The 72,089-nt window shown below is 45.5% G+C and overlaps 1 protein-coding gene across 2 annotated transcripts; it reads left to right on the top strand.

The window, feature by feature from the left end:
- The first annotated feature begins 25,323 nt into the window (after positions 1-25,323).
- HS3ST1 (heparan sulfate-glucosamine 3-sulfotransferase 1) lies at positions 25,324-55,546 on the top strand. 2 transcript variants are annotated; one of them, XM_015250900.2, is made up of 3 exons: positions 25,341-25,546; positions 25,846-25,929; positions 54,025-55,546. In XM_015250900.2, exon 3 carries the CDS (start codon positions 54,135-54,137, stop codon positions 55,068-55,070), a length of 936 nt encoding a protein of 311 aa, XP_015106386.1. In that variant the 5' UTR covers positions 25,341-25,546; positions 25,846-25,929; positions 54,025-54,134; the 3' UTR covers positions 55,071-55,546. The 2 variants fall into 2 exon arrangements, with proteins under 2 accessions (XP_006217971.1, XP_015106386.1); XM_006217909.3 differs by lacking the exon at positions 25,846-25,929 and having other exon boundaries at positions 25,324-25,546.
- Positions 55,547-72,089: the final 16,543 nt, after the last annotated feature.

The following is a 72,089-nucleotide window of genomic DNA, read 5'->3' on the forward strand; positions in this document are numbered from 1 at the left end:
AGTGCTAACCCCCAGTACCTCACAATGAAACCGTATTTGGAGACAGTGTCTTTAGAGAGGTAATTAATTAAAGCACCCTTTATGGGTGGGCCGTAATCTGACTTGTGTCCTTACAGGAAGAATAAATTGGGGTACAGACACATACAGAGGAAGTCGGTATGAACGCACAGAGAGAGGACAACCGTCTCTCCGCTAAGCAGAGACGCCTGGGACAGACTCTTCCCTCGCAGCCTCCAGAAGGAACCGGCCCTGCTGACACCTTCATCTTGGACTTCCAGCCTCCAGAAGTGAGAGACAGGAAGTTTCTGTTTAAGCCAGTCTGTGGTACTTCGTTCCAGAAGCCCTAACAAACTAGTACAGGATGTTGAGCCTCAAATCACAGTTTCACTCAACTTACAGGTTTTGCATCTCAGTAGAATTAGCTGAGTCCTCCAGACCCTTCATTTTGTAGGAGATGAGAGGCTGAGTGGACCTCTCAGGACTTCATCTTGAATTTGGGCCAGTCTGTCATGTGTCCACTCACTGGAATGCTTTCCACTTGGTTTTTGTCCATAATCTCTTGAGCTAAATGGCCTTTGCTGCTCTGGTATAATTCATCTTTCCTAAGGGAAAAAAAAAGTGCATATTACTTGTACAAACGTACTTGGGAAAACAAAATGTCACTGTCATATATGTCAATAGTTCCCTACCAATCTTAGTCAATTTAAAAATTTCATTCACCTTTCTTTTGTATTATAATTATCATCTTATACATTTTAATGAACTTATTTCATCTTTGAATGTCACAGCTTCCTTACAGACTCAATTCATTCCAATTAGCGAGAGTTACTATTCTCGTCTGATGCTTCAATTGTTATAACTTGGCAAGTAGGAGTTTCTTAGCACTATCTCCTTTGTCCTTGCAATTTGACCCTCGACAGTTTTTTAAAGTTTCTTTGTCTTCTGGCACTCATTGTAGCTCAGAGTCCATCCTAATTTTTCTCCATCTCGAGACATGGGATCAGTTGACCTCCAGGGAGTCCTGCTTCTCCCGAGCCTCCCCAGCTCAAGAACCACCTAGTGTTGCAGGACGACGTGGGTGCTGAGTATCCATGACCTGACCATGCTTTCCACACACGTACCGAGGGACAGGAAGACACCACTGCTGAGCCACCCTGGGGACAGGACTGAGAACATATATTTCTTATCAAGGTCATGAGGTTCACAGTCAATCTCTAATTTAGCATTGAGATCAATAAGTTATAAAAATATTAATGAGTCATTTGATTTCCACTTCAATATGCCTAACTTAAATTTTAACCCATCACTCCAATCGTAATCATGTTTCCTTTTTTACTTGCTTTTTATGTCTCATCGACCACTGCTTTGCAATCATTTTACTGACTCTAAAGAACCCAGAGCATCTCATAAATTGCCTCTATTTATCCTCCCTCACTGTCAGGATAGACACAAAGCAATCCAGCCCCTTTCACACGTGTTGTGAGCACATTCAGGTCCCATAAGATGATATTTCACAGGCTTATGGCCTAATTTTCTAAGAATGTAATTTACAGGTGGAATGACCTTTACCCACTCTCTTCCCCTCTCTGGACCTCACTAACTCATCTATAATGTATTTTTTTTTAATACTAAAAAAGAAAAAGAAAAGGCCATGTTTTAAATTCTTTGATTCAGGAATACATCCGGTCCAGTATCAAATCTGCTTAATTAACTAAAAGATCTTTACAGAATGAAGATGGAAGGAAGGATGGGAGCTGACAGCTCTCCCAGTCCTATAAAACCAAACGCTGAAGGCCACTTAGCCACTCTTGCCAGACGTGAACCTGCGGCTTAAAAGGGTTAACCTGCGCGAAAGTGTTTTATAAACTTAAAAACCATGCGTAAATCGTCTGCATTTTTATTACGAATTACCAATCACGATAATGATTGAGTTCTTTCAGGCACAGAGCTGTGAAAGGGCTCGCCTGGGTGTCGGCAGCAAAGCCCTTGCAAGGTCCCCGTATCCTGGATTTCCAATTCAGTGCCCTCTCCACCAGATTATGCAGCATTTCAACTAAGAAAATGAATTCCATGGATGAGAAGCAGTCATTCACCCACGGGCCAGACTCTCATCGTTCCCTGCACACCTGTCGGGAAGAGGTCCAACTGGAAAGGCCCTACTTCCCTGAGATGAAGGCCAGCCCGCTAAGGACGGTGACGCCAGGTGTTTGCCCCGAGCAGTGCCACACGCCAGCCCCATTTAGGTTGTAAGGGAGCAAGCCTTCCTGGCCTGTTTTATTCATTCCAGTTCCCAAGGATAACACTCCAGACTCTGAATCAGAGGCACACTTTTGTTTCCATCCCAATATAACCCAAGACAGAAGGCGCATGAAACAGCCGTTTAATTAGAGTATGCAAATCACCGTGTTCCCATTTCTCTCTTCTGTGGTAACGTTTGTGACTTATTTACAGGAGAGAACACAGCTCAGAGAAGGGGGCGCGATCAAAGGAAAACAAAGGAAGCAGTCCGCACTCCTCCACGTCTGCGGATGGTGAGGGATGAAGGGCCGCACGTTTGCTGCCTCAGTTCCCATCACGTGGCCTCATCCTATACGTCCAGCTTGTGAGATGACTTTGGTTGAGCCATGTCTCCTTGGCAGGCTCAAAAGTGAAGATCATGCGTTGTACACTAGACATAATTTGCATACATTTATTTTTCATAGACATACACTGAAGTATCCTTTTTGATGTGCAATTTTTAGAGATTTGACAAATGCCTTGAGTAGAGGAACCACCACCAAGATCCGGAGACAGAGCAGGTCCATCAACACACAACTGCTGCCCTTTGCATTCAGATGCTCCCCCTGCCCTGAGGCCCGGTGACCATCCCCAGTTCTTCATCCTTATGGTTCTGCCTTTTACGCAATGTCATACAAACGGGCATCCGGGTTCCTTCACTAGCATAATGTGTAATATATTTTAGATTTACCTATGTTGTCATGTCATTTGGGATTCTCATGGCCTGGTTGCATTCTGTTGTGTGGATACACCAGTGTCCGTTCATTTATTCATCAGTTAAAGGACATTTGGGTTGTTTCCAGGTCCTGGGGGTTACCAGTGAAACTGCTGTGAACCTTTGCATATAGGCTTTTGTAGAACATAGGTTTTCACTTCCTTGAGTAAACAGCTGGGGGTAGGATTGTTGAATCACAGGGTGAGTGTGCATTTAACTTTCTAAGAAATTGCCGAACTGTTTTCCAAAGTGATTTTGCTGTTTTGCTTCCCCACCAGCAACGTACGAGATTCCGAGTTAGTCCGCAACCTCACCAGCCCTTAGTGTGGTCAGGTACTGACAGGAGCAGTGCTATTAGCAGAGCACTTCAGAGAGGTGTGTGGCAGCGTCTCGCTGTGGCTTTCATTCGCGTTTTCTTCATGACTAAAGATGTTGGCCGTCTACTCGTGTGCTTACTTGCCGTAACAAACGTTCTGCACCGAAACGTACACACAAACCCTTCACCTGATTTTCAAATGTTGTTTCCTTGTTCCTGAGTTCAATAGATTATTTTTACACTTACAATTTTTTAGTAACTAAGAAAGAGCCGAATGGCCAGGATTATTGCAGACAGGATTTGAGTCAATGGTAGCAACGGACAGCTGGATGTTAAAAAGTCCAAATATCCACAATTCTAGAACAGTGCTTCTCAAAGCTCAGTGCACAGGTAAGTCGCCTGGACATCTCGTTAAAAAGTGCAGATTCTGACTCAGGAGGCCTGGGGTGGAGCCTGAGAACTGCTGTTTCTAATAAGCAACCAGGAGATGCTAAGGCAGCTGGTGTCTGCAACACATTTGATTAACAAGAGTCTGACAGGTTCTGGTTAAATTTCCTTTTCTAACCCCAAAGCTGAGAAACAGTCATCGTGTAATTTAGTCTTTCTTTTCTTCTGGAAGAAAATGAAACATGAAATTAATAAATACCTTAAGATAATTGCATCTCTTCTGTAGAACACACCACATACTGTTAGAACTTGAATGAGTATGTCACAAAATCTCTGGAACAGGTATCTGTCCAAAATTATGTTGTCTTTTTGATTTTTTTCAATTTTATTACTAAAGGCCATAAAGAGATCTCCCCATGGAAGTCATTCTAATGAAGAAATAGTTATAAGTGTTCCTTTTTGGGATCAATCTTTTTTCGACCCTAAAATACTTTGATGTAGTCACTGGTTGAAGTAAAAACTTTCTCTGTGTGTGTGTGTGTGTGTTCCCCTATTACCAGTGAGATAGGAGTGGTTGAATAGTACCCCGATATCCGAGGACCTCATCTATAAACCTCATAAACACACAGTAGGAGTTAGTGTAGGTACAATCTAAACGTTACTCGATATTGCATTGGATATAAAATAAAATGACAGTAGAAAAACCCTTTGAGTCCTGGGATTTCTTGTTTAAAAAGAATCAGAATACAACCAGCCCAGAGAAGGAAAGCATCTCTGAGCTTGGAAAATGCAAACCCTTGTTGTCAACGGGATTGCACGTACTTCAGAGAGTAACCAAGATGAGCCACTGAGGTCTGGGGAGAAAATATTAGAACCTCTTCTTCCATTCATTTTTAAACTTAGGAGGATAAGAAAACCACATCTGACCAATGTTGACTGTATCGATGGGCACATTGATCTTCATTTCATCTCCGTGCACAGCAAAGAGACAAGGTGGGTTGGACCCAAAAGCCAACAAAGTGTCAAATAGAGACAGGAGTGCATGGGATCCCTTCAGTAACCAAAGAAGCTGTAAATGGGAGGCGATTGTAACATTTCGAGTTTAATCAGGGGAGGAAAAATAATCAAAGTAAACTGAGAAGGAGGCAAAAAGAGAAGCTTGTTCTCAGGAGAAGATGGTGTTTCAGAAAGTAGTAGACAAAGTGTCAAGAGAGAATGATTAAATTAGCTACTGTATATAAAAAAAGCAGATTTATTCTGTACAGCACAGGCAACTATATTCAGTATCTTGTAGTAATCTGTAATAAAAAAGAATCTGAATATGAATATATGTATGTATGTGCATGACTGAAACATTATATTGTAACCAGAAATTGACACACTGTAACTGACTATACTTCTGCTCAAAAAAAAAAAAAAAAAAAGACTGATTAACCATATTAAATGTTGCTGGAGGGTTTAGTAAAATGAGGGTAGAACATGCCGACTGGACTTGGTTCCAGAGATGGATGTCACTGGTCATCTCAGCAAGAGGGTGGCCATCCCAGAAGACCCCAATGCAAAATGCAGCACACAGAGCACATGCCCAAGGAAGGACATGTCCTTGTTGTTGCTGACGAAAATCTATTAGAATTTGGTGTAAAGAAATACATGCATGTTCTGGGTAAAAGTTGGGGGAATTCAAGAAATGCAAGAGGTGACAAACAAAACCTTTTTTTAAAAGAATCACCCATAAACCTATCATCTAAAGGCAAGCCCTGTGATAATGTTGTCTGTCCAACTCCTGCGTTTTCTCCCTTAGTAGGTTTTGTTCCTTTAACATCCTCCATATAATTATGATCAGATTTTATGCACTGATTTTTTTCAGTTCACTTTTTAACAAACAAACTTTAAATGCTTTGTAAGCATAGTATCCCATAAAGTGTGCATACCACATAGATATTCATCTTACTTAGATTGTTTCCAATTTGAAGGCTGTTCCAAATAAAGCTGAAATGAGCATCTTTATAAGCCTTCTCGCCAATTATTTAATTTTTTTTTAAACGGAGGAACATCCACAGGGAAATATCTAGGTTAAAGATTAGGAGCACTCTCAAACTCTAAGGAGCTATTTTTAAAATTAATATAAATGTGCTGTGGAATGACAAAAAGGACCCCAAATCAACCGCAAAACAAGATAATAAATTCCTGCTAGTTTTAATTCAGCAACTTCCACGAACATGATTCCCAATCTTCTTTCTCACAATTCAGAGTATTGCCTTTCTACTTTTACCTCCAAGGATATAGAGCTTTTCTGATACTGAGCAGAAGAACAATGCTGCCAGTGAAAGGAGACGGAGGTGGGTGCGGGGACAGAGAGACACTGGAGGGAAGGGTTAGGAAGCAAAGGGAAGAGAAGGCCATTTGCTACCATGAATTTCAAGAAAGACTTTGAGTCTCGTGTAACTTATGTTTTTCTCCAAATATCTGCATTGTCAAAAGCCGGAGGATCAGCACAGCAGACACTTACCAGTTTCAGCTTCTGTGACAACCAGCCTCCCCTGTCTCCCACCCCCTGTCTCCCACGCGGGAAACCCCAGTTAGCTGAAGTCATGATGAGAAGCAGCCGCCTCTCACTAGAGAAGGAAAAGCAACACAGGTCTCGCCTCGTCTTGGGGCGGCAGGAGGCTGGCTCGTGGACTGGGCTCGGCAAGTTGGTACCAGTTCCGGGGTTTGGATCTTGAGAGAACGACGTGGTGGTGTGGGGACAGAGGTCGCTGTCACTACCGCGGCGGCCCGAGCAGGCAGCCCGCACCCCTTCAGTGACCTGTGCGGCTGTCTCTGGTGGCCAGCTCTCCCTGGCGGTGACCTGTTTCTACCTCTGCTCTTCCGGCCTCTTGTTAGGTTCTCGCGCCCTGACAGCCCCTCAGCCACCGCCCCCTTCACCTAAGTTGCCGCATCAGGCTTGGTGCTTGTGAGGACGTCTCTGCCTGAGCCCCGCGGGCAGGGCCAGGCTGCGTGTAGGATTCTGGACTTTATCTTTACAACAATGGGAAACAGCTAATGGGCAGAATTTCTTTCAGCACGGGACCCATTATCCAGGGAGGATGGAGGCCTGGAGAGTGAAAAAGAGTGGGAATCAGAACAAAGGACACACCACAGTGGATGCTGCCGGATGGCAGGGAGCAGGAAGAAGGCTGCTGAGTGTGGCCGAGGCACCGGGAGCAAGGACATTCTCACTTTCAGGTCATGCAGAGGCTCAGGACTTCAGGGAAGTAAAGACAAGGGACACAGAGGCTGCAACTGTACCTGCCCGGGAATTCCAGGGACAAATGAGGATGCCAGGACAGACATTTTTAGCAGCTCCTATGCAGACTCCACTGCTGTGTTTTTTCCACTTCAAGCGGCCAAAAAGAATGAACAACTTGATGACAGTCTGTCCCTCTGACGGCTCCTGACCCCTCAGCGCTCATCTCCAACATGTCAGATGACAGGAGTCCACCCAGCGTGCAGCCACCACCCCACCTTCAAGAAGAGTGTCAGAAACTCCACTGATAAGATTCAGCTGCAACTCTGGTTGAAAACGTAGCTTCCCGGTCGCTGCCTCCAGTGACTATGATTCTGAGGGTCGGGGTGAGAGCTGAGAATGAGTTTTTTAGACATGTTTTACCGTAGGATTTGTCATCGTGGAGGTTTGAGAAACACCACTGTAAAGTCTCTTCCCTGATAAAGGTACAAAACAGACGCTTAGCAGGGATTTCCCTAGACATTGGCGGTGTCGTCACAGAAAAAGGTGGTTTGAAGGCCTTGGATAGTGGTTCTAGGTACTGAACACGCCAGCATCTCCTGGAGGGCTTGTGATGGACAAATATACGTTGTTGGTCCCACTCCCAGAGTTTCTGATTCAGAAGGTCTTGGGTGGAGTCTGAGAATTTGAATTCGTAACCAGTTCTCAGGTGACGCTGGATGTACCAGTCCTGGACCACCCTTGCAGAACGGCTGACCTAGAAGGAGCACGATGTCCACAGGTGTTCATACTGCAGGTCAGGCCGTGGTAAGTATTGCTCACCAACCCACCCAAAGGGAACCCTTCTCCCAATCAACAGCCCCTCAGAAAAGGACAGGAGACCCTCAGGCCACAACTGCCTGCCCTTGGGCACCAGGGACCACGATTCCGCCTCCCCCATGATACGTCAGACAATAAAACCTAGACTCCACAGAGCGGCCACCAGGTAGACTCAGAGAGGCCACTCGAATCCTAAACCTCTTTGCACTGAATAAAGAGGAAAGTAAGCTGTTGGAAGGAGGGCCTGTATGGAGGGTCTCTGTGACACAGCATGGGGAGACCCACGCAGAAGCAAAGCAAGGAAACTGACTTAAAAGCACCCAGGACCTGGGCTACCTCCTTAGTGTGTCAGGGAGAGGACAGCTGAGATGCATGGGAGGTTGTGCTGGAACTGTCAGGGGCCGGGACTGGGGAGAGTTGCCAGAGCCAGGCCAGAGCTTCCAGCCTGATGCAGCCATGCTCTGGTGGGACGTCACTGCACACGTAGCATTGGACCACAGAACCCAGTGAATGTGATCTACCTTTGGAATGATTTGTGAATGGCGGATAATGCAATGCTCTAGATGCTTCTCATGAAATGTCTGCCTTAATAGTCACACTAACCCCAATGAGCAGGTACTATTAACATTGCTCTTTACAGATTAAGAAAATCAGGCCCAGGAAAGCCAAGTATGCTGACAGAAGCCACAGGCTGAGCACTTTACTGGAGCCACATCAAATTCAGGTCACGTGACTGCAGAGGCTACAGGCTTAACATCAATGTGCCACTATTTCTCCTTAACAGACTGCATATGTCATGATTATCTGCCACCATCAAGTCACTATTTTAGCCACCTTGGGTGGGGGCCAGAGGAGGGTGATGTTATATTAAAAATGTACTTTCTCTGACTTGAGAAAGATTGTCATCTAGCAGGATGGGCAGACCCACTTAGAGCTAACCAGGTGGATTACAAGCACAGGCATCCATGTCCAGGTGAAGGCGATGGGGATGTGGAAGAGAGAACTGATGGGGTGGACGGGAAATCTTGGAGACTTGGTGATAGAGGAGGCCTTTAATCTGGGCCCTAAATGGATTGTAGGCAAAGAACAAAACAACAACAACAAAACAACAAAAACAAAACAACAAAAAATACAGTCTTCCACGGTGGGCGCTTGAAAGAGGGTATCTTGGAGGAAGAAGCACCTGATTCTGAGACTCTGACCTCATTTTTCAGATTCTCCTTTGCTTTGCATCCCTCTCTGGCTCCTGCTATCCCCGTCCTGCTGGCCTCAGAGGGTAGTAATCTTCTCAGATACTCTGGCCCAGACAGAAAAGACCTTTCCATTAGCTCCCCACTGTACAGCTGAGGCCGGGCTGGAAATAAAAATAATGAAAATCAATAGGCCTTTTACTAAATGCTCAGGAGCAGACACAAGGAAGTAAATAGCCCTGTAATATCAAAACCTTGTCCGAGAGGCTAGCCCTTCCACACGGCCATCACGCCTGACACCTTCCCTTCCGAGACCCCGGTCCCCCCGGCCTGGCGGAGGCTGCTTTCGCCCCTGCCTGTTGTCTGGACTCCTCAAAGTCTAGACGGGAGACGGAGAATGGTCCTCCTTGGGCCTGGTGCCTGTCCTCTCAGGTCTGGCCGTCTGTGTCCTAACTCACCTCTCCTCTGAGTAATTGGAAGTGATTGACTTTCTCCTCTGGACTTTAATTTCTTTATGGCCTTTCAAAGAACACCACGGCTCCCTCGTCTGAAATCAAGTCTGGACGCTGCCATGAATTAACAGCATAAATTCCATCCAGGCATTTAACCTTTCTGAGCCTGTTTTTCTGTTGGCAAAATTAAGGGTTGAAATTAGTGGTTAGCTCAGTCCAATTTCTTGTCTCCCTATGAGTCGAAGGCCCTCTACGCGCATGCCTCGAGTTGCTCGTAGCATATGTTTTTCCTCAGCAGTAATACATTAAGGGAAATTTCTTGAACCTGAAAGGTCAGGTCTGTGAGGAGGACTCATGTCCCTAAGCTCAAGGTCCCTTTGCTTTTAAGGAACGAGCCTGGGTGAGTAGAAACTGGGCTGCTGGATTCTGCCTCCATATACACAGTATTTAAAGTGCATTAAGACTAAAGAAACCCAGGAGCCCTTTCTGTCTCTGGCAAGCTCAGCTGCATGTAAAATATAGCATAGCTGGTAGAAACCCCAAAGGCCCAGTCATCAACTTCTCCCTCAGGCCCCGGCATCCAGTCTCCGAGCCATCAGAAATGGCAGGCAGGACCCAAGCACTCTCCCTGGAGCTACAGAGCATGGCCGGGTCACACCCGCGGGCCACCAGCACGGGTACACGAACAGCTCTTAGCCAGCCACTGGTTCTTACAAGTTCCTCTTGGTACATGAAGATATGCAGGTTTTTAATGTGATGGTGACAATAATAAGGCTTGCTCAGACAGGAAAAGAACCCACTGGAAATAACAAAATGGCTCCAGGTGACCCTGCTGACGTCAGGAATACCCGTGATTGTGCTGAAGGTCACACTGCTGGCTGGAGGTTTTTCAACAGTAAGGGGTCTAGAACATTAGATGCTTCTCCTTTGGAGGGCGGTCTGGGAGAATCAGACCTGGAAGAAGTAGGTATAGCAGAACCAAGATGGAGATGTCTCTCCATAAAAGTACAGGAGGAATAAAAACTAGGAACCCTGCTGCAGTGGGGAATCAAATTTAAGAGATCAAAGGGCGTTCAGACTTGGGTATAGAACCAAGGAATCCAAAGGCAGGGAAAGAGGAGAACTGGGACCATTGAATGGGATGGATGAGCAGAAGGTCGTTCTGAACAAACAAATACTAGAAAAAAACTCTACTGTCTGAGGTTGGATATTAATGTGGCCTTTTAATATCCCGGTGATATGGTACATGGGTCTCATTAAAGGTTTTGTAAGTCAGTTTAACCCACCAAAAAAAGGCAATGAGTGTGTGTTCTCTGGGCCTCATGATATCTTGGCTTCCACCAGAATTTGCTTTCTATTACTTAAGTTTATGGAATATTATGTACATAATCCTGAGTAACAATTTACAAGAAATTTCGCAATTTAAAGCAACATGCATCTATCATATCACAGATTCTGTGGATCAGGAGTCCAGGTCTTGCTTTGCTGGTTTCTCCACTTTAGAGTCTCATCTGAAAGCTGCAGTCAAGGTATTGGCCAGGGCTGCAGTGTCGCTTCAAGTTTCGACTGGGGCAGGTTCCTCTTCTAGGGCCACGTGACTGTTGACAGCATCCATTTCTCTTGCAAGCTGTATGGCAGAAGACCTCAGTTTCCTGCTGGCTGTCAGTTAGAATCTGTTCTCAGTTCCTTGCCATGTGGCTTCCTCCACAGAACAGCTAACAACATACATGCTTCTTCATAGCCAGCAAGGGAGAGTCTCCTAGAAAGGCAGTGTTACAATCTCATGTAATATAATTGTGTACATGCAGCCATGTATATCCCAATACCTTTGCCATATTCTAGCTGTTTGCATGAAGTCAGAGGACACATGCACACTCAAGCAGAGGGAATTATGCAAAGGCATGACTCCTACGAGTTGGAGACCATGGGAGCCACCTGGAGTCTGTCACACATAAATAGAGCTGCTCGTTGGTGCTGGATCTCAATATTCTTCCATTCTCCTTGAGAAATTCAGCAAGGACACCACAGGATTGGCAATGAACTATATCACGTAGTTACGTACAGTCTGCTGGATCAGACATTGGGACTCTCTAATCATGCCGGAGTTAAAGAGATAAAGTTGTCTCTCCTTTTTGTTGGCTAATAGCTGAGTTCCCATTTCCAGAAGTCGAAGTTTTCCCTTACCCAGATAGGCAGAAACCATGAACCAGATGAAATGAGGGAAAGAATTCAACAAAGATCTACATTTGGATCCCCTAAATCTACTTCACAAGTTGGGGCAGAGCTTGGTAATAAAGACTTGTGAATAAAGCTTAAGGGGTCGGTTGACTCAAAATGAGTCAGAAGTGTGATGTGGCTGCCAAGAACAGCAAAGGCTGTCTTAGATTCAGTGCAATTAGTCCTAATGGAGGATTAGTCCAGAGGAGATAACCCTTTCTCAGTTTGTGCCGCTCTGAGGGGCTGATGCTAATTCCAGATCTCACATTCTGGAGGGGACATGGGTAAATCTGTGCAAGTACAAAGGAGAGCCCCAAGGCAGTTGAGAAGGTTGAAGGCATGGATGATAACAAAAAGGAAGAGGACTGGGGATATTTAATCTGCAAAGGCGAACTCCTGAAGTGGAGACTGGCACTGCTTTCAAACACCAGAGAGCTGTCTTTTGGAGGAGGTACTCATTGGTTTTCTGTGAGCCCAAGGGATAGAGCCAATGCCCTTAGTGGAAGTCCTGAAGGATCAGAAACATTTTCCAAAAGGCACAGCTGACATAGAAGAGAGTAGATGCTTATGGCTGGAGATCTTCCTTGAGTCATTCAGTTATCCAACAAACTTTTATTGGTTCCTACTGACAGCCAAGCACCAAACTACACAGATACCCAACAACGAAGATGCATTCTCTGTCTTCAAGGAATGCCCTTGAATGAGACCAGTAAATACAGAATCTCAATGACTGGAGGTAACCAACAACCTCCAAGCCTTGGATGTTTATTTCTCGCCCGTGTGCCATGGAGGAGGCTACAATTGGGTTCCTGGGGCTCCATGTGCCCCCTCACTCTGGAAGCAGGACACAGGAACTTGGGAGAGGAGAACAAGAGCGTTGTGATGCCTGCAAAACTTCCCCTCAGATGAGGCTGCTCTGCTTGCTTCTCATTGGCTGAAGCATGTCACATTGCCAATGCCCACGTTCATGGACGGAGAAGCACCATCTTGCCACAGGGGGCGCTGTAAGACAGCACAGGTGGTGTGTGTTCAACCCTCCACAGGGTCATAGGGGCAAATATCAGGAAAAATAACAGAGTTTACTACAGTGCCCTTGGAGACATTCTGTGGGAGTTGAGAGGACAAGATTTTGTGGAAGACATAACTCCTTAGAAGGGACTTCAAGAGTAGACACGAGTATTTTCTTGATAGTCTTGGGCCAATAACTCTGCCTTTCCAAAATCACTGTATATTCACACATATACTTTTGATGTAGGATGACACATTTCAGTGTGAATGTTCATAAATGAACGTTTGACCTAAGTGGGATGGTTTTCTTGTCTGGGGTGAGAAGTAAAAAATAAATAAATAAATAAACAAACTTTCCACTTGGGAAAGAAATCTCCAGAAATTTAAATGAGTTAAATGAAATTTAACAGTCGAGAAACTTCAACTAAGAAGAACTAGGTTAATCCAGGAATGAAAGGGAGCGAATCAAGAAAAAAAAATAAAATATGAGAAGCCGAATTTAATTAAGGGACCTAGAAGGAAGATATTAGTAGCTCTTCTCCATGAGGAATAATAAATGAAAGATTGTCTGTCATTTTTGGTTGTAAAGTTTGGTCTAAATTATGGCCCTCCACATATTTCTCTCCTTGAAGAAGAATTTATTTAATCTACCTGTGAACATTTCACAGATGGAGGAAGCAAAGGCGGGCTGATTACAATTTGTTTATTTGTTTGTTTATAAGAAATTCTTATTGCCTCGGACACTGGGAGCAAAGTAATTCCCAGAAGGGTGGAAAAGAAAAATTGTCCCTTTTTTCCTTAGAGTGGCTGCTGAACCAAGGGGAGTTGGATGAGGCAGGAATAAGCACTTAGCCTAAAATACTTCATTGCTCACTTTGCATGTCCTTCAATTTTTAGTACCTTTAATTCTTGTGTTTGAGGAAAGTTTGTTTGTTTTTAACCTCCTGGTGCAAAATCCTTCCGCTGAAACTTTGAGATCAACATGCCAAAAGCCAATTGTACCATGCAGTGGCTGTGGGATCGATGTTTCTTCAGTAATTTTCAGTTAAAAAGCTACCTTGTTCTCAGAGGGAAAGCACAATTTAAATACTTTTAAGAGTATATGGTGACCATAATAAAATGCAACAGCATTCCCCACTAAAGCTCCACTGGGGCCCTGGGTGGGCACAGTTCAGGGTGAATATGGTGGTTTCCAGTCTTTCTGGATGCATACACTTGCTGTTTGCAAGGCAATGTCTGGCGAATGGAAGTTAGAAGGCCTCTTTGGAGTTTTGTGCCCACAATCTGCCAGCCCCGTGAACCTGGCTAATAACAAGAGTCAACATTTATGGAGCATTGGCTATGTGCCACATAGGGTTCTAAGTTTTACAGGTATTAACTGATATACTCCTTGCAACAGCATCATGTGAGGTAGGTAGTATTATTATTCCCATTTTGTAGACAAGAATACAGAAGCACAGTAATTTGCCCCAAATATGTAAAGATCTTCTATAAATCAATAATAAAAAGACAAAAACACAATAGAAAAAGGGGTAAAAGACAGGACTAGGCACCTCATAAAAGAAGTTATCCAACTAGTCATTAAACATAGAAAAAGTGCTCAGTTTCATTTGCAATCACACAAGTCCAAATTAAAAGCAAAATGGCTCAGCACTCCATACTCCACAGAGGGCCTGAGAGTAGACAGACTGGGGATACCAAGTACTGGAGAGGAAGCTGCGCAATGGAAACCCACATGCATGCTACTGGCGGGGAGTCAGCCCACCTTCCTTGGAAAACAGGGTGTTAACCACTCGAGTTGGGCTCTTGCAAGCCCTGCAATGCAGCTAGCCCACTCCCAAGTGTAAAGCAGACATAAAGGCTTGCACTGATGCACCCACAAAACATGCACTAGAGTGTTCACATATGCATGGTTTGGGAAAGTCCTAAACTGGAAACAACCTGAATACCATCTACAACAGGATTAAAAACATTCAGGATACTCTTACCATACGCTACTGTTCAACAGTAACAATGAACTTTATTTCCAAGCAACGGCATAAGTAAATTTCGTAAATAATGTTGAATGAAAGGACTGAGACACAGAAGAATACTGGATGATTGCATCTTCATAACATTCCAGTTTGCAAATGTAATCTCTAATTTTAAAAGTCAGGAGACTGGGTGACTTTGGGGAAGGAGGGAGGGTGTTGTGATGAGGAAGATGCATAGGAGTCTAGTGGAGCTAAAAAAAACCTACCTGTTCCTCTCAAATCCACGTCTTCATTCCTGGTTCAAGAACTGGGTGGAAGTGCAGGCTGCTTGATTACTGGCCCTTCTTCAGACTCTCATGCCTCATCGGACAAGAATGCATTTGTTCTTTTTCTATATAAAGTAAATATTGAAGTATTATATACTAATTGATTTTTTTTAGGTCAAAGATCCAGCCCCTGCTTGTCCCTGTTCTTAGGAAATTAGAAACCCAAGCATATAGTAGGGGCTATGTTTAATAAAGTTAAACAACTTTATGTGCTATGGATTTAGAAATACCCTGTACAACAAACTGGCAATTTCTATTTTTTTTTAATTTCAGCTATTATCTACACAGTCTTATTTTGGGAATTGCCTTCGGGTAGTGGAATTATTGTCTTTTTTTTCCTCTTTCTAATTTTCTGTGATTTTCCAAACTAGCTATCATGAACAAGTATTACTCTATAATAAAACAAATGCAAAAGTAAACTTTAAAACTTAGCTTAACCCTTAATACTGAGATGTGGAAGTTTAAAAGTAACACGTCGCCCTTGCTCTTGTGTCACCTGGGGCCGGTAAATGCTTCCTTCTCCGCCTACATTTTCAGTAAATTCAGTGGAGAACTTTGCCATTTGAAACTCTTCTGTGGAATCCAAGATTTAAGGAAATAACATCTTGTTTTCACCAACTTTAAGATTTGTTTTTCACATTTTAATATTTCTGAATTTGGGATTATCCCACAATTGGAGGCATCTTACCATTGTGGTTGACCAAGCATTAGGTCGATGTCACTGCCTCCTCACGGATGGACTTGCTTGTTGGCACATGCAGCTTCTAAACTTGCCAAAATCCCTGCCTTCCAGGCTTCACACTTTCCAGTAACCTCGTTCCCTAGAATATGGCTGGACCGAGTGACTTATTTATAACAAGCTGCATGCGACACACATGATGGGCTGTCACTTCTGAGGTTGGGTTATAAAAAGACTCTACCTTCCATGTGGGATGACTTATTTATAACAAGCTGCATGCGACACACAAGACTCTACCTTCCATGTGGGATGCACTTTTGGTGTCTCACTGGCTCACTCAGTGGAAGCCCACTGCACTATGGAGAGGCCATGTGGCAAGGGACTGAGGGAGGCCCTAGAACGGCCAGCAAGGAGCTAGGCCCTCGTCTGACAACTTGCAGAGAACTAAATCCTGCCAACAGCCGAGCGAGTGAGTTTGGAAGCAGACCCTCTTCCACTGAGCCTTGACAGGACTGCAGTCCAGACAGACGCCTTGATTAGAACTGGAGCTGCTCTGAGGCAGAGGGCCCAGCTTAGCCATGCTTCGATTCCTGATCGACAGAAACTGAAATAGTAGATGTGTGTTATGGGAAGACACTAACTTTAGGATTACTTTGTTACACAGATGTATATAACTAATACACCCAACTGCCATCACTTCAACTGAGATATCAGCATTACTGGAAGTCCACGTGGTGAGTATAATTGTTCTAAAATGTCTTTAAAAAATACATGAAGAAAAAAAGGATGCAAATGAGCTTTTTACAAAGCAGAAACAGACTCACAGACATAGAAAATAAACTTATGGTTACTAGGGAGGTAAGGGGGTGGGGAGGGATAAATTGGGAGTTCAGGATTAGCAGATACTAATCATTATATATAAAATAGATAAACAGCAAGGTCCTACTGTAGAACACAGGGAACTATATTCAGTATCTTGTTATTACCTATATTGAAAAAGAATATATATGTATATACATATATGTACAACTGAATCACTATGCTGTACACCAGAAACTAACACAACATTGAAAACTAACTACGCTTTAATTAAAAAATACACTAAGAATTTTCATTGGAATGAAAAGATAGAAAAGGAGCAAAGAAAACAGAAACAGAGCACTGTGGTATAAACAGAACTTCAGGAAGTCAGCACCTTTGTTTAGATAATCAGGAATTCCATATGCTCTTGCAAACCAACAACTGGGTGTTTATGGGGCTGTATTCATTTTTCAGGGCTGCCATAATTCAATACCACACACTGGATGGCTTAAACAATAGAAACTTGTTTCCTCACAGTTCTGGAGTGTAGAAGTCCGGGAACCAGGACTGGAAGGGTTGGAAGGGCCTCTCTTCTGGGCTCAATGATGATCACCTTCTTCCTGTGACCTCATGTGGCTGCCTCTGTGCTTGACTGTGTCTAGTCTCCACTTCAGATAAAGACACCAGTCATGTGAGACTAGGGCACACTCTAATGACCTCATTTTCACTTAATTCCCCCTGGAAAGACCTGATCTCCAAATGCAGCCACATTCTGAAGTCCTGGGAGCTAGGACTTCAACGTATGAATTTGAGGACGAGACACAATTCAACTCATAACATGATGTAAGATAATGTACTCACAGGTTCTGGTATTGAGATGTGGACCTCTTTGGGGACCATTACTCTGCCAAGATCAAGGATGGATGATGAAGAAGGAAGAACGGAAGGTTTCCTTCATGCTTCAGCATGTCGTGCCTGGCAGCAGAGTAGAGCTGGCAAACTTAGAGAGAGTGACGTGCTCTGTACCAGAATCACCTCCCATCCTCGGTAATGGGGAAGATAGTGGCTCAGCTGTTTCATTTTCCATGGGGCCAAGGGCTCTTCCTCTTGCTCTGCTCTGCCCCTTCCCTGTCACTTACCTTTCAAGTGAATCCAGGTCAACTCAGGCAGTGCCGACAGCTCTGGTTAATGGCACTACACTTCATCAGTGACAGACGGAATAATCTCCATACTGAGTGAAATCAGAATATATTGACCTGTTACATGCCATACACTGTCAGTGGCTGTCAGCTGCATCATCCCCCCTCAATCTCAAAATACCGCATTCTGGGTGAGAACCATGGTGTTTATTTTATAAAAGAAGAAATGAAGTTCAGAGGGGATATGTGAATGGACTTGAAGGCCACAGATTCATACTTAGCTTTGTCTGACCTCAATGCTTTTGTTCTTTGAGAACTTGCCTTCCCTTTGCCACTATGATTTTCAAGCCGCAATGACCTCTGGGGCAGATGTTGTCAGTTCATAAGAAGAACTGTTCCCTTAAAGGATCTGTAACCCAGAGGTCATTCAGGGTGCTTAAGAAAGTAGACGGATTTTGTTGTGCTTTTTTTTAAGGAAAGTAGGTCCGTCTGATGTAATTCCCTTTTATAGTAACAATGCACTTGCATTCACTGGGTACCATGTGCAGGATGCTGCACATGTGATAACGTGAGGAGGCCATCATTACTGTTGTCTTCACCAAGAAGAAACTGAGGCTAAGTGGCTTGGGTGAAGTCACAGAACTCATCCTGCAGAGCTGGGATCCGAACCGCAGTGACCTGGCTCTGGGGCCGGCCCTCCTAGGGGTTGTGCTGTCTCCTGAATGTCTGTTTTGGGGGAGTTTACATCATGTTCACAAGAGACTTACAATAGCATAATGAGCATTAACCGTGGGCTGCTCCACCTGGGGTAAGCGAACAAGGAACCAACCAGGAAAGAAAGAGACCAAGGGAGTGAATCCGTTTGGGGATATCAAGCTGACCAGCAGAAGTGGCACCCCTCCTCCCTGCCCGTGCAACACAGACTTCATTACAGAGGGAAGCTTGGTTTAAGAACGCAACCACATGAGACAATGTCAGGCCAGGACAGTCCTCTCCCTCACCGGGGAGGCCTCCGGAGAAGCAGCAGAGAAGTCAAGCAAGTTGGATGCTTCCTTCAGACAGCTTGCTCTCAAGAGGAAGAAAGGCAGAACTGATGGAGCATCTCAAGTTATTCTTCCCAATTTGTTAACACGTAAGTCCACGCATTTCCCAAGGCAGGCGGAGGGTCCCTGCCAAACAGAGCAGCTTCCAGGACGAAGTGACTCCAGAAAGACAGGCTGACTCCAGGTAGGAACAGGGGCTGGGAAGGGCATTCAGTCCTCCAAGCGAAGTCCTGACTCCGCTGTGATTTTCAGATCTGCCACGACAGGGGGCGCCTTCTCCAGTTCACCCCTGTATCTCCCAGGCCCACCCCTGGGCCTGGCAGAGAGTAAGAGCTAGAAAACTACCCGACGCTGGAATAAACAAACTGACGACCACGGACACCAGAGCTGAGGCCTGAAGCCCACGTGAAATCAAGGGCCCCGATGTGAGAGAACATTGTCTGGAGACGCATCTCCTTAACAGCTACTGTACTGAAGGGCGGATGGTGTGCGGGGAGAGAAAAACAGCTACCCTGAGAACTGAACTTTTAAGACGAGCGTTAGTGCACTAAATGCAATTATAACAATATCATGAACATGGGATTTAAGTACCTTGTGGATAAATCCTAGAGTAAGTGCATTTTCAAGGCATGAAGGGAACCCCAGATCTCTTCTCTTCCACTTAGAGACAGAGTGTAAAATCCACTGAAGTCCTCTTTCCAGTTTTATAAAATGCATAGAAGCAGTTAAGAAAGAAAGAGAGAGTTACATCATGAGACAGGAAAAAAAAACAAACATAGAAGGACTTGATGTTGACCTGGTTCTAAATCCAGCATGGCTAATTGTAAAATGGGAACAAAAGGAACCTGTATTCGGGTCTCCTAGCATAAAGCTTACCAAGAAATGTAGTGATTTTTTATTTACTTCTGCTTACCTCCTCTTTGTTTCCCATGTTGCCCAATAGATTTTCCTAACTTTGTACAAGTTAGCCATTTTTATATTAGTTTACAACAAATACTGTCACTAATATATTGAGATGCCAACTTGATCATCTTAAATATAAAACGCTATTTTTTTTTCATTTAGAGCTAAGTTGTGGAGCTTCAAAGTATTCTATGAAATACTTGTTACTACTGTAAAGGAGACAAATGTGTAGCTAGCTCTTGTGAGTGTCACTGTAAACTCTTTCATAAGGAAAGGAGAGCAAAAGTCAGACGGAGACCTCTAGCATCTTTCAAGACTCTCCCCATAGCTTTGGCTGTATTTAATATCTGGAATCAAAACAAGGCTTAGGAGGGCAGCAGCCCTGTCGGTTTTCAGGGCAGTAAGGTCACACTCTGGAGGACTTCAGCGAGGACTCCAAGAGGAGGGAGCTGCTAGAAATACTGGAAGTGCTTGAAGCTGAGAGTTCAGGGTAGGATGTAAGAGGGCGGAATCACAGCCCAAATGCTCCTTTGACCTTCCTCAGATACCGAGAACCAGGAGCTCATGAGGATTATCAGATTGAATTGTAATTTTTTTCTGTTCTGCACATCTGTGAGCTCCTTCTGGTAAGGGATTACCTTTTATTCTTCTTGGTAAATCTCCGCCCAGGTACCTACCACAGGGCTGCTATGTAAGAGGCACGCAGTAAATGTGTCCGCTGAGCTGATAGGGCTGGTGAGAGAGGTTCCATCTTTTTTCCTGAAGAGTTTGAACCTCCCAGGATCCTTGAATAAAGCCTAAAAGAGAGAATTATCAAGACCTGCTCATCAAAGCATCAGTCAGCTTTGGTCCCAGCTAACCTGAAATCAAAGCTAGTGACACAATTTCCCATTGCCCAGAAAGCTTTCCAGTCCTCAGTAGGGTCTAATAATTTGGACAAGAGGACCACTTCAGGCCTGCAATATTGTAAATTTTGCAGCACTGATGGGTATAATTTGGGGCAAAGTTTGACACAGGATCAGAGATAAAAGCAGTGCGTTGTCTAGAATTGTTTATCCAACACAACAAATGGGCTCTAAAGTATGAGTATGAAATTGCATTTATCATACACACTTTACCCGAATCAATTAAGCATTGTCCTCTACAAGATCAGCATCTAGCCAGGGCCAACCTCTCCATTAGGAGTCAGGAATGCCCAAGGTACTTTTGGGGCCTTTCAAAAATGTTTTAAATTATTTTCAAATCAAAAGAAATAAAGACTTTTCAGTCTCAGAAAATATTTCAGTACTTACAAATAATATATTTACCTTTACACCAATGTCTTCATGAAATATGATTTTATTTTTAATGGATGACTTAAGTAATTAATTAATTTTGGTTGAAGGATAGTTCTTACAAAGGCAGAAGTTAGAACTGAACCCTGTGTAGCCACACATGACTGGTGTCATGAAGGGGATGAAAATCCTGTTTACAGGAAAAAAAGAAATCACATCATCTGTTAATCGTAGAGGGGTGGGCTGTTTTCAAGGACGTACAAAGAAAGGTGGGAGTTGGATGGGCTGGCAGGGGAGACGCGTGATGCGCGTGCTGATAGGAAGGACCCACAATCCTACATGTTTTCTGGATGTGACCCTCATTTTCTCTCTCACACGCCGTCTGCTCCAGCTAATTAGCAAATCAAAAGAAACCGAAACAATTCTAGACCTCAGCACCATCAAATTAGAGGAGTTATCTGAGGATACTGCTTTCACACGGTGTAATCATGCGCTCTTTGTTTTGGTCAAATGAGTGAAAATTACCTCTCAAACCCAAAGCCCTCTCCTCTACCCAACCAGCTCTGTGGACAGACGCATTTCATATCTGCTCTCATCAGTTTTACACACGAGTCTTTCTACACAGACAGGAAGGCACAATTAAACAATACCCATCAAACTTCCCATACAATAAGGATCCTTTCAAAATACGTTTGACTTTTCAGGTGATCAGCACTAAGAGCCATTAGTGCACCATCTAAATCAAGACTTGGGAAGTTTATTAAAATTGGATTTTTAACCTGATCTCAATTTCCTCTGCTTATAAGGAATCCCATTGGACTCCTTAATACTTAGGCTATTAACCTGAAAGATTCAAACAGCCATTAAGGGAGGAGAGACTGAAGCTGTACAGTGTATGTAGCCTTACAGATAAAATCCGCTTGAGCCCGGGCAGGTAGAGTGAGAGTGGATCCTGGACATCTTCCAAAGAAGCAGGCTCTCTCTCTTTCTCTCTCCTCATCTCCCGTTCTCCTGACCTCTTTCTTTCATCACATATTTGGGGGAGGGAAAACAACCCAAAATAACAGAAGCAAGCTATTCGATTACAAAGAGGACTGGATTAGGAATCTAAGGTTTACTGGAAGGGGAACGGCCTTGGATAAAATCACTTCCTCCTCTGGTGCCCTCATTTCTCCCCCTCACTCATGTCACTACTTTAAACTCCTGTGCCTTTGTTTTGTTTTTTGGAAAATGAGGAAATCGTAGTCCCTAAGAAGGTCAGTGCAAGAACCAAAGGTGCAGCTCATGCCATTCAGGTAGAGGACCTGACACCACAGCCTTGGCTGAGTCTCAGCTGGGGTATTCCTGATTGTTGACCCAATGCACCGGCCAGTGGCTTCTGCTTCCATTTCCTCCTGCGGCCTTTATCCTCTGCAGAACACAGTTTACTGCTGAACTGATGCCAGAGAGTTCCGGTGAAGATGGGCTGTGGGTGTCTGTCTTCTTTCTCCTTGAGATAAGACTGCCTGCTCCCTTAGGGCAGTGGTGATGTCTCACCTTTCCATCTCTTCCTCGGTACCTGGCACAGTGTTGAACACAGAGTAGGTGCTCAAAAAAGACCAGTATCTTAGAATAAGAGCAGATCAGAAATCGTCGACTAAAGCCCCCTCATTTTCTATCCCATAACACTGAGTAAGAGAGCCTTAGGCCACACATCTGAGAGTGACACCCACTTTTCAAGCTGGCCGTCCTTCTGTCTCCTGTAAGCCTCCGTTCTTACCCTGATGGCTTTGAGATGGAACCATATCTGACCTAAAGCATGACTTCTTCAGGGAAGTTCAGTTTACATACTTTTTTGAGAGTATACTGTTTCAGCCACCACGCCGGATTCTGGAAGAGACAATTAAATCGTAGTCCCTGTGCTCAAAGCACCTCTAATCTAATGGGGAAGACAGATCTGTAAGCAGATATTTTCAGTCCACTGTTGGTGTTGTTCTAGCAAAGCTGAGTTCTGGTGATATGTAAATGCGTGGATAAAAAACCCAGAGGAGGCCCGGAATAGGTCAGGGAAAGCTATTAGGAAGAAATGACAACTATTGCGGCAGAGACCAAATGCTAAATACGAACAAAATGACCAATGAATACTTTCTTATTTATATAAGAATATTGATCATTGATCAATGAATGTTGGCTAAAATTTTAAAAATTAGAGAAGCTAAAATTCCGATCCTCCAGTTCTTGCCAGTTGCTGGATCTTCCTGGAGTCACTTGGTGCGAGTGAAGCTTGTAACAGAGACTCAGGGCTGGGGCCAGAGGTCCTCATTCCTTCCCTTTTAGGATTTGTTGTGGAGAACAAAGCAGATGGGCTAACCTGCCCTTGGCTCCCAGGGTGCAAACGGAATCACTGCCAGCCTCCCTGGGCATCTCACAAATGAGTTGTGAAATTCAGACTACGGGCACAAAAGCACTTTGAACTCTTAAGGAAAAGCAATCATGCCAACTTAGAACATCAAAGCCACTCCCTGTTTCTGAAGAACTCATGATCTGCACTGGGCTTAGCTGCTGGCAGGGGCTCAAGGACACCAGGAATTGGCAGGGGCACCTCTTAAACTACCATTTGACCTGCACAACCTCACACGTGATTTTACACAGCTTCACAGACTAGGGGAGAAAAAAGCACTTCTTTTAAAGCGAATGGAAATTTAAATGCTGAGGCTTTTCAAAGAGGGGCTTTAAACTGACTTTGCTTTTCCCAGTCTTACTGAGAAATAATTGACATTTATCCCTGTATACATTTTAGGCGTAGAGCATGATGGTTTGATTTACACATACTGTGAAATGATTACCAGGATAGGTTTGGCTAACATCTATCTTCTCATATAGACACAATGCAAAGAAAAGGAAGAAGAAAAGAATGAAGGGAAAAGTTCTCTTTGTTATGAGAACTCTTAGGATTTACTCTATTAACTGCTTCCCTATGTGCCACACAGCAGTGCCAGCTACAGTCACCGTTTTGTACAGTACATCTCTGGGACATGTAACTGGAAGTTCGTACTTTTGATCACCTTCCTCCAATCCCAACCCCCAACCACAAGTCTGAGTAAAGTGACTTTTTAAAATACAAATATATATGTATTTCTCTTTCTCTCTTTTTCTTATATATATATATATATATATATATATATATATATATATATATATGTATAATTTCCTGTATAATTTACTTATTTATTTATTTTTACCGAAAATAAGTATGTCAACATTAGTCTAACTCAGAGAAGCAACCAGGATCATTAAAACCCCTAAAAGCTTATTTTCCAAAATAAGACTTGACCTTGGCCTCTCAGATGCCACTGGCTTTATTAGATAGTCAGAAAATGCCGGTCATGGCTTTGCTTTCTAAAAGAGTAACATTGCATAAGGAAATGGTCAATTTCCTATAAGATCCACTACTTAGATGGGAGAGTATTTGTAATCTAAGAAAAGTTATTTTTTTAATCTTAAAGGACAAACTCGAATTCTTCCAAATATTTATCTTCCAATATTTAAGATATGGAAGATCAAGTGAAAGCGCATCTAAAATAAATTTCTTTGATGTTCATTTGTCATTTTTCTCTTTTTTCTTTTCTTTCTTTTTTTCTTTTTCTTTTTTTCTTTTTTACGTGTTGGCTGATCTTCCTTTGAAGACGACTTGCTTTGGCTCGAGTAAGCAGGCAACTCAGCTTCTCCAAGGAGACTCCAGGCGCCTAGAAATCTTAAATCTGAAATTGAACTACTGATTGCCGATCTAGTTCTCACACAAAACTTCCCAGCTATGAGAACGGGGGAAGGGTGGGGGAGGCGGCAGGGATACCCTGCTTAATTTCCGAGCTGACGTTTGCAGTTCTGGTGCACTAGCCGTGGCACTCCCGGTGAATCGGCATCCACTCCCGGACTCGAAACCGAAGGCGGGTGGCGCGTTCAATGGCGACACGGAGCGCTCAGGAGCCGGCTCCTCGCGCGCATTCCGACCCAGGCTGCGTGGCCGCGGGCGTCCCAGCCCGGCTGCGGTGCGTGAAGGATGGCTCCCCCTGCTTCCTGGGCGGTGCAGGGAGCAGCGACGCCTAAGGGGGGCACCTGCCTGGAAGGAAACCGGCATTGCTGACGCACGTGGGAGGGGCGCAGGTCCTGGGGACCTTGCGAGGCTAGAAAGTGGAAGAAGATGGGGGCTCGAGGTTCTAACCTACCCTTCCCTAGCAAGAGTGAGGGGATAGACGGGACGTGCCAGGTTGGCGGCGACCCCACCCTCCCGGCCGTGCTGGCCCTCTCCCCAGTGCCCCTAACCTCCCAGGATTGAAACCCGAGGAACTGTCTCGCCGAGTGGGAGGAACCAACTCGTTCAATACCTGTCGGCGGGAGCCGAGAGCCCAGCCCGGCCGCCTGGAGCGCAGAGAGGCTCGCCGGGCGCCGAGCGGCCCTGCTCGGGGCAGCACCGGAGCGGGCCGGGCAGCAGTGGGCGCTCGCGTTCCTCCTCTGCCCCACGCGCTCTCCCTCAGGGCCCGGCCTCCTCGGTCCCCTCCTCCTGCCCCTGCTCCTCCTCCTGCTCCTCCCCTTCGCGGGTCTGATCTCCTAGCCTCGCGTCTGCAAAGTCCCCGGCGCGCGGGCAGCCACGAACCGCCGCCACTGCCGGGTCGCAGTGGGTGCCGGCGTCCGTGCCTCACCGCCTGCGCAGGGTCGTGCCGAAGCTCACTCCGCCGGCCGCCGGAGCTCCACGGCGCTGCCCATGGCCCAGCCCGAGAGCCGACTTCGGGCCCCGGACCGGCTAGAAGGTGGCGCGGCTCAGGTGAGTGCGGCGCGCGCGGGGCGGGGGCCGCCAGTCTGGGGAGTGGCAAGGCGAGGGGCGATCGCGGTGCCCCGACTTGGCATACCGGACTTGGGGCCAGCGCAGAGCCCAAGGTGAGCCCGGGCTGGAGCAAGTGGAGTGCACGTAGTGGGGAAAAGGAAAGAGAGACCAGGGGTTTCCCCATCCTCCTCACCTCCTGCCTTGGCCCCTCAGCTCTGCAAGTCTTCAGGGACGGGTTTTTACGGCAGGTACCCAGGTTTCCGACTTAGTGGACTGGATTTTTTTTTCTTACTCCCCAGCAGAGTCAGGAGGTTCGCTCCTGCCCAACGCTTCTCCCTAGGATCGTGCGGGGCAGCAGGAGCGCAAAGCGCAGCGAAGCCCAGGTACCACTTTGGCTGGGAACTGGAGCGGGGATACAGTCAGCAAAAAGTCAGTCTGTTGAGGGAGCATCCAGGGTGGGGAAGCCTTGTTCTGGTTTGCTTTCGGAGTAGAGAAGAGATGGGGCATCCCCCGAGGGTGGGGATGCTCGGAGAGAGACTGAGGCGACAGACTGTAAGTAGCCCCTTTCCCTAATGCCAGTTATGCGCGGTTCTGATTTTTCATGTCACTTTTTACCTTTTTTTTTTTTTGCCTCTGTTTCTATTTCGAGCACCTTGGGTAGTGACGGCAGATGAGGGTGAGGGGAGGCGGGGCTCCAACCCGTGGTGGGAGCGTGTAGACCCCTTGCTCCGAACCAGGGGCACGCTCGCTCGCGGAGCCTGACGTCTCCAGGTGCGCTCTCCCAGCCAGGGGGCAGACCGTCGCTGCTCCCTCTTTCGGTCCCAGCCTGTCCCGGGAGCCTGAGGACCGCTTCTAGAGCCGGCAAAAAACGGGATGGAGGAGCAGGCGGGAGCAAACCGGGGCGCAGGGCATGGGCTGTTAGGTGTACTCGGCTCTGCCGTTGTTTGCCGGCTCTGTGCGTCTTCCATCGCATCCCCTCCGCCGGGTGGGCCTCCACGCTTTCTCGCATACCCAGGCCCCTCTCTCGGGAGAAGACTGAATCCCTCTTCCTCCGCCCTCCACTTTGCAGGACCAGTCTTATCCTTGCTTTGCCTCGCTCGAGTCTCGCTCCTCCCCCCAGCGTTATCCGCTGGCTATTTTTATCCACTACTTGTACAGAGATGCTTTTGGGGGGGTTCTGGGGAGGCGACTCCAAATCTCCTGCCTTCTCGCTGCTCCCCCAGAAGCGGTTCCCTGCTAGCAGGGAGCAGCCGCGAGGAACAGCCAAGGGATGAGGAGGGAGTGCGCCCGCTCCTCCTCTGGCAGCCAGAGCTCTCGAAACCAGGCACCACTTGCCCGGCGGCTCCGCTCTCCGCTCGCTGCGGGAGCAGATCCTCAGAGAGTCCCTCAGCGCCCGGGCGCCGGTCCTCGGCTGCTTTTGTGGCCATGGCACGTTTAGCCGCAGAATCTTTCGGGTCCTACTTGGGCGTTCTTGCTTTGCAGCCAAATCTTACCTTATTTTGTTGAAATGCAGTTACCAACTTCCACCCAAGGGTTAATGTCAGGAATTTCATCCAAAAAAAAAAAAAAAAGAGGGGGAGATAACACAATTTCTGCCTCCCTGCATTTCTAAAGCCCATCCTTTGGCGTTCGGAATTTGTCTTGCTTTCTGGTTTCTCAATAATGATTGGGTGTGATGCGAATAAGCCTGACCTAGTGAAATTCCAGGCGGTGGACGCTTCAGCTGCAAATCCCCGAGTTACTCTTTGTATTTCCAGTGCTTAGATTTTTTGCCCCTCCCTTAGGATTGCAGAAATAACATATTGAAACGGACCATTGTGTTACATAAGATTTTCTCCAGCGCTAGGCAGAGAAAGATGAGCTTCTCAAGGAGCCTCACAGCGCTTCAGTGGGTCCCTCTAACTCTTTCTGCCAAGTTCAACTGGGATCCACAACTTCGTGACTAAGCACTCTTAAGTCGAAGCAGTTAATTACAACAGACAGTAGCATCCAGTGAGGGTACCTTCCTGAGGCATCTTCTGCAGTGTTTCTGGGCTTCAGATCCAGACTGAAGCTGCCTGGTGTACAGATCACTGTAGCTTTAAGATGGGAGATTCTTTGCTTGGAAAACTGGTGAGAAAGTGCTACCTTGAACTTGCAGAGGATCAGGAAAAGCCCAGGGCTCTTAGCTGTGCTGTTATTATGCCCTGTATAAAACTTCAAGTCCTCCGCATTGTAGATGTTCAGGAACCCTTTACTTGGACTCTACAATATTAATGGGGGATGTGCTTTTGTTATCAAAAGAAGAAATTATCTTACTGGAAAAGTCCTGAAGAGCTCCTTGAAGGGAAACGCAATGTGGAAGTCTTTATCTTGAATTAAAATTTGATGGGACTAGAAAGGGGCTAGGAATATGGACTGGCTGACGTAAAATTGCTTGATTGGTGCACCGTGCCTTTCCCAGAATTCTGCCCAGGGTGGCACATACCCACACTGAGTACTGAGTCATGCTGTTTTTATTGCGGCCAGTTTGGACAGAGGGACAGTGAAAGGTACTGATGTCCTGATGGAACTGAGTCTGTATTTGGGGTCAAGGCTGAGAATCCAGGTTTCAGGGCATGCTACTAAGCCGGGATGTTTGTTTGAAAGGCAGTCTTGGAGAAGTAAAGGCGAGTAGCAGTCTTGGAGAGGAGCAGCCTTCTAGCTGCTCTGTGGGAAACACAGTGACTTTCCAGCTCTTGTGGAAAGCTGTAACTTCCCAGCAGCTACTGGGAGAGATCTAGCTTGGATGTGAGTATCTTCCTTCAATCCCAGGGATGAACCCCTACTTCCTAGCCAGGCCAACCTTTTCCTACAATCAAGTGGGGAGTGGTAAGGTGGCTAGCTGGATTTGGAGTTGGATTCTTGCCCTAGGACCCTAAACAAATTATTTTTCCCTCTCTGGGCCTCAGACTCTTCCCTGGCAAAATATAGATTGAAAGATTATTATGAGAAAGTTAAAAAAATGTATGTACAGAGCATTATGGCAGTTCTAAAACACTGGTGAAAAAATGTACAGAATTACTTAACTTGCTTTTCCTGCAAATTTCATTTGGTCTATTTTAATGCTAATTTTGTAGTTTGTGAATGTCTGTGTGGATTGCATATGCTAAACATTAAATGAGGGAGAGGATTTCATACAATAGGCCAGTATCGCCTTGTGATTATGCCTCCTGAAACCCATCAGCATCAGGCTTCACGGCTTCTCAGGGCCATTAGTTTCTTGATTATAGGATCAGAGTTAAATTTTTTTAAGTTTTTTTTTTCTCTTTTTAGCTTAATGCATTTCATATGTCTTAAGAAAACATATGTTTCGGGAAGGGCCCTAATATTGATTAACCGAAAAAGAGGAAAGTTGCAAATGGGTGTATCAGTTGGGGAAAAGTGATGCATGATCAGTTTCAGGACATGACCTAGGTCTCCCTTGTCTAAGTCTGTCATCAGCATAAAGCACCGTCTCTCTATTGCATTTCTGTTGTTCCACATCGGTCCCCAGGACCTAGCGAAGGGCCTGACGCTTAATAAATGCTTGATAAGTATTTTTGAAATAAGTGAATGAATGACTGAGCTGGATCGTCACAGCAACCCTGTGCTGTGCACAGGCAGATGGCATCATTTCTATTTTAAAGATTTGGAATCTGCCGATTAAAAAGTTAATTAATTTTCTGAAGGTACAGAGGATTCCAGATTGGAGTTCAGGTCTGTCTGTTCTCATTCCATTCCACTGTACTGCCTGCATGGCCCCCTCCCTTCCACCTCCACTTACAGTTCTCCTACCCCATGCACTTTTGCATTTTAGAAGTTTCCCAGAAACTGAACAGCCTTTGTATTCAGAGGATACCACCCTCCCCTTCTAAGGGGACTTTTCCATAGGAGGCAGGGCTCTTCCTCTGTGTCTGTATCTCCATATCTCCGAGCTCTGAACCAGGGCTCAGGTGGATGATCCTGTCTGAGACTTGGAAACTTGAGGGACTAGCTAAAGGACAAAAGGACAGCTGAGCATTTCTTTACCACCTTGGGTCATGAAATAAGTGGCATCAGCAGCAGCCTCAGTGTCCCAGGATGTCCCAGGGGTGCTGTTCCTGTGGCTTGGTCCTGATGCGTTCCCTGGTTCCTTTCGTTCCTTCTTGTTTCCAGGCTGGCTTTTCAGCTTATCATTAATTCCCAGAGGTGACTCATAGTCTTCAAGTAAATTCCTCCCCTCTCTGATTTAGACGAAATTGTAACCAGCTGATGCATACATAGCCTCTCACAATTCATCTTCGGTCCTGCCTCTGGCATGAAGCCTTCTCAGCTTCCTCTATCCTTGGGGAATTAGAGCTCATAGCATAGCTTTTTTAGGCCGTTAGAATAATATTTACTGGGCCATAATTTGTCAATAGTTATGTGATACCACAAGAGTTCTAGAGAAATGAATGCATTATTCTTCCAAGAAATAGCCTGAACATAACAGAAATAGATCCCAGTGGGCATCTTTACTTATTTTTTTTCCCCCTCCCATGTTGTATGTGCATCTTGGGAACTTTCCAGCAGGGGTCGCTCACTCAAATAACTTCAGCAGCCTGGCAAGTAATAGCCTGAAGGAAAAGGGACCCGGGACAGGCTGGGTCAGGGGATACTTTAGCTCCAAACCAGCACACAGGTCGGGACTCAGGCCCTGTCTTGTGGCATCCAATTTTTTTTTTCCATATAGGCTTTGTGTTTACAATTTTATGTAGATTCTGCTGACTTTTCAGTGACAGCAGCTAATTCAGTGTTTAAAAAAATTTATTGTGTGGGCCAAACAAAACACTTCTGTAAGGTCGGCCTCCTCATCTATGTCCCACAGGCCCCAATTCATGGCGCCCAGGTTCTGAGGATAGAAAAGAAATTGGTTGGAATATGAGACTCAGTAAAATCAGTTATTCAGAAAATCTAGGCCAGGGTGTGTCGAGAGTGTAGTGTAGACCCTGTACCAATGAGTTAACCTTCACATTTACAGAGTGTTTATTTGTGGTCTGCCTCTTCCCTGTCCTGTAAGCAGCTACGCCAATCACATTTATCCCTTTAACTCGTGTTTTATTGAGTTCCAGTCATGTACCAAGTGTTGCTCTACTCCCTGGTGACTCAATAAGGAATAAAACAGATGGAAATCCTTGCCCTTCTGCTTATCTTCCAGTGGAAGAGACAGGAAAAAGCAAGATGGATATGGACAATCCATCCTAGATTAGATAGTGATGTGCTAAAAGGAAAACTAAGTCCAGGGAAAGCCATATGAAATGTTAGGTGCTGGGATAAAACCTTAGGCAAGTGGCCAGGAATCTCCAAGTTCAGTCTCTGACTCAACATAACCAAAGTCAGGTTTCCTTGTCCGACATAAGAGATGTTAGGGTGTTGGGGGTTTGGACCCTTGATTATATTCTGGGAGTTGCTGTGGTTGATAAATTTCTAATAACAGACTATACTCCTCATTTTAATGAACTCAACTATCGATCATGTTCACTGCATGTCCACCTGGTGCCAGGCACTGGATTAGGTGCTTGAATACATGAACCAGTAAAACCAACCGAGGGCCAGCCCTCAAGGAAGCTGTGGACCAGCGTGGAGGACGTTAACAAATGACCACCAAGGAGTCGACGGCGAACATGAGTGGGGGGGGGGAAGGATGTTGCAACTACTGAGTTTTGCCCCTTGAGCACTTTTTTAATTGGGCATCTGCTATGTACCAGGAACTGTCTAGGTCTGTGCTTCTCAACCTCTTTGAAGCCTGTACCCCATCATCAGTGGAGAGTTTTTTAAACTTTAATTTTCTTTTTTTTTACCTAGCCATGACATTTTGTATTATGACCAAATTTCATTAATTTCTTTTTGTATCACAAAAGTGAAGTATTTAAAAAGTCTGTTCTAAGCATGAAAAATACTTGTGCCCTTTGAAACTCTCATACCCCCTCTCCCAAGTCAGCCCCACCTTTGATAGTGACTGTTCAGGGCAGTTGTGCAGAAGATTAAAAAATAGTGCTTGTTCTTGATGAACTTAAAGCTTAGTATGGTGATCAGATAAATCAGCGATTTTTTGCAAATGAGGTGAGAAATGCATCCTACGTGGGCCTTTGCCGGTCATCAGGTCACATTGTCTTTGAGAAAACCTTCCCTCCGATCACCCTATTTATTTCTTCCATTGCAACAGTCTCTTCCATAGCCGCAGTGATTATCTGGAGTCACCTTGTTACTTGGTTGGCTCACTACCTCTCACTCCCCCGGCAGACTGTGCGCCCTGGGTGTGCAGGCACCTGCAGGTGCGGGCTTGTTTCTCCCGTCCAGAACAGCGTGTCTGGTTCCAAGTAGTTGCTCAGAAAAGAAACAAGAGGCAACATTTCTGTCTGGGGAGTTAGGAACGGCTTCAAGGGGAAAGAGATACTTGAGGAAGGAGAGAGGCTTGGAGACAAAAGCCAAAGAATGATTATCCAAGGATCAAAATGCGGCCCCACCCCTAAGTGAGACCTCACTGGTCCATTATAGGGGTTCCCAATGCTGTCAGCCCAGGTGAGTAAGTGGCATGTTAAACACAAAACCTTTCCTGACTAGATCCTGTCGGTGCAAAAGTATTTGAGCATAAAAAGAATGGAAACAATTAAAAATAATTTTAAAATGAAAAAAAAAAAGAGAGAGAAGAATGAAAACGATAACTCTTTATACTTCCATCTAGTACATGAATATCCACTGTCTCGTTTTCCTCCTGTGCCCAGTCCTTCCAGGGAGGCAGGGAGCTCTTAGCATCTTCAATTTATATTTAAGGGAACTGAGATCCAGAAGTGAAGCAGTTTGATCTCAGATCCTCAGAGCGAAGGCAGCAGACCCCGGATCCACGGTGGTCGTGATGCTCCACCTGCAGTGAGCAGCTGGCTCAAGGTGGAGATGGTTCAATCCCTGGAGGACGGAGCAGCCCGCGTTTTCATAAGCTGAGAACTATATTTAGATTCAAAACGTTCATGCCTCCTTTTATCCGTTCAGAACTTCCATTTCAGCACTTTCCGAGATGCGTTTTGTGTCTTGCTGAATTTCCCGGAGAATTCCTGCGAATTAGGCCAGCCTGCAGTAGGGTGTTTTATGTAAATGTCTTCACTCCTTAGGAGAGTAAGTCAGAGTCCTGTCTCAGCAGTTAAGATGCAGTGGGAGAAAGGTGTTTGCAGATGCAGCTGGAGTGAAAAGGCACGCTCTTCTTGCTGTGCTCAGAAAAATGAACACTTGAGTGGCCTGGACTGAAAGCAGGCTCGCTCCTGCTCTGGAAAACTCACCTGCACTTGATTTAAATGACATCTGAAACCCAGTTTTTCCCAGTGTCCCGGACAGGAAGGAGGGAGAAGCTGTCAATGACAGATTTCTAGAATTAGATGCTGGAGTTATTCTTGGGGTGGAAAGAGCATGGCTTTTGAAGTCACATCTGTTTGAACTTCTGATCTCCTGCCTTACTGATTGTATCATCCTGAGAAATAAAACAGTTTTTCTGGGGCTCGGATTTTTCAACATTCTAATGAGGATTAAAGGAGATTGCTAATATAAAACACCAAGCATAATGCTCGAGAAAACTTATATTCTTCTTGTGCAGAGTGCCCGGATTTTACAAACAGAAATAAGACACTCTGTTAAATTTGAACTCCAGATAAATAACACATAATGTGTCAGTCTAGGTGTACATCCCAGATACTCAATATTTAGACATGATTCATTGTTTTTCCTGAGACTTAAATGTAACTGGAAGTCCTATATTTTATTAAAGCATCTCTATTCTTGTGATGACAGTTCTGGGTGATGCCTTTGGTGAATAGGCAGTTAAAGAGGGGAAAGTGTGGTGATTTGGAGACAAAATGACTTAGCCAGGCTATGGGCCAAGGAGAAAATGTGTCTGGTCTCTGATGAGCTAAGCAACACATCACCCCAAGCAACAGATCAAACCAAAGCATGCTACTTGTTTGCTAAAAGAAGTGTGGGCCAAGCCAGATCTCTCAGGGTGTTTAATAAGCAGGTCCGTTCCTCTCCCGTGCACACACCAGATTATTCCCAACGCCCGTTGGGAAGAAGGCATTTCAACCCCGTGAGGCCACCTGAGGAGAGCGTTCAGTCCACTAACACAGCACGTCATTCAAACAAATATTGCTCCGAGCTTGTTACCGTAGGGCTGGAATTGAAACAACCAGGCTCATACAAGGGCTCCACTGAGCACGCTGAAGGGACACTTTGTGCTTTGAGGACTCACACGTGTAATTTCTCCCTCATCAGAAGAATCCAAACTAATGACACAGTGAGAGGCCCTTTCAGACTCACCCCTCCCAAGTAGGTGACCTCGGGTTATAAACTGAGCCTGAGCTCTCCCCAGGACAGCTGGAATGAATATCTCGTTCTGAGGATGGCTATGAAAACGTTGTGTTTCCATGTCAGATAATAACCTGGTGGGGAGCTAACGAAGCAAGACTCTGGTAGCAGGCCGGCTTTCTCAAGCAGAGCTTTATGCTTTCTTCAACAGTGAAATATTGCTCACGCCAAGAGAATCCGTTTCTGTTGCATCTAATATTACTAACTCCTCACTTAACCTGGGCTGCTTCCTAGCAGTATGTTTATGTGGAGTGAGGACCAGAAAGGGAAAACAGGGTGGTGGTTGAGCATGTAGCCTTAATTAACCAGAGAGATCCGGTTAGATCCGCTGTGTTTCTTCTTAGTCACGCAATAGGAGGCGGGTTAGTTCTCATCGTTAAGCCTCAGTCTCCACCTCTTCAAAATGGGTGTAATTAAAATTTATAGCAGAGGATTGCTTAGTGCACATCAAACCAAGTAAGTCACGTCAAGCATTTACACAGTGTTTGGCTCATAGTCAGCATTTTCTTTTTTTAAAGTGCTTAATAGCTCCATTGAGTTCACTGAAGAGATACTTTGTGCTTTGAAAACTTCTTAATATAAGATGACAAAAGAAAGCAGTGTAGACCTCTAGATTGCAAAGTCAGTGTCATGTCACAGAGACCATGGACTGATTCTTTGCATCATATTCATGGGAGACTGTCTTAAGTCCTTTGCCCTTTGTTTCTCTAGTCTTAATTTATAGAATTCAAGCAAACCTTATTCTTAGTATTTCATTTTTTGGATCAACAGATTAGAAGCATCATTGCGGACAAGGTATGGCAGGAGTGTTAGGGGAAGACAGGGACAAAGTACAGAGAGGAAGGGAGGGCAAGAGAGAACCAGAGAAGAGAGAGGACAGAGGAGAAGACAGGACAGGAAACCATTAGAAGCAGCGGAGGATTCAAAGAACAGGCAAGAGTCCCTGACTAGATCTGGACTGGGTCATTTAAGTAAATGGCATGCCCTCTCCCCCTCCCAAGGCTTCTCAGGACCCTGACTTAATGCCCATGACCCTGAAGGAAGAATGCAAAAACTGTAATGGTGAAACTGGAAAGAATACGGAATGTAATAGAAACAGGGAGCTCCGGCCTTTCTCCCCGTCCTATGACAGCACAAAGTCCTGGATGGAAACTGGAGACAAGAGAACCCAGTGCCACCTGGTGATGGCACCAGCCGTGGCGCCCCTCTTGCCGTGAAGGGGTTTGTTATTTGCGTTGGGGTTTATATTTCCATTCATTAAATGAGGAGCCTTCTTAAAGATGAGTTTCAGGGTGGCACCTCTCCTGCCCCGATTTCTCTCTGGGAAGGTCCCCTCCCTCCTGCTCTCTCAGCCCCATCTACACACGCAGCACAGGAACTGACCTTTTCTGGGGGGACGGGTGCCTCCTCCTCAGAGCTCGGCGAGTGGGGAGCCTCCTTGGGGCCAGAGCCCTTTGGAGTTAGCACAGGAGAATGGCTCTGGCTCCAGAAGGCAGTGTATTACTTGAGGTATCTGACTTGAGGCAGGGAAATGAGTTTGTTTTTCTGAATCTCAATTGCCTCACTTGCTAAGTGGAGTTATACTTCCCCACGGAAATTTTGTTTCAAAAAATCACATTTTTTTAATTTTAACTTTTTTTAAACTTTAAATGTTTTTTATTATCAAAGTATAGTTGATTCACAATGTTGTGTTAATTTCTGGTGTACATTATAATAATTCCATTATACACACATCCTTTCATATGATTTTTTATTATAGGCTATTGGAAGATATAGAATATAGTTCCCTGTGCTATACAGTTGGACCTGTTGTTTATTTTATATATAGCAGTTAGAATCTGCAAATCCTGAATTCCCAATTTATCCTTCCACCTCTCTTTCCCCTCTGAGTAACCATAAGTTTATTTTCCGTGTCTGTGAGTCTGTCTCTGTTTTGTAAATAAGTTCATTTGGGTCTTTTTTTAGATTCCACATATAAATGTTATCATATGGTATTTCTCTTTCTCTTTCTGGCTTACTTCACTTAGTGTGACAATCTCCAGGTCCATCTATGTTGCTTCAAATGGTGTTATTTAATTATTTTTGTATCACATTTGATAACACATGTAAAACACTGATTTGAGGATCTGTTACCGACTAAGTGTCTCTAATGCCGCACTCTGTAGTGATTGTTAGCTTTTCTTGCTGGCTAGCCTGATTTTGTGAGAGAAGCAGATAAAAGGTGTCATTAAGGGTCTAGCTGTGTGTCGCCTTCCAGTTCACCTCCTCCTTCTGCCGATCCCCGTCTCCCTGGTAAGGGGACCACGGTGCCCCCAGCAGCCTCCTTCATCACCCTGCTCTAACACAGGAAGAGAGCAATGCTAGGAAACCGTCTTCTTTCAATCAGGGGAGGAAACCCTTCTCAAAAGCCTACAGAGAATTCCTCTGTAGGTCCCATCAGCCAAAAACGTGGTCACATGCCCACAGGCCAGAATTCCAGAAGAAACTGAGGCCACCCGTGGAAGAGGACCATTAACTGAATACGCTAATCCTGAGCAGGTCCCTCTTGTCTTTGAACAATTGTTACGTTTCTGTTTGTATCTTGCAATTAGTGGCAGGTTCTGCCAAGATTCATAATGCCTCTTTCATTGCTGTCTTCAGCTAAAATGCGAATCTTGTCTTCTTCTGGCTTTGCTTTGCTTTCCTTCCCCAGCTCCATAACTTTTACAACCATTTGCCGTCTGCAGTATTTCTCTATGTTGATTTCTCCAGCTCTGACCTGAGCAGTCTTTGCAAAAGAGAAACATCATCAGGTCCCTGCCCTGTCCCCTGATGCAAATGTCCTATAGACCCCTATTATTTGCAGTGTTAGTGTTTGCATGCAGGACTCCTAAAAGCAGAAGCGATCTGGGCCCAGCCACACCACTTCATCACAGTATCCCTTTGGGCAAGGTAATCAACTCCCTAAACCTTACATACTCGTAATTTTTAATTATGTATTTTTTCATACACTTACTTACTTACTTAATGTTTAATCTGTTCCAGTAGATGGAATTTTAGAAAGATGGAGGCTGTGTCTGGACCCCTCAGACCTGGATCAATTCTGAACCAGTGCCTGGCAGGCAGTTGGCACGCAAGAAACAATAGTTTTTGAATTAAGAAAACTAAGGACCACAACATATTCTGTTTTATAGATTTGTCAGGATTAAATGCGGTGATGCAGACAGAGAATTCAATGCACATGACGGTTGCACAAAACCTAGCTTTCCTTTTGCTATTTTTTTTTAATATAGTACAAGTGACGATGCAATTCAAGTTCTGATCTTTCACGACTCATCCTTCGCCATCCTGGGTTCTGTACACACACCTTGTGTTCCAACTGTAGGGCTGCCCACTGTCCCCCAGATAAATCAGGAACCTGGACGCTCCCACCCTCAGCCCATGCTGTTTCCTCCGCCAGCCTCCCCGCTTTCTCATTAGGCCCAGACTCTGTCTCTCCCTCAGGTCTGTACCTGATGCTCTCCCATCCCCCCACTGCATGGGGGCAGCCCGGTGGCTCTCTTCCAGGCACATAGTAGGGTTGCACTTTTCCTGTCTGAAGGTCAGTGTGGCCCTGTGACTGGCTGCAGGCAGTGAAAGTGTGGGGAAACGAAGGGCCAGCCCAGGCTCTGCATTTTCTCCTCCATCTGCGCGGTGCCCTCACCGTCCAAGGCAGCCGGTGTCCTGTCTTTCTGAGTCTCCGAGAGCCTTGAGTGGATAGAGTCCTGCCACCCACCTGGGTGTACACACGCATCCGAGGGGAGGAAGCACTGAGATGTGCGGTCTATCTGAGCCTCCCTAGCCAGCGGGGCAGGGTTTGCTCAGTCCTCCTGGAGCGCTCCGTTTGGCACAGTGACGTTGCTCTAATTGCTTGTGGTCTTGGCTGCATCCCTCGGGAAACAGCTGCCCAGGGAGAGCGGGATAAACCGCTGCTCTTAGAGATTTGCACCCACTGGTGCCTGGTCCACGGTCTCAGGGTGTGATTGCTCTGTGGAATGTGGATGTGCGTGGGGAGAAGGAAGGAAAACAGCCTCGGGTCACAGTGGCTGGGAGGGGAAGCACTGTTATCTTACACAGAAATATCCATGTTTGAGAGAAGCCTGATGTGTCAGTTCAGATTTCTTGAGCTCTGATGGGCAGCCATCCATGGTGGCCCACCCAGGAGTGAAAGTGACCGCAAAAAATGTCCTCTGGGTAAAGTCAGTGCCGGCCGGCTCTCTGTCCTTTCCTGATCGCAGGCCACCCCACGTGCGTCAGCCTTTCCCCGTCCTGGCAGGTCCCTGTTCCAGGGCTGGCTTTGCACTGTTTAGTCGTGAACGTGGCAGCTGCCTTGGCCTTGCTCTGATCGCAGCCACGCGTCCCCCTCCGCACAGATCCCAGCAGAAGCGGCAGAGGGCTCTGTGTTGGCACTGAGCCGTTGGTCAGGACGCGGGTTACACCGGCTGCGGCTCTGCTGATTTAAACACTCGCACGTGTTCAGAAATGCCTTCACCTGCTGCCTTCTCTTCCTTGAGGAGGCCTTACTGTCCTTTGCAAAAGATGGGGCAAAGGCTAATTGTCTCGCAATAGTTGTCCTTCAAAAACATTAGACTAAGAGCCACTTGGTGTTTTTCATTCTGCTGTTTTTTGTCATCTCTCTCTCTCTCTCCGCATCGCTCTCAATACTCAAAACGTTCCACTTTCCCCGAAGAATGGCTTTTCTTGTCAATTTTTGGAAGTCATTTAGTTGTTATAAAATCTACATTTTAATTGCGATTATTGTTCCTCTATTTTTCTCTTCTCTAACATCATCACGCTACTATTGATCGCATGACTATTCTCCAGCTCCTATGTTTGGAGGGTCTACCCTGTGTCAGGTGGGCCAAGGCGTTTTTCTTTAATATTAGTTTAATTTTCAACGTGGTAGGAAGTATCCCCTTTCTTTGGATGAGAAAAAGTACGACCCAGAGAGGCGTGTCGCTTTTCCGCAATCAAATATCTAAGCCAGGACTGAAACCCCAGCGGACGTCAACTCACTTGCTTTGATCTTCCCACATCATTCTGTTCATTTCTCTATTTTTCTGTTTATATACTTCAGCCTGGAAGTCACTTACAAAGTGTTAAACTTGGTTTTTGTCCTCATCAGACCTCTGAATGTTTCTCGGGTGTTTTCCCATGAAGCATGTCCCAAGCTTTCTCTTCCTGGCTCCCTTTAAGTTGCCAAAAGTGTCCATCCCAGAGCCTCCACCATCTCACTCGGCTGGAAGTATTTATTTCCACACCCATCTTGCCCCTTCGACTGTGGGCTCCTGGGGGCCGAGGAGAGACCTAGCTCCTCCCCGTATCCCTGGGTGACGCCCGGAAGGGACCTGCTCTCAGGAGGCCTGGTGTCTGCGTCCCGAGCGAATGACATACGCTCCTGAGCGGTGCCTGAGGGAAGAGCAGAGGTAATACGTGGAAGGAGAAGTCTTGAAATCTAATTTAGTGACTCGCGTTATGAAATGTCTTGCCCCCTGTGACTCTAAACATTGGAAGAAAACTTGTCGAAAGCCAGAGCAGAAACTGCAGCTAAAAACACTTCATCTGAACCCTTGTTCTTTGGCCAAGCCCCTCCTTTCCCGTGGTACGGCGGACCCGAGCGCTGGTTTGGGTCTGCTGCCTGCCTGGAGTACAAAGCCAGGCCTGTGTGTTCCCAGCAGCTGATGGGGAAGGAAAGTGGTGGTCAAAGTAGGAAAGCCAGGTGGCCCAGTGCCCACGGGGGCTACAGTCAGCTTTATTCTTTTGACACCTTTGGAAACTCGTCATCAAGGAAGCATCGCGTGGCAGGACCTCAAGGTGCGTGTTGGCCTCACTAGTGTGTTGATGGCCTTCAGAGGGTGTGAGAGTCACAGGACGTCTTGGCAACTTAGTTCACCATTGGAGCTATCTCACACACACACACACAGATTTTATTCGGCAAGTTCCTTTCAGAGTAGAGTAGGGAATCTCATGGGGAAACCCTACTGAAGTCCCATCCAATCCCACTGACCCCACCAGAGATGGAGCAGTGTAGAGAGCCACATGCAGACGCCCGTGTCCCCCTCCCTCTTCCTTTGCTTCTTCCCTCTTGTTCACTAAGAGTTGGGGGAAGAAATGCAGTATGGAGACATGATCATTCATTCCCACACCATTTTTCCTCTTTGATTTTGAGTCACACACACATTAAAAAAAAAAAGGAACTATTTCTAAATGTAGCTCTGTTACCCCTCTTCTCGCATCTTGACATGTGAATATGACCAAAATAACTTGGTGTGTGATGTATGTGTGCCCGTGATTCTGTTGTCTACGAATCTCTCTGCACTGCTAATGGGCAGGGTGCCCTTAGCGCTCTCTCAGTCCTAACCTTAGCACAATCATCGCATAGTTTTGCCTCCTCTCCCTGCATTTGCCCCACAACACACCCTGCACCCCTGCATGCACCCTTTTTCGAGGGAAGGAGCAGGATGCCAACTGTATCTCCAATCCCCTAGTGCCAGATACACAGCCAGTGTATCTAGGTCTTGACTGAATGGTGGGTCCGCTGGGCAGGCTGATCCTTGGGTTTTCACTCATCCTACTACTCATCAAGCTCTTTGAATAATAACCATATTATATTAATAGTAATTAATTATGCATCTCCATTAATAAATGCATCTTCATTTCTTTAGGAAGAGGATGAATGTGATGTGTGGTGAGAACCAAGAGGCTGGACCCCTGTGGCAAGACTCTGTCCTTTTCTGTTGTCTTCAGCAATTCTGCTCACTCCCAAACTTACATACCGCACTCACACAAGCAAAAGCTGTAGAGTCAACTGCCTCCATCCGGCCTCAGAGGTCGTGAAGCGGACCCTTTGGGGCTGAGTGCAGGGAAGTCTTATGCCACCACACGCAACCCCTCTGCCGCCACCCCAACCTGAAGGCCTTGATCCAATTGTATATTTTCTTATCACTGAGAAGCCTTTTATACGATGCTATTTTTCTTCATTTGTAGTTTGGCCCAGTGATGACGAAGCATCCTTTATAGATGGTTCTCTAATCTAGCTGATCCATCTCTTATTCAGGTCCTAGTTCAGTGAATGTTTGGTAAACGAACACTGAATATGATTTGAATAGAACCAGTGTGGCAGGTAGGGGAGACCCTACCCAAGAGTCAGTCTTTCCTGCCAGAAGCTGTCTTATTTTCCCTTATTAACAGAATCTCAGCAGTGTGGAAATTCCACATACGTTGCCAGCTTTAACCCGTGAAATGTTAGATTGATGCCGGCCCAAATGGTAAAACTTTATTTTTAAGTGATTGCTTTGTTCAGAATTTTGGATAATAGTATCTTGCCATGTTTCTTAATTCTCTAAAGCCTTCACTTTTTAGCTATAAGAAGGCAGATGGTCTTAGAATTTATGGTCTGATTATTTCCTTTTTTAACGAGGCTCAGAATATTTCTGCGTCTTGATCGAGGTCATACAAAAGTCAGGGCAGAATTTGGGACTAGACTCCGGCTCCCGACTCCCAGCCCAGCACCCTGTTCACTCTTGTGCATTGGTCCCTTCAAGCAAAGACGACTTGGTGGAGATGCACTTTATATGCCTGAAGTCATGGCGTTGGCAATTTTAATTACCTGAATACGACCTTTCTCAGCCACTGCAGTGGACAACAGGGATCCGACAGTGTTGATGATAATATTCGGTGAGGGTGTCCTATTTGCCAGGCCCTCTTCTTAGCGCTTCGTGGAGTAATATCTCCTTTAATACTCATGACAATCCTACAGAATCAATACTGTTACCATCCCTACATTTCAGGTTAAAAAGAAAAAAACAAAAAAAAAAATGAAGCACACAGAGGTCACATGACTTGCTCTTGGTCCCAAAGAGGGAGTAAGGGATAGAGTGCAATTCAAACTCACCCCCTTAACCACCCGCCTCCCACCTCTGAGCTCTTGTAATGATTCATCCTGAGGATTCCGGAATGTCTCCCCCAGATGCCAGATTGTTTCAAATACGTTATTTAAGCAATAATAATTAAACAATATTTTTAAAATATACAACGTAAATGACTTTGCATCAACATTCAGAAAGAATAAATGATCAGTCTGGTGATGATTGAACGTCCTGTATAGAATTACATTTCATCTAATGATAATTGAAGTTATAACAAGGTAACATGAGATCACAGAGAAGGCTGTGTTGAGTGCAAGATCTAGGTGCTCTTCTGGACAGATTAAAGATTTCAAGATGACTGAGATAATAAGGCAGGTGTTTCCTACTTAAGGTAAATGCATTATAGATAAGTTAAAGCTTGAATCAGAGGCAAATGAGACACTAATTCATTTTGTAAAGCCTGTAGCTTAAGAAAAAGGGAATACTGAACTTGAACAGTGTTTCAAAAATTTCGTTAAAGTAAGGGATGAACAGAAATCACAGCCGTGTGTGTATGTGTGAGGGATGAAGGAAAGTCATTCACTGTTGCTTTATTTAGTGCTATCACAGGAGCAGCAGCAGTTTAATTCGGAAAAGGGAAAAAAAATACGGACAGTACAAACTCAAACCCAGCCGTGGTGCCATGCTTTACCTCCGTCCACGCCTGCCTCCGCCTCAGGGGCTTGCAGGCAGGGATGCCAGTCCTCGCTGCGCCTCGGTATGTTTCACAGTGCAGGTCAGTCCTAAGCGCTCACGTAACTGTGTGCTTTTTTCTAATTTAATTTTAAGTTAATTTACAATGTTGTGTTAGTTTCTAGTGTATAACATATTGATTCAGCTATGCATATATATTCTTTTTCACATTCTGTAGAATTATAGATTATTACAAGATATTGAATAGTTTCCTGTGCTAGAGAGTAGGACCTTGTAGACGGTTGGATAAAGATGTGGTGTATATATATGTATATATATACATATATATGTGTGTTTGTATGTATACAGTGGAATACTACTCAGCCGTGAGAAGAATGAAATGATACCATTTGTGGCAGCATGAGTGAATCTTGAGATTATCCTACTAAGTGAAATTAAGTCAGACAAAGACAGATATCATATGATATCACTTACATGTGGAATCTAAAAAAAATGGCACAAGTGAACTTATTTACAAAGCAGAAACAGACTCATAGACAGAAAACAAACTTATGGTTTGGGGGAAAAAGGGAGGGGAGAGGAATAAATTAGGAGTTTGGGATTTGCAGATACTAACTACTATATAAAAAATAGGTTAACTGTTTTTAAATGATTACCTTAAACCAAGAACACTCATATCCAAAAGGAAAGACAAAACCGAGCTCTTGGACCAAAAGTGAGCAGCAGTTTCCAAGATTTCCCATGAGCTTATCCCGCCTGGAGTCTGCAGGTGGCGTTACTGGGATTCAAGCTAGGGGCCTTGTGCTTTGTCCGCTTTGTCCCCTTTGTCCCACTGCCATAGCGCTTTCCCTTCCGCTGTGTTTCTGAATCTCAGGTTGTGGCCCCTGCCAGCTCCTGCAGCCTCCTCGCTGCCTCCTTCCCCTGTAGACTGTACCTCCATACCACCGCCAGCGCCAGTGCCCCCCCCCACCACACCTCCAGCCCTGATGCTGCCGCAGACTCTACCTGGGGTGATTGCCCCCGGGGACTTCCTGCCAAGCCGACCCCAAGCCTCCTCCCAGATTATGCCTGGCCATTGATTGCTTTTCAGTGGGATGAATGGGGCCCTCCCCCGTCTTCCGCCTGTGCAACCTCTCTCCTCTGGGCTCTGGTGCAGTTGTGCCTGATCCCTGCTCTCACTGAGCACGGTTAATAGGTTTCCTTGCATGGGCATCTCCGACTTTACAGGGTGCTCTAAGGACAGTGACTGGGCTACTTCTGTGTCCCGGGGAGCTTAGCGCAAACTTAGAAACATGGTAGGTGCCTTGTCCAAGTCTGAGTGATCACCTGTGGGCGAAGAATGGACCTGACACGTCAGTCTTTGCAGATTTGCCTTCCAGTCTTTTCTCTTTTTCTCACTTCACTTGGCAACTAATATCCATTTATTACACTCATAAAATAAAAATCAGGAGTTTTCACAGAAGTCTCCATAGTTGAATCCGGAAAATGCAAAGATCAGACGGCCCCGGTCCCTCGTCTCCGGCAGCATCTGCCGGAGTTGGCAGCAGCTGGCTTTTTCGACAGACCACATATGCACAGGGCTGCTCACTGTGGTCCCAGCCGGCCGGCCGGCTTCCTAGGCTGATGTCACCTGCCTGGATCCAGGAGACCGTTGTGTGCTACCCCTCGGAAGACTTACAATAGTGGAAGCAATCCCAGGCAGGTTCTTCTTCTTTACTGTTTCTTCTAAGGGCTGTGTATTGGTCTACTTGGGCAGCTGTACAAAATGTCATAGACAGGGTGACTTAATCAACAGCAAATGTTCGTTTTCCTCAGCTCTTGAGCCTGGGGTGTCCAAGATCAAGATGCCTATGGATTCACTTCCTGGTGGGAGTTCTCTCCTGTTTGCAGACGGTTGCCATCTCCTCGTGTGTTCACGTGGCAGGAGAGAGTTCTAATCTCTCTTCCTCTCTTCCTAAGGACACTAATCCATTGTCAGTCTTATCCTCATGACTTCATCTAAATCTGATTACCTTCCAAAGGCCCCTCTCCAAATATCCACCCACTGAGGATAAGGGCTTCAGCATATGGAATCTGCGGGCGGGGGTGGTGGACAAAATTCAGTCCATCCAGTCTGGTTCAAGAAATGAGACAAATCCTCCTTCTAACAGGGGGAGAATTTACTCTGGTTTGTATATTTATTTTCAGCTGCAAACTATTCTAATGTTCCCTGCCCCCAACAAAAACAAGTGCTGATCTCCATGTGTTTGGGGTCCAGGGGTGTGGGAATCAGGAGACCTCGGTTGCTGATTCAGTTCAGCGCCTGCACGCTTGACCTGGGATTCCCGTTCTCTGCCTACCTGTTTCCCCATCGACAGGGATAAGGACAGGACAAGATGATGGCACAGGGTTCTTTGGCTTCTGATGTTCTGTGGGTCTTTCCTGGCCATTTCTGGGGAAATGCAAGGACTTCCTGGGTGCTCGTCCCCTGGGGGGAGATGATGACTGTCCCCTTAACCAGGGAGGCTCCCATCACCTGTCAGGAGACTGGGTCACACCCGAGCAGGGACTGAGCCGTGCACATCCAAGTGCGCAGAGGCAGCCTGGCTCCTGCCCACCCCCGTCTGCGAGCACGGCCCCCCTTTCCCACTCAGCTGCTCTGAGTAATAAGAGCGGCCCGTCCGCCCTCCTGTCACGGAGCTCTGCCGTGCTCTGCCTCTGCCAGTGTGTTTCTGCTTCTAATGAAGGATTTATTTAGGTCACCGCTGCCTTCTGTGCACAGCTCCGCAGATTAAACGTGGTGAGAAGTGGCTCCTCCTCCTCTCCCCTCCCGGGAGCCTCGCTCGGGCCTCGCACACCTGGCAGCCGCGACTCGGGTGGGTGGGAAGGGCCCTCAGAGCGCCCCTTCCCAGACAGAGAGCCTGGATCATTTCCGTGTGTCACTGTCCTTTCTTCCGTGAGCCTCTTTCTGGTTGAGTCACCGCAGGACTTCAGATCGTGAACAAATGCGTTTGACTAATTATCATCCTTGAACCCCATTTATACCACACGGCCCTCTTTTTTTTTTTTTAGGGATAAAAATAGCTACCACAATTGAAGGAATGGCTCGCCATGGGCCAGGCAACATGGCATTGCTGTAAGCATCCACGCGGACTGTTTTATTTAATCCTCACAATTGATATATTGGCCAACACACTGGCTCTCCGGCAGAGTTTTCGTTGCTGTCTGGTGGGTTTTAAGTTATAGAGCTGAGATTGGAGCCTGGGGTTTTGCTTCTAAATCCTCTGAATTCCAACATCTCCCCTCTGCCCTTCTCCACAGATAATACCACCCCAGTGGCCAGCTGGATCCCCCTCTATTTTGTCTACCGCAATCGTTTACAGTCCTAGAATTAAAAACAAACTTCCCCAACAACCATAAGAAACAGAGCCCAAAGGAGCATGAACCATTCCAGCCCAGGGCAAGGGAGAGGGTCAGACTCTGGATCTGAATTGGCACAGAGGTTCTAAGCTCACAGGTTCTTGCCATCCCCAGGGCTGTGGGTGAGCAGACCAGTTCCTGTGGAAGCTTGTTAGAAACAGACTTGGGCCTCTCCCCAGACCTCTGGGATCAGAATCTGCATTTTCCAAAAAAATATTTTGGGGGGTGAGGTAATTAAGATTTTTTAAAATGCACTTTCTATTTTGTGGAGGTACTGGGAATTTAACCCAGGACCTCGTTCGTGCTAAGCATGCACTGTACTGCTGAGCTATACCCTCCCCCTAGAATCCGCATTTTGAGCTCCATCCACAGGGGACTGGAGTGCAGGCGTGAGTTTGGGAAGCCCCGTGCCTGGCGACTCTAATGGGGCAGCCAGAGCTCTGGGAGGGGGCCGGCGCTTAAGTCACCTCCAATTTGCAATTTCTCGTCCAGATCCTTAGACCCTAATTTCTCACCTAATTTGGAGAATGTCCTGTGGGTTGACTTGGGACGAACTATGGGACGGCTTGCAGTTATCAGCCTCGCTGTATCAAGGAATTCTCAGAAGCTCAGAAAAACACTGTGACTGGAGTCTTCTGACCCCAAATCTTTGCCATCACGCTGCCCTCCCTGGATTGCCCAGGTACCTCCATCCTTCAGTCCTGGAGAATGACTTCATCATCCAGGTAACCTTTTGTGTAAATGGAGCCTCCCAGGAGTGCCGTGCATAAAAGGGAGCTTAGAAAGTCTGGAGGAGAGAATGTTTGAAAAGTCCTGATCGTCTTCAAGGGGAAAACAGGGCAGTCAGTGCGGCCCAGAGAAACGTATTAACATTACGTGGACTGACCTTGGGTCTTTTCTACCTTGAACTCATTCCACCCCGTTCTACCTCACAGCAATTACCATAAGTAAATCCAAACAAAAGTGAATGTCAACGTCTGTTGACGAGTGTCATGTGGAGGCAATTTCAAGAAAATAAATATTTATGCGAGTCTTGAGATGTCACTGTCCTTCTGTAGACTGACAGGCACGAGCTAAATCCGCTTCCTCTTCTTGGTTTCCAAGATGACCTGCCAAGGATGGAAATTTGACATCACTGCAGTGCGCTGTTAAGTAGCTGTGCAGAGGTGAAAAGTGAAGACATTTTTGTCTCCAAAAGACGAACCAAAAAATCTTATACTGTTGATTGCTCAGAAGTTTGGTTGGCTACGGAATGACAGTTCTCTTCAAGCTGCCTCTACTCAGGTTTCAGTACATTCCAGAAAATTAAATCACTGCACACCATGGGATGCTTGGAGAGAACAGTTCCTGCAGAGCAGCACAGGAGAGCTCATCTGTCCTGCTATCTTAGTTTATCTTGTCTTAAGTAAGCTCTCCCCTCTGCCTGGAATGCTCTCCTCGCTGCCAGTGGGAGGCGTCATCATTCAAGGGAAAAGCGGGCTTTAGGGATGGTCCTCAGAAATTTAGTTATCATGCTTCCTGGCCTGTGACCTTGAAAAGGTCACTTAAACTTAAAAGCATATTTCCGTATCTGCCTTGAGGAGAAAGACAGGCCGTTAACATTTGCTGACTGCCTACCGAGTGTCAGGCCCTGTGCTGTCTCTTTGGCCTGGGTAATCTTATTTAATCATGAAGGCATTCATGTGAGGTTGGTTTGAGCCCATTTTGCAGAATGGCACACTGAGCCCCAGAGAGATGATAAACTTCTCTGAGGTCAGTTAGCTCTAAGAATTCTAGCCTGGATCTGTCCAATTGCAAAAGTTTCTTTGCTTTTTGACAACTACACACTGCCTTTTCACTGTTTAAAAATTATCAAATAAAATGAGAAGAAGTATTTCTTCATATTGCTACAAATATGATGGGGGATAATTCATACATGAGTGTTTACCTCCCGACACACAATGGGCACTCAGGAGTAATCCCTCCCTCTCCAATACTCTTGTCAAATCCTTTCTATGACTCATGTGCCCGTGTTTTCATCACCCTGGTTATCCGAGGGGAGATTCTTGCCTGTGTCTGCTGTGTCTCCTGCTTTGGCTGAGAGGCTGGGAGGCTTTCCTGCAGATGGAGGGTTCAAGGGCATCCTTGTTCCGAAGCGCTGAATGTCCCTCTTGTGAAATATTCTGGTCATTTCATTTCATCCATGAATATATTCCAGTGGTGGGACCGAGAGAATTGTATTAATTACATTTGAAATTTAGGTCACGATGTGCATTATGTAATGAGAAGGCTTAAGGAGAAAATTAAAATATTGTTGAAGGGTTATCTCACTGCTTCCCCTCCTTTTTTCATTCAAGTATTTTCTAGATTCTCAGGTCATCTTGGTCAATCACCACGAGAGGTTTTGAGGCTCCCTTTCAACATCTTGTGTCTGCTTGACCTTCTAGGGAGAAAAAACTCACTCCCGTTTGATGTAGTCATTTTCAGAAATGGACAAACTGTTACGCTTTTCTCTTTTTTTAATTTTTTTTTATTGAGGTGTAGTTGATTTACAATATTAATTTCAGGTGTATAGTAAAGTGATTCAGTTGTATATATACATACATATATATGTGTATTTTTTTTCTTTACAGATTCTTTTCCATTATATGTTATTACAAGAAATTGAATATAGTTCCTTGTGCTCTACAGTAGGTCTTTGTTGTTTACCTATTTTATACATAGTAACATGTGTCTGTTAATCCCCAACCCCTGATTTATCTCTCTCCACCCTTTCCCCTTTGGTAACCATAGTTTGTTTTCTATGTCCCTGAATCTGTTTTTGGTTTGTAAATAGAATTTGTATTTATTTTTTAGTTTCCACATATAAGTGATATTATATGATATTTGTCTTTCTCTGTCTGATTTACTTCACTTAATATGGTAATCTCTAGGTCCATCCATGTTGCTGCAAATACATTATTTCATTCTTTTTATGGCAGAGTAATATTCCATTATGTATGTACAGATACCACATCCTCTTTATCCAGTCATCTGTCGATAGACATTTAGGTTGCTTCCATGTCTTGGCTATTGTAACTAGTGCTGCTATGAACACTGGGGTGCATGTGCCTTTTCGAATTATAGTTTCCTCCAGATATATGCCCAGGAGTATTGAATAGAAGGCCTTTCTCAGTGCCTTCAGCCGTTTGCCTAACTTTCCACCACATTTGACGTGTTCATTCAGCAAATAGGCTCTCTAGCACCTGCTGTGTCCTGGTGATCGTGCCAGCCCCAGAGGATGCCACAGAGAGATACAGGACACCAACAGAGGAGCTCTGAACTGATACTGTCTGGTGCAGAGGCAGACAGTCAACAAGCAAATATAATTTTGGAGTGTATATGAGGAGTATAAAACAGGATGATGGGGAAGAACGTGATGAAAGGAGAGCGGGTGGGCTGATGTGGCGGCGGGGAAAGCCAGCATTTGAAATAAAATCTGACAAGAGAGAGCCAGCCTCAGAAAGCCTGGGGCCAGCATCCTGGAAAGAGAGAGTTGCAAATGCCAGGCCCCAGAGCTGGCATGAGCTTGGTGTGTTCAAAAGAACAGAAAGGTCAGGGCTTGGCTTAAAGGAGCAGCTGAGGCGGGCAGGGCGGGCGGGTCCCATCCTAGGTTCCTCCGAAGGCCTGGAAAGGAGTTTGGATTTAATCCCGAGTGCAAGGGACCTCCACCTGGAAAAGCCTGTGCCCTCTCCTGTGTACTCCCCATGCCTGGCACGTGGTCAGCACCTTCGCAGAGGGGCCCAAGGAAGCCTGCTGCTGCTGATGGGAAAGACTCTCAAATTCTTGACACTCAGGGCTTGGCTTATCATGGCAGGATGAAGAAAATGGTCTCCCTGATAAAAGGGACTGAACAGAGAGGGGCTGGATCTCTCTGTGGGACCTTTTAATCCATCTCCAAAGGGAGGGACAAGGTTCATTTTATGCTCCAGCCAGTCTGTTCCCTTCTGAGGAATCTTGTTCCTCATCAAAGAATCAGTGCCCAGCGTGAAGGTTCACCAGGACCAGAGACTCGCACCAAGGAGCCAGCACCTGCATGTAGACTAACTGGGTACTTCCCCCCGGGGAAAGGAGCAGCGAGCTCCCTGACTTTGCCTGTTCAGACTGAGTTTGAATCCTAGTTCATCTGTAACTTTGTGGACAAACCACTTAATGTCTGTGAGCCTCACTTCGCTGTAATGATATCAGTTCTCTTGAGGACCTGCGGTCAGCATCACAGGGGTCCGGTGTGCAGAGCTGCCAGCCCAGCGTCTGCTCAGTAGCAGGTGTGGCAGGTGGTAGCCATCTTCATTGTTTTTGGGAGGAATGTGGCCCCGGGCTCCAGGTGCTCCTGAACCATCTGTGTCTGTTCCCGTGTTGGCTCAGGGCTCCAGACTTCCAGAAGATTCCCTTAGCATTGCCTAGTTTACTTCTGGAAGGAGACAAATCAATTTATCTTTATGCTGCTTACAAGTTCAAACTTGTCTTCCTGGTCTTTTTCTTGTTTGGGAAGCTCCTATTTTGTGAGCAGGGTAAGAGGTCTCACTATTAAGAGAGTACTTTCCACAGTCAAAGAGCTTTCAAGTAAGAAATGCAGCTCTTCCCAGTGTTGTCCATCTCTGTGCTCTGTGCTCTGTTCACCTCAGTTGCCAACAGCCACCTGTGGCCTTGAGATGTGCTGTAAAAGTAAATATATACACCCTGGAGTTTGAAGACGTAAAACACAAAGAAATGAAAAATATCCCCTTGATTATATATAGTGATGGTGTGTTGGAGTGATGACATTTTGGATACACTGGGTTACGTAAGTCAAATATTTCTTTCTAATGGGGCTCCTGGAAAATGTACCAGTACATAGGTGGGTCATTTTAACATCTCTAATAAAAGCAATAATAAGATATGACCTGTCATAGGATGAGCTATGACTAAGTGTCAGGGACATAAATAGCAGTTACTATCACCTTTGAGACGGGCTGCTGATACCTTCCTGAGCATCTCTCGGTCGCCTGTGGAGATCTGAGTTTTTCTGAGAATGTGGTAAAGCTGTGTGCTATACTTTTATTTACACAACTCATCTGCTGCAGTGACTCTGATGGGGAAGGTGCTGTGGTTGGCATGATGGAGGGGAGCAGGTACTGGGGAATTCATCTCCTCGCTTAGCCAAAATGCTAGGGATGTAGCATGCATTCAATAAATATTTGTGTAATAAACGAAAAAAGCGCATATGTGATTCCCGTTGCTTTTCTGTTGGACAGCACTGGTAACTCATCTCATTTAAGTCCTAAAGTAACCAGTTGAGGCAGGTGGAATCACTACCACGTCACAGATGAGAAACTGAGGCTAAGAGAGGTTAAGTCACTTCGATGAAAGTCAAAACTAGAGTCAGGATCCCTGTGTAATTCCTTTAGACCCTCCTCCTGAGCAGAACAAATGAAGGATTTTGACTCCGTTCTGTATGTGTTTGCCTTGTGTATCCACTGATTCTGGAGTTGGTGGCTGGGGCTTGCCACTGCTGGGATTTTGGGGGGAATTCTTCTTCAGGACCCCTAAAACGTTACCATGATTTTATGCTAAGATCACGTGCCAAGGAGATGGCAGTACTCGCAGAGAGAGTACCAAACTGGGATGCAGGAGTCACACCCTCTAGGCGCCAATTTTCCATGTGACCTTGGGCCCGTCGCCTCAGGGCCTCCTTACCCATAGATGAAAAGCAGGGACTTAATAGCACCCTTCTGCTCTGATGCTCACCACTCCATTGTCAAGATCAGCGTGGCCCAGATGTCCTGGCTTACAGATTCACCTGAGCTTGGACATCTTTCCTTTTCTGAGAGTGTTACTTAAAGGCACAGAAATTCTGACTGTGCCACTGAGACACACACTGTCACCCTACAGCAGGAGGCACTTGGTTCTCAGTGGCCACTATGTGTGTGTGATACATTTTATATATATATTTAGATGTACAAATATATGTGTGTGTATATACATAATATATATGTATATATATACATCAAACTTAGCTAAATTTTTCATACATAAGACACATATACATATACAGCTTCAACTAAATTTTTTTCCATATACCTCAAATATTTTTTAAGTGTAATGTAGAAGTATTAGAACAAGTAAATATACACTTTCAGAAACTATACGTAAATGAGGAGCTTTTAAGGTACTAACTACACAGGCTTTTTTGTTTGTTTTTTGTTTTGCTTTTGTAAAGAACAAACTGTATTTAGTTTCTTCTCCCCACTGTCTGCTGGTAATTCTCCTTTAGGAAGAAGAGCTCAGATGTGCACTGGACTCACCACGATGCCTCATAAAAGAGTAGAGAGAGCAGGAATGGTCAGACAATATCAAGTTCAGATCTGGGCTCCAACTCTGTCCCTCAGGCATTGCATGATTGGGTTGCTTCCTGAGTCTGGACGCAGAGCTGTGATGTGGGGATAACACTGCCCACCACTAAGAGTACAGCTGTCCAGCGTGGAGAAGCTACCCTCGCTCCCTCCACCCCGCCCCCTGCGCAGGCCACACCTGCACACGCACACCGGCATACGTGTGCATTCGATGCACAGACACAAGCCCCCGAGTGCACATGCACCCACGCATACCCCAGACATGTAAAGGCAAGCACAGTTGGTCTATCGGGTCGACCCACATGGGCTGTTGAAAAGGAAATGGAATTTCACTGAGACGCACTAAAACGTTCAGTTGACTAAAGCAAATGGTCCCTTAAATTGAGCTCATCCAGTCAGTATGACCAGCCTTGAACCTATCTTGTTTGGCCAGCCCTCTTTAAACTTTTTTTTTTCGTTTTTTCCCTGAATAACATGTCAGGTGATTTTGCAAGTTCCATTTCCAGTGTTCGGTGATGTTCTGAAGGTTTCCAGCTTTTCCATTGCTTGGTCGTTTATGTACATCTTTCCAACCAGCTCATACAGTTAGATCTGAGGGAGGTGGAGCAAGTGGTCTGATCATAAACACGGAAGCCCTGAGTGTTGTTCTTCGTTTGTATATTTTAGACACGTTTTAAACTAAAAAGGGTATTTTAAACTTGGCATAAAGAAGATGATGGGCCCTCTTGATAGAGAACATTTGTCTGGCTCTGCAAATCCCACAGTCCCCAAACTGGGCCCGTCTCCAGCTCTTCCTGAACGGTGTTTAGACAGAGATTACTTAAAAGAGACTTTCCAATCTCCTCTTTCCGGGAGAGGGTCAAACACAGAGTGCTGCTTATCAGCCCCCTAAAAACATCAACCATGGCTCGTTTGCCTTTGGGGACTCCATGCCAACTAGCCCAGAAGGGCCTGCATCCACGGGGGACTTTCATGCCTAAATGTGATGAATCTCAGACGGGTAAAGAGGAGAAGGAACGAAGGAGGCAGTTCATGGGAAGAGCCCTGCATGTAGAGTATTAAATGTGGGCCTTGAATTTTGAAATGGACTAAATTTTTGTGTCCTTGGGGAAGACTCTCGTCCAAAACTGTCCTGCCTTCCTCGCTTACCCATCCTTGTTATGCTGACGATCCACCAAGCCGACTGCAAGACCACTTTATAAACAGTAAAACTTCACATGCATGGAGGTGTTTTTGTTCTTTCTGGTACCCTCATCACTGGCCCCTCTGCCGGGGGCTGGCAGCTAGTAGTTATTTCACGGATGTTGGCTGAGGTCCAAAAGACCTGCTCAACTGTTTCCTTTATCGCCCGGGTTGGCAAACTGTGACTGCAGGCCAAACCTGGCCTTGCTTTTGTGCCCACAGAGCACTGCACATGTAAATGTTTGAAAAAGAATCGAAAGAAGAGTAATAGTTAATGACCCGTGGAAATTATATGACGTCCAAATGTCAGTGTCCATCGATAAAGTTTTACTGGGACACAACCACAGCCATTCGTCTGTGCATTTTCTCTGGGTGCTTTAGAGCCAAACAGCATAGTTGGAGTTGCCATAGATACTGCATGTCCCCAGAAGCCTAAAACATTTATTATCTTGCCTTCTACAGAAACTGCCACTCCTGCTTCACAGGACAGAGACACAGAACACCCCAAGGTGGTGAACAACCATGCCCAAGACAGCAGAGTGGGCAGCTTGACTAAGCCGAGCGTTTATTCGGGGTTAATAATTTCCCCTTTGTTTCCTAGTAATCGGAGGCCTGCGACACCCATGTGTCACTGATCTGGAAGCACCCCCCCGCGGCAGCGCTTCATGATCCAGCGGCGCCCGGCCCAGTGAAGCCACCGTGGTGTCCAGCATGGCCGCGCTGCTCCTGGGCGCGGTGATGCTGGCGGTCCAGCTCCAGCCAGTGCCTTCCCGCCCCGCCGTGTCCGGGGCGGAGCCGGGCCAGCAGGAGCTCGTGGGGAAAGCAGCCACCCTCCAGGGCGAGGTCCCGGAGGGCGCGGCCCCCAACGGCTCCGCCCAGCAGCTCCCGCAGACCATCATCATCGGCGTGCGCAAGGGCGGCACCCGCGCGCTGCTGGAGATGCTCAGCCTGCACCCCGACGTGGCGGCCGCGGAGAACGAGGTGCACTTCTTCGACTGGGAGGAGCATTACAGCCAAGGCCTGGGCTGGTACCTCCGCCAGATGCCCTTCTCCTCCCCGCACCAGCTCACGGTGGAGAAGACCCCCGCGTACTTCACGTCGCCCCAAGTGCCTGAGCGGGTGCACAGCATGAACCCGTCCATCCGGCTGCTGCTCATCCTGCGGGACCCGTCGGAGCGCGTGCTGTCCGACTACACCCAAGTGTTCTACAACCACGTGCAGAAGCACAAGCCCTACCCGTCCATCGAGGAGTTCCTGGTGCGCGACGGCCGGCTCAACGTGGACTACAAGGCGCTCAACCGCAGCCTGTACCACGTGCACATGCACAACTGGCTGCGCTTCTTCCCGCTGCGCCGCATCCACATCGTCGACGGCGACCGCCTCATCAGGGACCCTTTCCCCGAGATCCAGAAGGTCGAGCGGTTCCTGAAGCTGTCGCCGCAGATCAACGCCTCGAACTTCTACTTTAACAAAACCAAGGGCTTTTACTGCCTGCGGGACGGCGGCCGGGACCGCTGCTTACACGAGTCCAAAGGCCGGGCGCACCCCCAGGTCGACCCCAAACTCCTCAATAAACTGCACGAGTATTTCCACGAGCCAAATAAGAAATTCTTCGAGCTTGTCGGCAGAACATTTGACTGGCACTGATTTGCAATAAGCTAGGCTCGGAACATTTCCTGTTGTAAGTTCTGATGTACATCTGGGGAGGGGGGAAACAAAGAATTTTAAAAGGGCGTTTAAGCTATAATTTATTTGTAAAATCCATAAATTACTTCTGTACAGTATTAGATTCACAACTGCCATATATACTAGTTATATTTTTCTACTTGTTAAATCGAGGGCATTTTGTATTGTTTTTCATGGATGTTAACATTGTGTAATATGTCTCTATATGAAGGAACTAAAATATTTCACTGCTAAAAAAAAAATCTGGAGATGCTCCCTTTTTTTTGATGGTAATTAACTTGCCCCCAACTCAAAATAGCTTGTCTGTGTTCACTTAGGGAGCAATCTATAGAACAATCTATATTCCTTTGTTACTCAAAAAAAAAAAATGTTTTTCACAGCTATTGTGTAATTTTCTCCTCTCCTTTCTTCATTGCCTTTTAAATTTTTAATCCCTCGCTGTGGTCATCAGATTTGTTTTTTACTTGCATTGTGAGATTAATCTTCCCTGAGGTCCCCTCTTATTCTTGGGAGATGCCAGTTTCACCCATTCCCAACTTCAGCAGGTACCTGAGTGTGGATTTTAATACCGTGTAAACTCAAAGTGGACAAAGCAATTAAGGCTGGGAAAGTGTTAATAACTAACAAAAGTCTTGCCTTAAAGAAGGCTTACACTTACATCTGATTGCAGCCATCGGTGAAACTCCCAACAGTGGTTACCAGCCTTCAGAATGGTCTCCGGGCTGCCAGCTGGCAGTGGGTCTCTGGAAAGCCACAGAGAATAGAAAAGAGGAATTGCAAACTCTATGTATGTCCCCATCTTGTAGATTCTTTGAAAAGCTGACTAAAGGGGTAACCATTTGCTTGAGTTGAGAGTCTATTAATCTAACCCCTGAAAGATTAATATGCATGTATAGCCATATATTCCATACACTTTGAGACATAAGCTTGGATATGTTTAAAAATCAACTCCGAATTTGGAGTCCTGAAGGTGAAAAGACGTTTAAACTCCCAAGGGTTAAAATGGAAAAGAGAAAAATGCAAAGCAGGGTGTAGAGGACACGCAATGCCTCGCACCTGCTCCAAGAGGCGAGGGGAGAGGCCTGGTTTCAGTTTCACTTCTGCCTCGAGCAACTAGGTTGTTGGAAGTGGTCACAGAAGCCCCTCGGAGCCTCAGTTTTTTCATGCATTCTCCATTCTGCCAGCCTTTTACAGAATTAAATAAACTGGGAGTTCTTCTTATTGTGAATGCAAAATATATTCATGACAGTAAAACCAAAAATATAGGCAAGCAAAATAAACCCTTTTCCTGACATAGTTTACACTTAAGGCAGAGGAGTGAAATGGGCCTCATATATGAGGACTCATTGAAATTTCCCCAAGCCACTCCAGGAAGTAGGGGTTATCTTGGCAAGTTCAAAGAGGAAGAAATAGGCACAAAGAGGGTAAGGAATTTGCCCAAGTTCGCATCCACTGTGAGCCAGGGCTCAGAGCTCACTTAGAGCCAAAGCACAGGTCTTTTGTATTTTCTGTTTTTTCTACCTGACTCTTTCTAAACTCAAAAGGAGCAAGGGTGAGGCTGAGGGTTTCTCAGAAGTGCTCTGTGGGAGGTGAGTCCCCTTGGTTGGATTCCAGCAGCTGCAGCAGGCTTGACCTTAGCCTGGCCCGTGCCTGGCCTTGCCCAGACAGCAGAGAGAATGCCTTCTTCAACCCTCTTTGAGGTTGTCAATAAACACCCAACTTCCCCGAGGGTGTGGCAGAAATAAAGCAGGCGTCCAGCAGGGTATTTCGCAGCCTGCAAAGCACATCCCCCCGTTACACATCATTGGCTCTTGTTTTTATCACCCCCACTTAAGAATAAAAAAATGGGAGGCCCCAAAAGGGGAAATCGAGTTATTACAGATGCCCAGGAATTTGGAGACTGAGTGGAGACCCTGATATGAATTTTCTGATTCCTAAGAAGATGCTCTTTGCAAAGCACTTATGAATGCCTGTACCTAACAGGATGGAGGGCTTGAAGCCCACCTTGTCGGGGCAAGAGGTGGTGGGTAGGGGTGGAAAAGGGGAGGACCAAGCACTGGAGACATGATCGAGCTGCTGCGGCTGACCCAGCTGATAACAGGGAACGATCCACTTTAAATATCAGTAGGTATACATTCAGTCATTGTTGGTTTTGGGGGTGTGGGTCTTGACTGAAAATGTGTTCATGGAGGTCCACCATGGGCAATGGGGCAGAGGGGTCCTAGTGGCTATTTCTGTTCATCTACTTAGGGTACCACCTGAGCCAGCCATTTGGAAGGTACAAGCAGTGTGAAGCTATTGCTCCAGACAGAGCACTGAGGTCTCCCCCAGGCACTGTCAGGTGCCGGGAGATCCTGCAGTAGACCAGGGCCCGCCTTCACGGACGCCCAGAGACAATGGCTCCGGAGCCAGATGGGCACCTGATCCCTCTCCAAACATGCCTGACACTAAGTCTATTTACAATGAGAGAATGATGTTGATGGGAAGTAGTGAGGTTGCCGCCCTGACTGGCCCAGGCTCAGGGGCTGCCTGGGGGCCTTTGGGTGATGACCTTCCAGAGAGGAAGCTGGGAGCAGCTGAGCAGAGCCTCAGCTATGCATGTGGAGTCTTCACCTCACTGGATGCTTATGAGTCAGGACAGCCCCCTCCCTTCCTCCGGGGATCAGATAGTGCTGAAATCCTGTTAATGCTACTTGGTTATCAGCTCACAGCTTGAAAATTTGCTACTTTAGCAAAAATGGTGATGTGTCTCTGAGCACCAGTGCCTTGCTCTCTCTCCCCCGGGAGACTGTGCTCAGCGGGAGAGAGATGAGGGCAGAAGGGACCAACCCTCGGGGTGCCTGCTGCTTACAGGGTTGGGATCAGAGGTCGCTGCCAAGAGTTCCAGTATTCACTAAAATTGTATTTTTCTTTTGAGCCCCTACTATGTGCTTAGCATGGTATTAAGCCCTCAAGAGTGTGAAAGAGAATGTTACTGCAGGAACAAATAGCCATTAGCTAGTCTGTGTTTAAATTTAAAACAACAACAATAGAATATGGAAGGAATAGGGAGGCTGTTCTGTGTTTAAATTTAAAAAAAAAAAAAAAGGAAGGGCTTGAAAAGCAGAGGAAATGGCCTTTAGCTCCACCTGTGTGCAGCTGGCCAGTGCTGTGTGTTTGGTACTTTCTCATTTAATACAAGAACATCCCTGAGAGAAATCATCTGGCCCCCTTACAGAGAAGAGGAAACTGGGGCATGAGAACTGCACCTCCCCTCACTGTTTTAGAAGAAAGGGGGAGGGGTCATCATGCATTGTCGACAATCAAGGTGAGAGATGACAGGCACCTTCTGCCATACCATTGCTCAGGAGGCACAAGAGATGAGGCATCTTCCCAAAGGTCTTGGGGAAGAGCTGTGACCCGAATCACTTAACCTGTGAGCCACACGACCCTGTTCTCTCCACAGGAGGGCTTCTTGGAGGAATTGCCAGGGAGCTGGGGCACAGGAGGCAGTGGATGTAACCAGAGCAGGGCACTCTGGACCAGGGCAGCTTGAGGAATCAAGACATCCATCATCCCTGGGTGATGGGGAGGCAGAGGGCGGCAGGAAGAAGCAGGCAAGAGACTTGTCTACAGGGCATGGAGATGGGTTAAACACACTGAAAACTCACTCTGGGTCAGACACTGTGGCCGTGACATCCACTTTTCCAAGTGGTGGAAGCTTACTTAGCAGGCACCGCTGTGTCTCTGTCTCCTGTGCAGATGTATCTGTCATATAAAAATAACTACCACTTATCGCATACCCGCGACGTGCTTGGGATTTTAAATATATCGCTTCTAATCTACGTGACAATTCTGGGACATAGGAAATGGCATAGCACTAATTTTACAGAAGAGGAAACTCAAAGTCAGAGACTAAAGGGCTTGCCCACGATGCCAGAGCCGTTGACTGCTACAACCAGAATTTAGTGTCCAATGTCCACGCTCCGCTATTTTTCAGTCTATGCAATTGTGGAGCAGGGGAGGATGAAACAAAGCGCAGGTGTGTGTCAGGCAGCTCCTGGGAAAGTGATGGGCTTGTAGAATGCCAGGATGCACAGAGAGGTGTATCAGATCGTCTTCAAGCAAAGAGGGGCTGGGATTTGATACAAAGGGCACATGATAAAGCCCATTCCTTCCTGGCAGACGTTCATTTAGGAAGTCTGAGCTTAAGCTAAAGATCAGAGCAGAACAAAGGAGCTCTCCAAATGGCAGACAAGGGGTGAGGACCAAAGCTACAGACTCTTCTGACTGAGATGCTTGACTGCAGTATTTTCATGTAAGACATGGCCTCGGTCCTTCAGGTCACCCTGATACCAAGATCTTCACTCCATTTTCCCCAGCTTTCCCAGTTAGGTAACCAGAGAGGAAAAAAAAAAAACAGAACCAGAAGACAGGTACAAATCCCAACTCTACCAATTATTGACCATGTGGTCTTAGGTTCCAATTCTCACAACCTGTTCCCTTCTTGGTATAAATGGGCTGTCACTGACTTAACTCTTTTTTGGGGAGAATTCAATGAGATAAAGTAAAACTAAACTCTGTGGGTATGGGGCTTGGTGGTTAAGAGCATTCAGGACTTCGAGAAATAGACCCAGACTGGTTTTGAAACAGTCAGAGGCACCCATGGCCTTGGTTTCCTCATCCACTTCCCAGTTTCGGGACTGGAGCCCTGGCTGCTGGTGCCCCATCCAGGTTCTGTGTACCAGGGAAGTGCTCCCATCCCCGTCACCAGAGGAGCTGGCTGCTGATTGCTCACTCTGTACTGTTTCCTGGAGCATTTCTCTTAGCTGTCAGGAGCCACCTTACCTGGAGGTACCTGGGAAGTTATGTCCGCCCCGCTTTCCTGCTTCCCTAGGGGTTGCCTGTGACTAAGGACGGACCGATGTGCGGCAAGAAGTCAAGCTGTCGGGTAGCAGCCCGGCCCCCTGGTCTCCGGGCAGGACAGCCTCAATGGTACAGCTCATGCTCCAGAACTCCTCCTTGGATCGGGTTGAGGCTAGACTTCTCCTGAAATTACACTTCTGCTTAATTTCTTCCATTTTATACCATGTTCCACGTGGCCTTATTCATGACTTCTGTAATCCCACTCTTAGTGAATGACTTGCCCCAGAATACGGGAATCCCCAACTCAGGCTTTGCTTCTAGGGCATCCAATCTAAGACAGTAAACTTGCCTAAATGTCTTACTCTGTTTGTATTTCACATGAATAATAATGACCAGCTCACAGAGTTACAGTAATTTTTCCAGTTAAATAACAGACCATAGGGAATGATTCCATTTTATTCTCTGACACATACAAGTGCTAAATACAAGAAGAGACACTATTGTTACCAAGGAGTAGTCTCGTCCTTGGCTTATCTGACTACCGATGTAGTGTCAATGCATCAACGTCAAACTCCACCTTCAGGAGAGCATCCTGGTTCCCACAAATGAGGGTATCACTCCATCTTACTTGTGCTACAGGATGTTGCCTGTCTATTGCTTGATAAGTATTTCACTTAGAGCTAGTGCACGAATGTCTCCTCCTCTTGACCGCAACACCCTGGCACCTGGGACAGTGCCTAGCACACAGTAGACAGGAAGTTCTTGTTTTGTGGATTGAATTGTAATTCTAGCCTGGCTGTCAGTCTGAAGTGAAAACCCCGTACCACATCCCAGCCTCGTGATCTGACTGACCTCCTGGGAACACCTCTTCTGGGCCAGGCACGGACAGCACTTCACAGTATACTGTCTTAGTTAATCCTTACAAAAGCTGGGAGGAAATAATTAATCCAAGCTCATTGGTTTTTCTTACCGTCATATCCTCAGCAAATAGAACAGTGCTTGAGACAGGAATTACAAATATTTATTAACTAAGTGAATCATCCTAATGCCCAAGCCCTTTCCACTGTGCCACACTATACCGCTGCTTCCTGAAACTGCACTAGGGGAGAATCCAGTACTCTCCAGGGAAACCCATTACATCTTCAAATTGGCCACTGACATTCACACTTCCTGTAACTAAATCTCTATTCCCCTAGCTTCCTCCAGTGGATATGAGTGTCGTGAAGAACAAGTCTCAGACCACTTTCTCATGTCGACATACTGCAAAGAATACTGCCCTTCGATTCTGAAGAGCAGGGAGATTTTTCACAGCTATGTGACCTTGGGCAATTTCTCTAACTTCTGAACTTCTGGTACTTTTCTGCAAAACAGGATGAATGATGTCTTCTTCACAGAGATTCTGTGGGCATTGCATGGTTAGTGGCCAATGCACAAATATAAGAGATCGTATTTGTATAAAACCTCTTCTAAGATGGAAAAGTAATTCAGTTCTTATGACCAGTGACATCCCCTACAGAGGGTAATGAGATAATGGCTGAATACTAACTAAAAGCTGGGTGTGTAATTATCTCATTTAATCTTCACATCAACCTCTGAGACAGGTACTACTATTAACCTCATTTTATGGATGGATGGGGGATCCAAGGCACAGAGATATTAAGTAATTTTCCCAGTCACATGGCTAGTAAATAGCAGAGCCAGACTTGTTCCCTGGGTTGCCTGTCTTCATGGCTAACATATCTCACCTCCAGGCTTCCCTGCCTTTCTGTACAACAGAGAATCCTTTCCCCAACATACCTGCCCATGAAGAGTGTAGAGCACCAAGAAGGAAAAAAATAGATATTAGGAATTTATGATAAATATCAGCAAAAAAGACATAGTAGTCAGAAGTCGAGAATGTCCCCTTCCAAGATTCCCAGCCCCGGTGCACACATTCTATGTAATTTTCTCCTCTTGAATGTGGGCAGGACTTGTAAATAAGATGGGATATTTACTCTGCAGAACAGGTTACATTATATGGCAAGGTTGTTGGGATGTGACTCTGTTACATTATCTAAGACTCCAACTTAGCAGCTGGAGAGACAAATTCTCCTACTGGTTTTGAAGAAATCACCTGCCATGTGAGAGGCTTAGGAGTGGGGGAACATAGCAAGGGACTGTAGTGGCCAGCAATACTCAAAGTGTCCCCAGCCAACAATGAGCAAGAAAACAAAGGTGGAATTCCTCCAGTAGCAAAGAACTCAGATTTTCCAACAACCTGTGAGCTTGGAAGAGGGCCCCAAGCTCCAGATGAGAATGCTTCTGGCTGAGATCTTGACTCCTGCCTCATGGAAACTGAGATGTATGTTGATTTAAGCTGCTAGGTTTGTAGTAACTTGTTATGTAATAAGAAACTAACACAAAGACTTAAATCTACTTTCTAGCCATTTTTCTCAGCTTAAACTCACTTTACTCTCTCTTAAAAACAAACAAAATGCATGACTTTTTGCTGCCCAAGGAATACATGTCCACTGTAGGAAAACTAGATCCTTCACAGAAGATTTTTCAGAAATAATCACTGTCAACATTTTGGTTCGTATTGTTCCAGATTTTTCCAACACATGAATGTGTGTGTATGTATGTGTCTTAAAAATAAATTACATCTTTTTTGAAACCCACTCAACAGCCTCAAGATAAATATCAGCTGATACCTATCCACTGATAGAATTGAAAGGGGTCTTAGAAGTCATTTAAGCTAATTTTCTTGTTTTATGATAAAAAAGTTTGCACGCCCTGGAGGAGCTAAATCACTGTCAGTGCTCATGTAGTCAGCTACAGCCTAATGCAGGTGAGAACTCAGAGCTACTTCCTAACACCTTCAACACTGTATGTATGATGTCTAATCACTTGTCTAACTCCCCGCCGTCCCCAGGTGAAGCCAGTGCCTCACACAGGGTTTTGCAGGTAGCAGATACCCAGTTGTTAGTGGCTGATTAAAGCTATAGTCCTCATTTAGCAATGTTTTGGTGCAATGGGAAAAACAATAAAAGCTAGGTAGACCTGATACTCCAGTTACTCACAGCTGTGTAACAAACTACCCCAAAATTTAGTGGCCTAATGCAGCAAGGTATTATCCCTTATAGTTCCGTGGGTGGGTTGGGAACAGGTGAGTTCTTTCTTGAGCGCTCACCCAGTTGCAGTCAGATGGTGGTTAGGACTGAAGTTACCTGAAGGCTGGGCTTGACTGGGAATCCAAGATGGCTTCTTTAATTACATATTTGATGCCTCAGTTGGAATGACTGCAATTCTTGGGGGCTGGCTGGACATCATCCTCTCTTTCTCTCTCTCTCTCTCTCTCTGTCTCTCCATGTGGCCAACTTGGGCTTCCTTACAATTTGGCAGACTTCCGGTCATTGGTGGAACTTCTTTTATGATAGCCGACTTTCCCCAGAGTGAGTGTTTCAAGAGAGTGAAGCCAAAGTTGCAAGTGTTACGTAGTGAAACTACCCCCACAGGGTACTGTTTCACTAGGGCCAGCCCAGATTCAGTGGGCAGGACTCCACAGGAGGTGAATAACAGGAGGTGTGGTTCCCTGGGGGACCTCTTTGGAGACGAGCTGCCATACTTGGTTGTTCCTTGACAATAAAATGGGCAGAACACCTACTTAATGGATTTTTGGTCATATTTTAAAGGGAGATTAATAAAGGTGTGAGCTTTCATGGACCTTAGAGTCCATTATACAAATGTAAGTTATTATTTTGAGTCCTCGATCCTCCTATGTAATTTCAACCATTTTGACCTAAGGCATTTGCCTATTTTCGGTCCAGTCTTTTGATGGTATGTGACGGTGATTAAGTGATTTTGCATAAATCATCTGTTGCGTAAGTAGAGTGGAGGCACATACACTGTGTTGCTTATGCTGTATTTTATTATAGCCCCATCAAACCGTATGAGAAAGAGAAACACTTAGAACAGACTGTGGACTGGAATCAGCTGGGAAAACTCTGTCCTCTATGTAGGCAGACCTACAGGACCTCTTAGATAATTTGTCAAACACAAAAGAAAGCTGCAGAGACATTTAACACTGCGTGTTAGAAGCTGTGCACAGCATTCAGGAGAGAATGCATGGCCAACTCCATTTCTACTTCCTTTAATTTGGAAGTTCTATCTTTAGTAGCAATCTTACATTTTCCACACAATTAAACACCGTACTAGTTCTGATTTGCACTCCAAGTACCCAACTCAGCTGTGAAGCACTTCTTTCCCTTCTATTTATCTGTTTACCTGCTTCTTAGTAAGAAAACTAGGTTTCAAATCTTGATATTAATTGTGGGTAATGCTGGACAAATGTGATTAACTATTTTAAGGATCAGTTTGCTTCCATGTTAAATAGGAATATGATTTTATTTAAGGATTGTGCATCTTAAAGGCTGCTGTGCACACAGCCAAGCACATAGTAGGCATTCAACACATGTGAATTCATTGTTCTTTTAATACACTTTCTGTGTCTCCCACCAAAGGGTCTGTGAATAAAGAACTGACTGCTGGAAATAGAACAACACCCTTCAGGTACCACTGCTCATTATGAACATCAAGGTCAACACATCCAAAATCAGTGAGATCTTCTTGTGCCTCTAATTATAAACATAAATCCAGGCCATTGACAAACAAACACAACTTTTCAGACAGTTCTCTAGGTCATAAAGTTCTATTTGTTTTTTCTGAAATATTCAAATAATGAAGAAGATGCATTTGAATGGCCTCACTGCCTCTTTCTTCTCTACACATGACAGATACAAATTAAAGCTAATTTAGAAAGAAACATTTCCTTTCACTAAATAGTTTGGAAATTTACCTGTTTTGGTAGGGAAGGCACCTAACAATTTCCCAAGGACATAAAATGACTATTTTTCTATTAGCTGTCATTTATTTCATTTGTACCAATATCACTCCTTTAAATTCAGTTTCCCTCCTCTCTCAATGTACAATGACCTGCTTAATTCTCAACCCCCATGCCCCAGACTCGGGGGTATGGCAACTTTGAAAAAGAGACATGAAAGTGTTTTAAATTTCAAAGGATATTTTTAGCCATGCCTATCTGTTTATTAAAATTCAGTCTGCCTCTCATTCACAGTCACTAAATGGTAGAAGCAACTCAAGTGTTTGTATACAGATAATTAGATAAACAAATGCGATCTAACCATACGATGAAATGTTACCCAGCCATGAAAAGGAATGAAGTTTTGATGTATGCTACAACATGGATGAACCTGAAAGCTTTATGCTGATTGAAATAAACCAGGCACAAAAGAGCAAATATTGAATGATTTCATCAAATGGGCAAATTCATGGAGACAGAAGGTAAATTAGAGGTTATCAAGGGGCTGGAGAGGGAGGAGCAAATAAACAATTATTATTAAATAAGTACAGAGTTTCTGCTGGGGTAATTACAAAGTTTTGGAAATAGTGGTCATTGATGTACAATTCGAATGTAATTAATGCTCCTAAACTGTACACTTAAAAATGGTTAAAATGTCAAATTATGTTATATTTCTTACCACAGACACAAAAATACGCATATACATAAGAAAAGACATAAATCCAATCTTAGGCTCTATGGTAACTTTTTACTTCACTGCAAGCAGGGTCAGTCATGTTCCTGACTCACTTGCGGTCTATGCAAAAGCACTTCCACAGAAGTGCTCGCTCTGGGTGACTTCACTGCATGAACATTCCAGTTTCCAACTGCTGCATTATTTATCAGTTTACAGATGGGAAATAAGCATGCTATTTAATGTAAAGTAGCCTAATTGCACTCACTTTTTGTGTGCCTAACTGGTGACTTAGCTTCAAACCAAATAAATCATTCATAGTTAGAATTTCAGCTACTGCACACAGTTTTCAATGTCTTCCATCCTGGGAAGTACATTGTTGGCTCTCCAAATCATGTTGTTCCCAATCTACCTGCAAAATGCTCAGCCTCACAACCTCATGGGGTGTGATCATCAGTCAGAACTCACCAGGATGGACATTCACCCACGGCTCTGTCAGTTCTGGTTGACAAAATTTCCCATCACGAGTTGAGCTTAGCTGACCAAACGACTGGAAATAAAAGATAAAAAAAAAAAAAGATTAGCTCCTTAGTAAACAAAAGCAGATGATATACATAATGTCTCTTTAAAAAAAAAACAGAAAGAACAAATAAATAAGGGGGACCTTAAACTATATTTTTTGTTGACAACCATGCGGCACGTAGGCAAACTGATTGAAAGTGTAACACTGTCTCATGTAACAATTCCCTCTAGACAGCAAGCGAAAAAAAGTGATATAATTGGACACGAGTTTGCTCTGTATTTAACTTTCTACGTGTATTTTCCATATACATGTATGGTTTACAAATACGTTAGTCTTATGCAGAGAGAGAAGTTTACACCTTAGGGTTTAGTTTGGTTCCTACAAAATTCAGTAGTTTAAAAGCAGTCTTGGACATGGGGCCATTTCTCCTAAGAGAAGCTTGTGAGTATAGGCTATCAAAGGAAAATATATATATATGACCATGAGAGGCAAAAACACGATATGCTTTACTGAGTGCTGCTTGGATGGGGAGGGGTGAGAGGGGACTGTCTGCATAGCATGAGACCACCCAGAGGCTTAGGGCAAGGGGTCCACCACTCAGAAGGGGAGAAAAGCCAGAGAACTCTTGGGGGAGACGGGGGGCCGAAAGGGGCTGAAGTGTCCAGGGAACATGACCAGCAGCATAGCTGGGAGTCCCCGGGTCAGAGAACTCCGACGGGCCACCACTGCTTGGGGACTCGTAACTACGAGGCCCTCCCTTATGAGTGGTTAGCAGTTTCTGGGTGAGGTTACCCAGAGTACAAAAACCAGGGAGGCTCCAAATGACTCAAAATCTGTTTGTTTGAGCTTCGTTTAAAATAATTGGGTGAGCGGAAGTTTAAGTTTGGGGCCAGCAGGCTTTTGAGCTAACAGGTCTCAGCCTGCCAGGAAGAAATAAACAACCTAGAAACCAATACACGAAAATCCTCTTTGGCTTATTTTAATAACAATAAGGACCCAGAGTGTCTGCCTTGTAGAGGAGTGGTTGTTCACCTACAGGTGGGTTTTGGTTAACCCAGAAGGTCCACCAAGGTGCTTGTGTTTGTTTCCTATGGAAGCTCTAATGAATTACCATAAACTTAACTAATGGCTGAAGACAATACAGATTTATTATCTCAAAGCTCTGGAACTCAGAAGCCCAAAATCAGACTCAGTGAGCTAAAGTCAAAGTGCTGGCAAGGGTCTGTTCCCTCTGGAGGTTCGAGGAGAAAATCCCTTTCGTTGTCTTTTCCAGCTCCTAGAAACTGTCTCCATTCCATGGTGAGCAGGACCCCGTCCCACCTTTTTCAGGTCTGCCCTCTGCTACCCTCGTATGAGGGCCCTTGTGATGTGATGACATTGGGTCCACCCCGATAACCCAGGACAGTCTCCTTATCTCAAGATGTTTACCTTAATCGCATCCACGAAGTCCCTCTGCCACATAATATGACATATTCAAGGGTTCCGGAGGATTAGGACGTGGACATCTTTGGGGACCATTATTCGTTAAACACAGGGCTCTGGACCAGAGCTCTGATGTGCTCCAAGATGCCGAGTCTTGGTCTTGGAAGAGCCTAGGGTTGAGGACACAAGATAAAAGGAAGATCAACAAACTCCTTTCAAGCAGCCCCTCAGGCACACCCAGGGGCCTCTGGAAGGGAGTGCAGCTGTTTAAGAAGTGGAGGTGGTGAGGATGGAAATTTTGGTTTTAACAGCTCTGAGGTTTAAGTTTCTTTCTGCCTTCCAACCTTAAGGGCCGTTTGAAGTTTGTGATTTGTCCCTGTCGTCAGCTGTGGAAAGTGAGAATCAGAGACAACCAATAACTTCCTCAAAGACACACAGCTACATAGCTAGACAGGGACAGAGTCTATCTGATCCCCAGCTCCGTGTTCTATACACTTCATCTATTCAGGGCAGCACATGCTTCCTGATTAGTGACCAGAAGGAAGAGTGAAGGATTGCAAAGACCTCAGTTATGTACAAGGTCTCTCTCTGCACCATGGATACCACCACGCACTCCATGTAAATTAGATGCTAGGATGTCTAAATCACTAGGGTTTAGATACCTGAAAGTGTGAATCACCTCAGTGTTTATGAAAGAAGAAGGAGGAGGAGGGAGAGGAGGAAGAAAAACGAGAGTAACAAAGTAGGGAGCTTGATGGACTGTTTGTGCACATCAGTGTCTCACCCTGGCCTGCAATTCTGCACTTGATGTTTATCATCCTAGAGGGATTTCTCAACAGTTTCTTGTTGAGGATTCCTACGCAATCCTCAGTGGAGAGCCAAGATTCTCCTCCCAGCTGGGCATCTCCCTCCCATTCACTGCAGTCCCCCTAATGCCTTTCCAGACCCCAGCATCTCTGGCTGGTGGCCAGGAGCTCGAACAAGCACAGTTCTCTCAGTACAAGATAGCAAGTACCTCTATACCAATGGGTGGGTGGCTAGATTCTCCAGTTCCAATTTGGGTGAGAAAATCCCAGAGCGAGTCTTTCTCTCACCTAACCTGTTGTTTATCTAGACAACAGGGGGTTGCAAAAAGTGCTACACAAAGTTTTAGTTCATCTGTTTGCTGGCTCTGTGAATTTAGACAAATATCTTTACCTCTCTGAGACTCAGATTTCCTTCTCTGAAAAAGGTCATAGAACTAGATGATCTCTAAGTTCCTGGAAAGTTCTAAAATGTTGTAACTTCTCCTAGTTATGGAAAAGAACAAAGTTTTGTCTTCTCTCCTTATCTTCCTTCATTTCCTTTTTTTTTCTTTTTCTTTATTTTCTTCTCCTTTTTCTTTGTGCCAAGATTTTAAGTAACAATCTGCTCTGCCTGAAATTAGGACTTTAAATTTTTGAAATTGTCCTGGGTAGAAGCCAAAAAAAAAAAAAAACCTTCTTAAAAGCTGTAACCATTTTGTTATGCTCTTAGACAAGGAAACTGAAGGATTCCTTTGCTGCCTTCATCCTGAGAACCTCTATGTACAGATCTTATTCCTCGAAAAGTCGTTCTTCCATCCTGGCAGGATTTAGCGACAAGAGTTCAGCATGGATTTGGAAATGCAAACTTATTTTCTGTTCCACATGTCACATTGGTCAGTCACTGGTGTGGTGTGAATGACTAAGTCAGAACTGTCTTGGTCTAGAGATGGGGTCTGGCAAGGGACTAGTGAAAGGAAATGGATTCAGAATGTTCTGCAAATCACACCTCATCATTGTAGAAATGGAGGTGATGTTTGAAAGTTTGTTTTCTGAGACTTGCATGCAGAAGAGGGGATGTGAAAGAGGGTAGCTAAAGGAGCTGCTTTCATGGGAGAGTTTGTGGAATTCCGAGTGGAGCAGAGTTTCCTTAGGGTCCAGTGAAAAAGGTAGCTCCATATGGGGGAGTGAGCCAGTGTCCACAACCCAGCACTTTCCGCCCCAGCCAAACAGACAGTGGGTGTCAAGCTTTGAGATTCAGGGGTCTTGCTATTGTAGAAACCTTACATTGTATGACACAACTTAAGCTTAACCAGACAAACAATGCACAGGGCAGTGACAATGAGCTGATAATTGTGAGCACATAATATACTCCTTTTGGGGATCCAAGAAAGAATTGGAAGATACTGAGAAGAAATGGGACCCTGTAATTAAGGCAGGAGGGTTCGATGGCACCGTCATTTGGATTATATGTAAATACCTTACTTGGACATAGGGTTAATATCTTCGATACATTCTGTCTCCTTGAAACGTGGCAATGATTCCTAAAAGGAGAGGACACTGAGGCTGGAGTTTGATCCAGGACTGTCTCATGCTACAGCCAACTTTCCCCATCATGCAACACAGAATCTGTCTCCCCTTTTCTCTGCTCTCACCCTTGTCTTCATGTGCATCATTTTAATATATGCCTAATCATATCACATTATGTATTTTACTATCACTACACGAGAGACAATGGACCTTTCCTGTTGAAGACCTTGGCATGTTCATAGCATATAAAACAACAACAACTGATGTTTGCAGTGCTTCGTGCTTGGTTCCAATGCCATGGGGGCTGATAGAATTGAGAAGGTTTCAAATGTGGAGGGATTTGTTGTTTCTTTGGCACTCTCATACTTCAAATAACTCCACGTTTTTAAATATCACACTCGTCATATACTATAGACAGTCATTAACAAGCATGAATGTTTCCGAGGTTTACATACATGGCAGTAAATAAAGGGATGGGAACATCTATGCAGAAAGCAGGTGGATGGCATCGGGAGCTCCATTTCCCTGGCTGGCTGGCATTTGCGTGGAGTTCACGTTTTCTGTGTTGGCTGTGATCTCATAGTGGAGTTAGTCCTACCTTACATGCCTTGACGGCTTCCCGTTGATGGAAGATAGGTTTGCTTTTTGGTTTTTAAATGTGGCATTCAAAGCCTTTTGTAGGATTGTTCCAATTTACTTTCCTGCCCTCTTTCTCTGCTCCTCTATATACTTGGCCACATTTTAAGACACAAGAGTGCCAGGCACACTAGCCTAGATTCCCAAACAGGACTCAATTTTTTATACCTCTTTGCCTTGCTTAAAACATGGTCCTCCCTTTGCTACCCAGCAGTGGCCCCCATGGTGTTCACAGCCCTGCTGATACACCACCTCTTAGATTTAAATTCCCCTGGTCCTCACTGGTGGAAGGACTTAGCACCTCCACGGCATCCCCAAAGCAGTTTATAAAAATACCACCTGCGGGACAGGCCTGACCATTCAGGGTCATGGTCACTCATGGGCCCGAGTCCCCAACCAGGCACAAAGCCCGTCAGTATGCCTGTGTCACCTTGTCTCCCTTGCACCTCACACAGCACTGGCCTCATACCAGGTGCTCAAGAAAGGTTTGTTGAAGGAATATTTAAGTAGTTAGTAGGCAGTTGATAGATATTGGTGTTCCCCCACATGCCTTCGTTTAGCATTTTCTTTCTCCACATTGAGAGGATGACTTACTTTTGAATCCAGGGGCATTTCAAGGGCAGGGCAGAGGGAGAATTCCGCCCTCGATGTTCACACCAAGGGGCACATTGTATATCCAGAGTTTAAAAGCAGTCATGAAAAGCAGGTTTGCTTCTTATCACTGCCGTGCACTGGTGATGTTAAATGATGTTGGTGATAAAATATTCCTCCTCCTGCCTCCCATGATTTCCTCCCTTATGCAGAATGCATCTGCCCATGTCCTGCCATAGGGCTTCCTCCCAGGGTTCATTTGTCGATTCATTCATTTATCTATTTGGCAAATATTTATACAGCTACTATATATGGCAGACATCAGTCCACAATGATGAACAAGAAAGAGGTGTTCCTTTTCTCTTGGAGCTTGAAATCTAGCTGAAGAGACAGAAAATGAAATGAGCACACGCACACGGGGGTGGTAATTGCTTTGAGGACAACATCCCGCGATGATGTGATGGTGATGACAGATGTGTGTCTTTAGACAGGGCTGCCAGTGACAGGAGAGTGGGCTGAAGCAAGAGAGCTGAGATCTGAGGGATGAGAAGGGGTCAGACATGTGGAGGGTGGGGAAGAGGGCTCTCAGCAGAGAGAAGGCCAAGCGTGCAGCCCTGAGGTGGGAAAATACATTATTTGGCGATACATGAAAGTTCCCAGTGAGGACCATGGGGATGATTTTCCTGCAGTCTCCCAGATTTCTTCGGCTCAGCTGTACTCTACATACACTCCTGGCTGTTTAATCCGGGCACAGAGTAAAGCCTGGCAAAGAAATAGGGTATGTTTTGTCCCAGTGCAATTTCTCTTTGGCAAATTCTTATGGGTGGTACAGCTGGGCACGTGAACCCAGGCAGAGGGTCCAGCATCTCCTCTCTTGGGCATCATCTCTTGCTCTCCATCACATGGAGACTAACAAATGATGTTGGTCCAATAGCTCCCTTCCCCTCTAGGCTGTATTGCATCCCTGGAGTTTTGGATCATATTCTTTGGCTCCATTTGATCACAGAGCTCTCTGACACCATCTCATCTGGCATCTGAATCCAGCAGATAAAATGCTAATACTCAGAGAGACTGAGTTACTTACTTGTGGTCACACCGCTATTCAATGGCAATGCTTAAG

The sequence above is a fragment of the Vicugna pacos genome, chromosome 2 (assembly GCF_048564905.1).
Source record: "Vicugna pacos chromosome 2, VicPac4, whole genome shotgun sequence".
NCBI lineage: Eukaryota > Metazoa > Chordata > Mammalia > Artiodactyla > Camelidae > Vicugna > Vicugna pacos.

Coding starts and splice junctions, on each gene's coding strand:
- HS3ST1 (XM_006217909.3), top strand. CDS start 54,135: ATGGCCGCGCTGCTCCTGGGCGCGGTGATGCTGGCGGTCCAGCTCCAG.